Source organism: Hibiscus syriacus, unplaced genomic scaffold (assembly GCF_006381635.1).
Source record: "Hibiscus syriacus cultivar Baekdansim isolate YM2019G1 unplaced genomic scaffold, ASM638163v2 tig00111640_pilon, whole genome shotgun sequence".
NCBI lineage: Eukaryota > Viridiplantae > Streptophyta > Magnoliopsida > Malvales > Malvaceae > Hibiscus > Hibiscus syriacus.
The window spans coordinates 548,004-615,213 of NW_024063142.1; the positions used below are offsets into that span (position 1 = coordinate 548,004).

General features: G+C 32.9%; 6 protein-coding genes and 4 pseudogenes across 7 annotated transcripts in view; 5 read left to right on the forward strand and 5 right to left on the reverse strand.

Moving 5' to 3' along the window:
• Positions 1-3,162: 3,162 nt before the first annotated feature.
• On the forward strand, positions 3,163-4,034 carry LOC120166453 (annotated as a pseudogene).
• Positions 4,035-5,903: 1,869 nt separating this feature from the next.
• On the forward strand, positions 5,904-8,177 carry LOC120166534 (deSI-like protein At4g17486). The gene is made up of 4 exons (XM_039175786.1): positions 5,904-6,239; positions 7,009-7,296; positions 7,840-7,917; positions 8,023-8,177. Exons 1-4 carry the CDS (start codon positions 6,050-6,052, stop codon positions 8,175-8,177), a joined length of 711 nt encoding a protein of 236 aa, XP_039031717.1. The 5' UTR covers positions 5,904-6,049.
• Positions 8,178-9,729: 1,552 nt separating this feature from the next.
• LOC120166403 lies at positions 9,730-11,262 on the forward strand (annotated as a pseudogene).
• A 5,112-nt stretch (positions 11,263-16,374) lies between these two features.
• On the reverse strand, positions 16,375-19,428 carry LOC120166402 (cytochrome P450 734A1-like). Its single transcript, XM_039175654.1, has 5 exons — positions 19,024-19,428; positions 17,996-18,219; positions 17,669-17,913; positions 17,148-17,517; positions 16,375-16,986 (listed from the first exon to the last, which is right to left on the reverse strand). The coding sequence occupies exons 1-5, from the start codon at positions 19,298-19,300 to the stop codon at positions 16,537-16,539; spliced, it is 1,566 nt and encodes a 521-aa protein (XP_039031585.1). The 5' UTR covers positions 19,301-19,428; the 3' UTR covers positions 16,375-16,536.
• An 11,938-nt stretch (positions 19,429-31,366) lies between these two features.
• LOC120166455 (EG45-like domain containing protein) lies at positions 31,367-32,818 on the reverse strand. 2 transcript variants are annotated; one of them, XM_039175710.1, is made up of 3 exons: positions 32,550-32,818; positions 32,182-32,482; positions 31,367-32,086 (listed from the first exon to the last, which is right to left on the reverse strand). In XM_039175710.1, the coding sequence occupies exons 1-3, from the start codon at positions 32,650-32,652 to the stop codon at positions 32,080-32,082; spliced, it is 411 nt and encodes a 136-aa protein (XP_039031641.1). In that variant the 5' UTR covers positions 32,653-32,818; the 3' UTR covers positions 31,367-32,079. The 2 variants fall into 2 exon arrangements, with proteins under 2 accessions (XP_039031641.1, XP_039031642.1); XM_039175711.1 differs by lacking the exon at positions 31,367-32,086 and having other exon boundaries at positions 32,151-32,482.
• Positions 32,819-33,244: 426 nt separating this feature from the next.
• On the reverse strand, positions 33,245-37,778 carry LOC120166624 (26S proteasome regulatory subunit 8 homolog A-like). The gene is made up of 9 exons (XM_039175858.1): positions 37,498-37,778; positions 36,106-36,203; positions 35,700-35,924; positions 35,496-35,558; positions 35,233-35,396; positions 34,667-34,823; positions 34,457-34,555; positions 33,998-34,108; positions 33,245-33,528 (listed from the first exon to the last, which is right to left on the reverse strand). Exons 1-9 carry the CDS (start codon positions 37,691-37,693, stop codon positions 33,388-33,390), a joined length of 1,254 nt encoding a protein of 417 aa, XP_039031789.1. The 5' UTR covers positions 37,694-37,778; the 3' UTR covers positions 33,245-33,387.
• A 3,068-nt stretch (positions 37,779-40,846) lies between these two features.
• Positions 40,847-44,697, forward strand: LOC120166419 (annotated as a pseudogene).
• Positions 44,698-45,986: 1,289 nt separating this feature from the next.
• LOC120166535 lies at positions 45,987-48,213 on the reverse strand (annotated as a pseudogene).
• A 31-nt stretch (positions 48,214-48,244) lies between these two features.
• LOC120166497 lies at positions 48,245-50,872 on the reverse strand. Its single transcript, XM_039175758.1, has 8 exons — positions 50,428-50,872; positions 50,201-50,338; positions 50,045-50,113; positions 49,876-49,947; positions 49,515-49,597; positions 49,278-49,409; positions 48,924-49,137; positions 48,245-48,530 (listed from the first exon to the last, which is right to left on the reverse strand). Exons 1-8 carry the CDS (start codon positions 50,830-50,832, stop codon positions 48,486-48,488), a joined length of 1,158 nt encoding a protein of 385 aa, XP_039031689.1. The 5' UTR covers positions 50,833-50,872; the 3' UTR covers positions 48,245-48,485.
• Positions 50,873-66,503: 15,631 nt separating this feature from the next.
• LOC120166498 (GDP-fucose transporter 1-like) overlaps positions 66,504-67,210 on the forward strand; it is a 1,632-nt gene continuing 925 nt past the window's right edge. The window contains exon 1 of the mRNA XM_039175759.1: positions 66,504-67,210. This exon is cut by the window's right edge and continues 925 nt beyond it. Coding sequence (XP_039031690.1) covers positions 66,901-67,210 — 310 coding nt within the window. The 5' untranslated portion in view covers positions 66,504-66,900.

Consider the following 67,210-nt stretch of genomic DNA (forward strand, 5'->3'; position numbering starts at 1 on the left):
AAAATATGGTTATTTATTAAAATAATTTTAAATAATTTAATAAGGTTATTTATTTTAAAATAATTTATTATAAAATAATTTATTATAAAATATGGATTGATTTATTTTAAAATAATTTATTAGTATGGATTGATTTATTTTAAAATATGGATTGATTTATTATTGTAGTTGTATGAATTGATTTATTTTAAATAATTTATTAGTATGGATTGATTTATTTTAAAATATGGATTGATTTATTTTAAATAATTTATCAGTATGTATTGATTTATTTTAAAATATGGATTGATTTATTTTAAATAATTTATTAGTATGAATTGATTTATTTTAAAATATGGATTGATTTATTTCAAATAATTTATTAGTATGAATTGATTTATTTTAAAATATGGATTGATTTATTATTGTAGTTGTATGAATTGATTTATTTTAAAATATGGATTGATTTATTTTAAAATATGGATTGATTTATTTTAAATAATTTATTAGTATGGATTGATTTATTTTAAATAATTTATTAGTATTAATTGATTTATTTTAAATAATTTATTAGTATGAATTGATTTATTTTAAAAATTTTATTAGTATGAATTGATTTATTTTAAAATATGGATTGATTTATTATTGTAGTTGTATCGATTGATTTATTTTAAATAATTTATTAGTATGGATTGATTTATTTTAAAATATGGATTGATTTATTTTAAATAATTTATTAGTATGGATTGATTTATTTTAAATAATTTATTAGTATGAATTGATTTATTTTAAAATATGGATTGATTTATTTTAAATAATTTATTAGTATGGATTGATTTATTTTAAAATATGGATTGATTTATTTTAAATAATTTATTAGTATGTATTGATTTATTTTAAAATATGGATTGATTTATTTTAAATAATTTATTAGTATAGATTGATTTATTTTAAATAATTTATCAGTATGGATTGATTTATTTTAAATAATTTATTAGTATAGATTGATTTATTTTAAATAATTTATTAGTATGGATTGATTTATTTTAAAATATGGATTGATTTATTTTAAATAATTTATTAGTATGGATTGATTTATTTTAAAATATGGATTGATTTATTTTAAATAATTTATTAGTATAGATTGATTTATTTTAAATAATTTATTAGTATGGATTGATTTATTTTAAAATATAGATTGATTTATTTTAAATAATTTATTAGTATGAATTGATTTATTTTAAAATATGGATTGATTTATTTTAAATAATTTATTAGTATAGATTGATTTATTTTAAATAATTTATCAGTATGAATTGATTTATTTTAAAATATGGATTTATTTATTATTGTAGTTGTATAAATTGATTTATTTTAAATAATTTATTAGTATGGATTGATTTATTTTAAAATATGGATTGATTTATTTTAAATAATTTATTATTGTAGTTGTATGTATTATTTAAATTTTAATATTGTAAAACTAAAATTATTTAAATCTCAATATTTCAAAACTCTTTTAAGTTTAAAAAATCAATTTATTTATATTTTATTTCATTTTGGCAGTCTGCAGACGTTAAAAAACAAACAATCTTCTTATTACAGACTATAGACTTTTGGATCACCTCTTTTACTGATCTGCAGTTTACATAACTTTTATCTCTGTAAAAACAAACACCACCTTAACCTCCAAATCGAATATGAAGTCATTTCTGTTGACGCATCGAAGTTGAAGTTGTTGGTAATTACCTAATTCAAAATATAGAACTCTTGATCTTTCGTTTGTATTCACGATTCGAAGGGTTCAGTTTTGCCCTAATCTTATCGATTCCTAAAAATTTCTCTGACTTCTTAAAAGTCCCCGATTAAATTTCTTCTTGTTTTCACATATTTCATTTTGGAAGACTTTTGTTTGTTTGTGGGGATTTTGAACTTAATATTCTTGTTTTATTCGAAGTCATTTAAAGAAAACGGAGCTCAGAGAAACTTTATTCCTTAATATAGCCTCTCATATTGTTGTGTCCTTGTTTTTGTATTTCGATGTCACTCCGCACTTGAATTTAACTTGTGTGTGTTTGCGCATGTAATTAATCTGGTGCCGGAAAGTGATTTTAATTGAAAAGCTTATGCTGTAAATTGTGAAATTAAGCGATTCAATGTTCAGTGCTATTTTTCTTTTGGATACTTGACATTTTGTTATAATTGAGTTTTATTCTTGATAATTGATAACGCTACATGTCAGGTTAATCACTTTTGACGGAAAAATAGATATGCAGGTGGATAGTTTCACCGTTTTGGGTTTATCTTGGAGTAGCTTTTGTATGGACTTTTATCTTGTTCTAGTTGGTTGTAAGACGAAAACTTTTGTGCAAAGTGGAGAAAACGATTATGATAGTAGCATGGGATAGTTTTAGAACCCTAAATGAAGCAAACTGATGTAAAACAGAATCTAAAAGGAGTTGCAATTGCATAAGAGAAAAAATTACCGGTAGGGAATAATACTTACATTCAGCTTAATTCTGCAGTTTGAAAATGTCATTGATGAGATATATTGCTGTAGCTTGGCCTTTTAGCAATGCCACTGCCTTGAACATTGGTAGATTCATTCTGTTGTTTGTGCCACCTGTTGTTGATTATGATTCTCATCTTTGTTATAGATTCCAGTTCTTGAAGTGTCAGCTTTGTAAGGATGATGAAATTGGAGTGATTAATGTTAGAAAAAGCTGACTGTGAACTAACTGCCTGGAATTATAATGCAGTCCTAGAATCATCTATGCTACAACCATAACTAACTGCAATATTTCTCATTATTTGGCTGTTGAATGCTAGCTAGCTACTTGATCAACAAAATCTTATTTTTAGTGATGTCTGTCTGCTATATCTAAAGTTTATCTAATGTTGTGAAAGATTCATTTTTTCTTAGGATTCTGTTTTTTCCTTTTATTTTACTTGTTAACCCAAATTTCATTTTCTGCTGAATTGTATCCTCTGTGTTTTAATCAGTGATGATGTTATGTTTTGTACTTTTAATCACTCAATTTCTGCCTTCTCAAAGGTCAAGTGACTTGGCATTAGTTTTGGACATTAGAGATTTAAATATGCCGAAGGAGAGAAGAAGCCATTCCCTTTCTTCCGATAGGTGTAGGAGATCCCCCTTCTGTAATCAATCATCACCCAAATTCCCTTCAGAAACTGAGGAAAATCTAAACGAATGAGAAGATGCCAAGTGCCCTGTCTGCATGGAGCATCCTCACAATGCAATTCTCCTCGTATGTTCTTCACATGAAAAGGGTTGTCGTCCATACATTTGTGATACAAGTTATCGCCATTCAACTGTTTTGATCAGTTTCACAAGTAATTTTCAGATGCTGCTGCTACAGCACCACAAGATCCTCAACAAGAAGGAGCTCAGCTTGTAATCACAGATGCAGCTGCAACTTCAGAATCAACTGTCTCTGAGTTGCAGGAAGAGAGTACTGAGGAAGGCCCCTCCGCCCCATCTACTGTCTCATGTGAGAAGCAAGTGCTCTCCAGACTAGTGTGCTTTCTATGTCCTGGTGAGATAAAAGATTGGGTTGTTGTAGAGCCTGCTCGGCATTTCATGAATGCCAAATTTAGAAGTTGTTCCTCCGAAACATCCGTCAGAGGCTGATCCTGAGCGACAGCGGAATTGGAGGAGGTTGGAGCGTCAAAGAGACCTTGGAAACTTGCTCAGCACACTGCAATCTTCATTTGGGGAGGAGAGGGCTGATGACAGCATATTACCGGTTGATGATGGAAGTTGGCTCACTGTGTTTTTCCTTATTCGAGTGTTCCAGCCAGGGTCTAGTCCTAGGAGCAGCAGTTGGTCTGGCACCTCAGGGGCAAGAGCTCAACTGAGAATTAGGGGGAGATTAACCAGATATTGGGGAGAAATCTATGATGGGAAAACTGGACCTACCAGAGACGAGGACAACGAGTCTTCAGATGGCGGATCATTTCCTTGGAGGAGCCGTGTAAGGTGACGGACTTCTCCTGATAATCATTCATGACTGTGATTTTAACTTTATTGTGCTCGGTTTCTTCTTTGCATGTGGGAGTTTTAATCGTAAGTGCCATGCCATACTAATCTATGCCATTTACTTTTTAGTTTGTTACTTGGTATAGCTAATAGATATCTGGTCTGACTCCGTTTTGTTTTAGGTTGGACAAGGAGAGGAATACATAAAGTCCACTGCTTGAGTGCCACTGTATCTGTTGCACACAGGGTGCAACACAGATGGTCCCGAGTTGTTTGTTGTTTTATCAAATGAGTGAACAAAAAAGGTTCCTGGGAACTTAAAATCATGCAGTATACCCTTTTTGATTCGCAGCAATTTAATATTCTGTGTTTTGGCCGCAATAATTTGAAAGGTTTACTTTTCTCAACTGTTGAGGGATATTTGTTTCTGGTTTCTTCTTTGGAGAATTGTGATGATGTTCAGAGCTATTTGTTCCCCTATTCTTGCCAAGTTGTCATCTGATTAAAAATACTATTTCCTAATACAAGTCAAACGAGACCCAATTTCAACGTTGCAGGAGTTTCTAAATTATTTTTAAAGTAATGAGATTATTATCTGGTTTACGTATAAGATATATATATATACATTGGCTATTGGCGATTAGATGTTGATTAAATAAAGACGTTATTAGAAATATATATTTTTTTAATATTAAAGTAAAATATTATCTTAAACATTATTATTTTTTATTTAAAACATTAAAAAAAATTTAACATTTTAGGTAAAATGCTCAATAACATTTTCGGTAGAAAAAATAATGTTTTAGATAGCGTTTTACCGGATATGTTAATAAATCTGGTAAAGCGCCAATAATAACATTTTCGATAGAAATAATAATATTTTCGATAATTCTTTACCAAAAAGTTAAAAAATATTTTTGATAACGTTTTTCTTTAACTGTATATTAGACTGTGACATGTGAGATTTTCCCTTAGATGTTATTTTATTTGTTTTCAACCTTTTTATTTAACTGTATAACATAAAGTCCGTCTGAATAAACTTTTGTAAATATAAAACATCGTTGATTGTGTATGTAGCTAACTTTTGTAAATATAAAACATCGTTGATTGTGTATGTAGCTATTTTTATTTTTGAAGTAGAAATGTTAGAAATTTAAATCATTTTTAAATCCAAACAAATTAAAAATAGCAAACGACAGCTAAAATGTACATTAACTCAAAGACATATTAATCGTTGTATGAGAAACAAACTTATTTAATTATTGGGTAAATAACACAAATGTTCTCTGATTATAGGATATTGTTTTATTAAGTCATTTGACTATTAAAAGTTTTAAAATGGCTCTTCGATTATGGAGTGTCGTTTTATTGAGCCATTCAACTATTAAAAATTACAAAATATCACCCGATTTTTTATTATGTTTCAAACTCATCATTTTTTGTTAAATTGGAAGATATCTGAGTTTAATGTTAACTTGTTGACTGTGATATGATCAAATTTGATCACAAAATCTGAAATGACTATTATATTCTAGTCATTATGTTAACGTTCAGTTTAAACATTCACTAATTTTTTAACAGAAAATGATGAGTCTGAAACATAATTAAGAGTTATATAATTATTTTATAACCTTTAATAGTCGATGTATTCAACAAAATAACACCTCATAATAAAAAAATATTTTATAACTTTTAACAGTCAAATAATTTAATTAAATAATATTTTATAATCGAGTGATCATTTGTATTATTTACCCTTGATTAATTTTGTTGGCGTACAAATGAATCGGTTAGTAATAGTTTGGGAACATATTATTTAACAAACATCTGAATCAACTGTAAAGCTATAGCCTATAGACAATCATAACTTGTTTTGCCGTATTTGCCCCATTTATTATCCTTCTTCCCTTTCTTTCCTTTCAATCTCCTGCAGGAAAAAAATAGAAAGGGAAATCAGATCCTTTTAGCCTCAATACATAGTTTGATCTCAGCGAGTCCTAACATACTGAAACAAAAGAAAACACAATACTGGGATTTTTGTAAATCTTATACGGCAAACTCTTTTTTTTTATGTGTGCGTTTGTGTCAACGAGAAGAAAAAAGATGGGGGCGGGGGGAGAATCTTCAAGTTCTAGCTCTGGGAATCAAAATGGGTGCTCTAACGACGTAACCAATGTGATTTTGAATGTATATGATCTAACTCCTATCAATAATTACTCTTATTGTCTTGGTTTCGGGATTTTCCACTCCGGTATTGAAGGTTTCCTCTCTTTTCTGCCTTCTCTTTGTTTTTTTTATATTGGCCGTCTGTTTCTTTTTTATGTTTCGGGATGTGGGTTATAGATTATTTTAGTTTCGTATTGCTCCAAAATGATGAAATTGGTTTCTCTCGATAGAAAATGGATATGGGATTCCCGATTTGTTTTAAATAATATTTTGCTTGCTTTTCTCCAATATGTAGCTGAAGCTTTACATTCATTTAGGTTTTTATTAGGTATGAATTATGGAGAAAATGAGATCTTTTGATGTTTGCTTAGATCTTTTTGTTAACTAGTGAATTTGTCATCTAATTTTACCGTGGTTTGAAAAGTTGTGTATGCATGAGGCAATGCATTTCTATTTTAGCAAGATTTTGTTTTGAAAATGTTTGAACAAAGGTTTCATATGTTAAATGAAGTTACTACATTTTGCTTTTGGTCATAAAATTCTCTCTATTTCTACTTCTAGTATATGTTATTCAGATTAGTTGAACATAGTTGTGGTGCTAAAGGACTCAAAGTTCCATTTGGTTAGATTAAGATTAGCTATTTGTTGGTAGTTAGTACTTGGTAGGATTGAAATGCATCGAACATCGAGGAACTTGTAACATGCTTGAAATAAAACAGCTTATTGCTACATACTTGGTTGCTGTTTAGTGGCTTCAATCTGAAACCATGCTGTTGAGGGCATTAGGCTAAATACTTCCTGTGTTGATAATCCTTTTTTCTAATTTAGGAAACTGAACTATCTATCTCAATATTTATGAACAGTTCATGGTAAAGAGTATGGATTTGGGGCACATGATTTTCCAATTAGTGGAGTTTTTGAAGTAGAGCCAAAGAGCTGCCATGGTTTTATCTACAGATGTTCTATCGCATTGGGATGCATACACATGCCTTTCTCTGAATTCAGAACATTGATCGAGAGTGTAGCTTCTGAGTACCATGGAGATACCTACCACCTCATCTCCAAGAACTGTAACCACTTTACAGATGACATAGTGCATAGATTGACTGGCAAACATATCCCCGGATGGGTAAACCGGCTGGCTCGGATAGGTTTGTTGATCCTTCCAATTGTTTATCAAATTCTGTATATGCATATATATATACGTGTCTCTTATCTTTCTTCTTCAAACTGTCCATGACATTTGATGATATCGATGATTTGCTCTTCCTTACATTATGTCAACTGTTAGATTTTGTATGGGGGTATCCCTCAAGGAATTGGCATATGTGTAGCTACTTTGTTTGATACGTTTGAAGTTTGAACAAAGCTGGTCCTTGGGCCCATTGGGAGGGGCAAACAACCCCTAAGCCAAGTCTATATTGTTATATAGTATGCTTTTCGTCATCCGTATTTGGCATTTTCCGCTAAAATGATAAAAAAGAAGGAAAATCATTTTGTGATTTTCCAAAAAAAATTAAATTAGTTGATCCTTTATTTCCATATGTAATGGGGTAAGAGGATGTATGATAGCAGCTTCCGTGGGAGAACTCCGAATTATGAAATGTCCTCTGTGAGACTCGATCCCACGACCTCAAAGTTAAGATCCTTGTGTTCTACCAACTGAGCTGGACGATTATTTTCCAAAAATGTAGGTTATTTATGCAGCTGTCTGCTTCCTGAAAGCCTTCAAGTAACCACAGTGAAACGCTTACCTGAATACCACGAAATAGGTATGCTTCCTGTCTTTTCTGCTGTATATGAAAGGTTGAATCTTCCATTTACAAATTCTGATAGCTGAGACTTTCTTCTGCTTCTTTTGGCTGGGTTGGTTCCAGAAGAAGGAATTGAAACTGTCTCAATAGCCAGGGCCCGCGACTCGACAGAAATCGACGATACAGATACGGAGAAGCAGTTGCTCTCACCAAAAGAGGGACCTTCGGATATATCTTTTATTAAAGAAGCTCGAACCTGCGACCGCAAAGAAGCTTAAAAAAGGAGAGAGTGCATTGCATGACTTTGATTTTAATTGTTGTCATTAGATTTCCAATTCCAATTTTTTTGATTTATTAATTAATTATTTTCTCTTGTTCTTTATGAAGTTAACCAAGCACAGGCATCTTCCATCTCCTCAAGGACCAATTCTATATAGTTGAAAAAAGCATCCAATTTAAGTCAAATATATGTACATAATAGATTATATAAAGAAAATAATTAAGTAATAATTTTAAATAATCTATAGTGATTATAAAGTAGGTGTTTATTTATAAATTTTTCATTTATTAACAATGCACACGTACATTATAAACATAATTGGTCACATTCGAGTCACCTAAAAAAGAATAATACTCTATTTTACAATTAAGATGATTCAATGAATTCAATAATTAAGTAATATTTTTTGTGAAGAAAACATCGATTTGATATAATATAAACTTCAATCAACTTTAAAATTAATTTTCTTAAGGGGTGGACTTCTGGTCTATTGAGAGCAAGCCTTCTTTCAGCTGGAGTATGCGGAAGATCATGAAAATCATAGGTGACTTGCAACCTTTGTTCTCAGGTACTATGAATTGGGGCAAGGTAAATGCTCGTTGGATATGGTAGGAGATTAGGGGGAGAAGTGCGAAGGTTGATTGGCATAAGGTTATTTGGTTTCCAATGCACATACCAAAACACTCGCTAATTGCTTGGATGGCTATTTTAAATAGGCTGTCAACTGCTGATAAACTTGCTCGTTTGAGAATTGAGGTGAATGAAAAGTGCAGATTGTGTGAAGATGTGCCCGAGACTCGTAGTCATATTTTCTTTGAATGCTCGTTCTCGAAGGCTATTTGGGAGGAAATTACACGACTGTGCAACGTTAACAGAGTTGTGGGGACTTGGGAGGAGGAGTTGAGTTGGGCAATTTCTCGATTTAAAGGAAAATATTTCCCTATGTTTATCCTTAGAGTTGCTTGGTGTGCTTACATTTACTGTGTTTGGGAGGAGAGGAATCATAGACAGTTTAGGGGAATTAGTAGAGATATTGAAAATGTGATAAATTGTATTAAAGAGATAATTAGAGTAAGAGCTGCTAGAATAGTGATTAAGAGCAGTGTGATTAATTGTAATCTTTGCCTTGTTTAGGGGATTGCTACCTCCTAGAGGGCTTCGTTTTGGTCTGTTTTGTGGGATATGTATTTTTTGTAGTAGTGTGTTTTTGTCTACTACTTCTTGGATAATAATATGAGCAATTTATCAAAAAAAAAAATTAATTTTCATACTAATCATCTAAATATAATTTAAATTTAATTAATAGAATAAATTTGTTTTTAACCTTTTCTTGATAAGTCAAGTATATATAGTAAATTAAATTTTGAATTATTAACGATAATAATTTATAAAGTAATTTTGAAATTTATTTCAAGCTCATTCTCCCGCATAAATTATCATGAGACGCAATAAGGTATTAAACCTCACCGCCTATGACGACGTTGCCCTAAAAACTACTTTCACTATTTCCCGCCGTGTAAAAAGCTTTGAGTTTATTTAAAAAAAAAAAACTTTGAGCTTAGAGCGTTTAGTGACAAAGAGGGAGAATGGGGAGCCGTACAAATGGCGTCGCAGGCGGTAGCAGCAATCGACCGGTGGATAAAGGAGCTGATTTTGCCAATTACTTCTGCAGTTATGCTTGTCTTTACCACCAGAAAGAGATGCTCAGTGATCGAGTCCGCATGGACGCTTACTACAATGCCGTTTTTAAGAACAAACATCACTTCCAAGGAAAGGTAACGCCTTTTCCTTTTATTTTCTGCCTTAAAGTTTAGAACTTGAATCCAAATATGTAAAAAGAGAGACGTTTTATGTTTGGGTATTAACTTAGTAAGTTGGTAAAACTTATATATCAGCGAGAGACAGTTGGGTGTTATTGTTTTGTTGTTTGAAATGCCTCAAAGTTACTCTTTTGTTTTCCTTTGTGCTTTGTTATTCCTTAGTGGAAATAAACTTGAGAAAGCTATGAAAGTTTAAAAAATTAAAGCAGAACATTTTTAGATAACATGCAACTATTATAAACTAGGAAAGCAAAGAAAATGAATAAATTTTGAAAGGGGTGTTCAGTTTTCTTATTGATTACATTGCTATTGTATATATCGTTTTGGGGTGGATTGTTTTTGTCACTATGTTTAGTTTTGACAGCCCCTCCCAATTTTTTTTGGGTGTAATAGCGTTTTAGGTCCTTTTTAGTTTAAATATTAGTTAAATAAGACTTTTTTCCTCGCAATTTTTATATTTAAATACTTCATTGAACCTTGTTCTTTCATTGTAAATAAAATTAGCCCCTTCCAATGTTTGATCATAGCTCGGTCCCTTGTTAGATGTAGGAACTGGAAGTGGCATTCTAGCCATCTGGTCTGCCCAGGCTGGTGCAAGGAAGGTCTATGCTGTTGAAGCAACCAAGTTGTCAGAGCATGGTGCTCAATCTGTTCTGTGGATTTGCTGGATGGTTTGATGTGCATTTCCGAGTAAGTTGAGCCTCAGCATTCCTTATTAGTCTGGCGGGACCAACCGAATGAAATGGCTTCATGTGTGCGAGATAACTCCTGTTCTTATCTTTTGTGCAACAGGGAAGAAGGGAGGATCATGCTCAGCAAGAGATTGAGTTAACAACTGCTCCTAGTCCAAATAATGGCACTTATTGGGTCAACAGGTCTGAATTGCTCAAATCAACCCACATACTTCAACTACAAGTATGCGATTGCTAAAACATTTGGGAACAATTTAAAATCATGCATTTGAATCCCAGTTCTAGAAAGCCTGATCAAGCAATTTGTTACTTGCCCTTCTGCCCTAATTTATGCATGCATTTAAAGTTAGTGCTTGTTTATATGCAAGGCTTTGGTTTGGCAGTGTTGCATAATATTTTGGAGCCTAGTTTATTTCATAAAGTATGATCATGAGTATTTGCTTCTTCATTTTCCTGATGATTTTTTATTGCTTTTTATTTTTGTACAGTTTTTTTTTTCTTTCATCCTCTTCATGTTGATGAAGAGACCAACCTCAATGCTTCTTTCTCAATGAACCGTTCTATCGATTAATGGAGGTTGAATTTGATGTTAAGATCAGCAAACCTTCTTGCGATGTACTCCCTCCAGTTAATAAGTTCTACATAGAGTGAGGACAGCAATGAATGGCTGATTCTATTTTTCGCAATTTCAACATTATGTAATGTATATATCGCCACTGGCTGGTTATTACCCGAATCATCCTTTTGCTTTTCAGTTGATAAAACATGAGTTGGTGTAGTTTTGCTAGAGATACACGTGATGTTAGTAACTAGAAAGCTACTATATGTACCGGAACTTGTTAAGTTATTGAGGCATCTAAATTTATTGCTTTAGTAGAAACTGCTATTTCTGTTTCTTTCCCCAAACCAGGGCTGTCATTATGTATGGAATTTGAATTCAACGCCTTACAACAATGGCTATATTGTCGTCCTCGTTCTGATCAAGCAATGCCGACTCGCTAACGAATATTGAGTTCTTCCTGAACTTGTCACTAGCCGCAATGGCAGTATCCCTGCTTTCTAGAGCAGCAACAACAGTTGGATTACCATCATCGCAACTCATTGAAATAGAAATCCATTTACCTTGGATTCTGGTTTTAATATGTTATGGCTTCTTAAACACATTATCCCCTTTAATTGTGTGTTAAAACTTGTTCTTAGGACACGAGAATGTTGGAGCCATTGTTATAATTAAATAAAACAATAGGTTGCTGATTAGGAGATATTAAGTTGTCAATATGTCATACATATCCCTATTTGTACTTCTGGTGTGTGTATGTGTGTTTTAATGGCATTCTGATGTTTTTGGCAGTAAACATACTGCACGGGGCAGTGCAGATGATGCTGAAATCCACAACAAAAACTGTATAAATTTGTCACCAACCAGTTCATTTTGTCAGAACCCTTTAACTATTGCGACGGTAACGAACAAGAGAGCCTTGGCGGATCCCCGTCCTACTCGATTTACGTGCTGGATCCTGTTCTTGTAACAACAAATGTGGGGTCCCGGAACAGGTTTCTTACAATATTTCCAAAACATCATACAAGTTAGTTCAGCCGTCAATCATATGTACATAGGAGATTCGATATCCTTGTTTTTATGCATTCCCCTTGTGAATTCGTGTTCTTAAGAGGTACAAGTGAAGTTGCTTTCATTCACCGAGCTTTCATCACTGAATATTACTTGACAATCACGCCCCCACCTGGAAACAGTCCAAACGTCGATGTTAGTGTGTATATATGAGGAGCTTAGGGACCGAGTGGTTAGCTTCTGGAAAGAGAAATTTGAAGGAGAAAGGCGACAATATCAACAGCCTACTCACAAACAATCTACCCGACATACAAAAACCACTGTAGCATTGACTCCACTCCCACAAGACCAACTCTGCCAGCTCTAGCTACGTACGTTTTATCTTTACTCTCTCTAGGTCCGATTTTGATTGAGACCGAAACAAAAAATTTAAGTATATACTTTTTTCTGGAGTGATTTTAAGATAATATATGTTCAAAATCTTTCATAGTCATTGAAAACATACACGTGTCCTACAAAAGTATCTATTCGAACATAATTTTTTAAAAAATAACAACACTTTAGATTCAATTATAAATATACATGTAATATATATAGTATTTTGGTTTTATATAACCGAAGAGAGTATTAATGGGGTTCCACCAAATCCTCTGCCACTGGATCATTTGCAACTCTTAACAATTGTGCTCCCATGTGGTAATGTCCCCCCCACCCCCTTCCCTATGGGGAGACACCGATTTCTCTATCATTTTCGTTGCCCCCACCCATTGCCTTTCTCTTTTTGTTCTTATTCTTCAAATTTCCATGCTATGGAGGGTTCATTTTCTTCCATGTTTTCGGCCAAATTACTACATTTAGGTGACATTAATTCATTTTTTAGTGTGTCTTTGATCTCTTCATTTTTTTTTTATCGAGATGAGTTAAATATCTTTTTGTGTAATGGTATTAATGTATGTTAAGACGTTGTAAATTAAATAAATTGGGTTTCAAAGATCTTTCCATAATGGATCGAGTGTTTTAATCGATTAGTTAATCGAATACATATAATTGTATAAATAACAATAACATATACCTTCCATCATTTCGTAATAGTGTCACTACTATGAATGACCTATCAATATACTAAAGAATAAAAGAAAATTAACTAGTATGGTGTGTAAGAGTAGAATATACAATATTTTAAGATGAAGTATACAAATGGCCACTGGCTATAGAGTATTACTTTATTAAGTCTCTCAACTTTTAGAAGTTATAAAATAGTCCTCCGACTATAGAATGTTGCTTTGTAAGTCCCTCGACATTATAAGTTACAAAATAGTCACCCAACTACTCATTATGTTCCAAAATCGTCATTTTTTCTATTAAAAAAGTGATGGTTGTTTAAGTTGGACGTTAATATGATGATTAAATTTTATTATATCATAGTCTACTTGTTAACATTCAGCTCAAAATACCGTCCATTATTTAACAGAAAATAATGAGTTTAGACCATAATGAATATTCGGGTGATCATTTTGTAAATTTTAATAGTCGAGGGACTCAACAAAGTAATATTATATGATCGAAGGACCATTTTGTAACATTTAATAGTCGAGGGACTTAATAAAGTAATATCCTATAATCGGGGGACCATTTGTGTACTTTATCCTATATTTTATATTATGTTTTTAAAGGGAAAAAAAGTTAAATTTAGGTGGCATGAGGTTCTTTTTTAGTTTGTGTTTGATCTCTTCAAATTTTCATCAAAAGAAGTTAGTATTTATTGTGTAATGGTATAAGTGTGTGTTACGAGGGTTTTAAGGGTTTTTTTATGTTTTGAGCGAAGTCAAGAATTTAAATAAAAAATATAACTAAAGTAAATTGGACGTAGGAGTTGGTTCTATAATAGATTAAATATTTTAATTGAATAATTAAAATTATATATATAAAAAAATAATGACATATCTTTCATCACTTCATAATAATCACTTTTATAATCAACCTATCAATATATTTAAAAGAATAAAAGAAAATCAACAAATATTGTGCGTAGAAGCAGAGTATATTATATTTTTTTAAAATGTTAAATTTGAATTTTTGGAAACAATGCTATTAGAAAAATAATAACAAATCCCGGACTGTAACATACAACGACTATGAAATATATATATTAAAAAATTTAAAATTATAAAAGATTCAACGTATTATTATAAATTATTTATAAATTTAAATATAAATTATTTAAAATAAAATATTAATTATATTATTTTATAATTATTTTTATAATTTTTATATGATTTTTAAAGGTACATTATATTTTTTTATTACTAAAAATATTATAGAAAATAATGTAATTATATTTTATTTTAAATAATTTACCTTTAAATTCTTAACTAATTTATAATTATACGTTGAATCTTTTAAAATTTTAAATTTTTATAAATTCAATTAGTAGTATTCAGTAGTGCTCGTCGAACGTGACATACTCATACTATATATATAATAATAATAATAATAATAAATATATATATATATACTAATATATGTAGAAGATAAGGTGTCACGGTGATTGGAGAAAGGTGATTATATAATTTGGGCAATCATTTCAAGGAGAAGGATGGAAAATCATGGCATTGCTCATTTGGTGTTATGCATGGAGGCCTAGACAAAGTTTGCATCGATCAATGGCAGACAAAAGCGAGCCCAAGAAAATAGCATGGGTTTAACAGTACCAAATTAATATTAGCTCGGTACCTAGGTAACTATATTTAATTAAACCTAATGAATTTAATATTAGCTCGGTACCTAGGTATCTATATATACAATTATATCTCATGAAATTATTAACTAGCTAGTAAGATTGTTGCTAATCCAGCTTATAATTAAATTAATTAAGAGTATTATAATTTTTAAACATGCATACAAAATTTGTGTTATGGAGACAAATGACGATATAATATATAAAGACGACGTAAATTTTGGGTCCACTAGAATGCTGATTTCGTGGTATGGTAGTAAGGTAGGGGGAGAAATTTGCCTAGATGTCAATGTTGAGAGGCATGCTTAAGACAAAGCACAAAAGAACAAAAGAAGCCTTCCATTAATTTGTTAAATATATATGTCATTGACCATAGGATAACTGTTGATCAATGTAAATATATATGAGTTGTTGCACGAATCAACTTACCTAAATTGTTAAAAGAATCGTTGTTCTTTCAAGAGGTCAAGAGTTCGAAATTCTACTTTATAATCACTTTAGTTTAATAAAATAATATATACGAAGACATAAAGAGAAGGATAATTGATTAAAGAAATGAAAATTAGGGATAGCATGTAATCATAGATGGGATCACATGCTCGGTAGCATGCTCTGATTCCTTTAACAAACATCTTTTTTTCTCTCTCTCTTTCTCTCTCAAATATTAGAACGAAATGTACCTCAAACCACATGCCTCTTGGGAACCAGCAAATCCTTTTTCATTTTACTTTTGTCTGTGTGTAAATGACAAGAATTCTTAATTAATTGCAGAAAGTAGAGCATGAAGAAATCCAAAAAAAAATATTGTAAATTTAAATAATATCTTACTTCTCGTTATGATACAACTCAAAGCCCCATAAAGTAGTGTAGGTGAAATTAGTGAATGTATTATCGTGTTTCTTATATAGAATAAAAAGTACACTTGCATGCTGGATTAAAGCATTTTTGGCTTAAAGGAACATTTGATGTCTTTGGGTACTGCAACAGTCTTTTTCATTTTTTTTAATATTCATAGTAACGTAAAGATCGCCGATTTGGGTGGCCGTGCCCTCTTTCTCCCTCTATTTTTTTGTCTAGCAAACCTCGAAAAATGACAAAGAAACTTCGGTGTTGGTATCTGCACCGTACTTTACCTGGGGAAACTCAGAATTTACCATTTCCCACGAATTATGCCTCTTAAGAAGAATGTTTGGGGTCGCAACATATTAATTGTCAGTGTTCAAATTCAATGATATATTTAAAAAAACTGAAATCCGTTCCAAGTAAATGTTTTATTTTCAGTAGGAGGAAGGAATTAGGGATTGTCATGCTGCAGTGCAACAGGGCAGAGCAGTTAATTTCATGTAGACCCATAGATTTTCTTTTTTTTAATCATAGAAAACAATTTCATGAATTTCATAATATTACAAAACTGTGTTGCATAATTTACATACATATTGGGATGACGAACACTTATCTACTTTGTTAGCCATTTCCCCAAAATCCTAAAGGAACTGATAAGAAGAGCTTCCAAAGCCATGGGATCAAATCAGGACCCTTCAGTCTTGAGGTATAGTAGAGTCCGGCAGAGGTTGAAAGATGACCGGTGCTCCATATTGTGGGTAAAGTAGCATCAGAACCGTTGGTGCGTGTTGATAAGTCGGGGCCAATCTAAAAGAGAAACGTTGGAGTATGATCAAGAGAGCCAACTTGGCTTGTAGAATGGCCAGGTTTTGGCCGATGCACGTGCGAACCCCTAGCCCAAACGGGATGAACCCGACCGGATGTTTCGCAGCACGTGCCACGCCCTCGGAGAATCGAGCCGGGTTGAATTCATTAGCATCGTTCCCCCATATGGCTTGATCGTGATGGACGGCCAAGATTGGTATCAGAAGCTCGGTCCCACGAGGGATCATGTAGCCCCCTAGCTCTGCATCAGCTTTGGCCCGTCTGATCGTGGCTATCGTTGGTGGGTACAACCGCAGGGATTCATTTAAGATCATGGTCAGCTGCACACCAAAATATGTGAACCCAAAATCAGAATGTTTTACTGATTTATACTCCTTTTCTTGAGTTAAAACCATGGCTTAAACAAGAGCAAAGAGACAAATCATATGACACTTGTCTTTAATGCAAAAGGAAGGGGGGGCCTTAGGCTTTTTTTTTATACCGTCTTAAGCTTTACAACATCTTCTTTGGAAGGTATGTCACGTGATCCACACACCCTTAGCACCTCCTCACGTGCTTGCACCTGCCAATGGGGATGCATTGCTAGTAGAATAGTGGTCCACGTCAACAAATTGGATGTGGTCTGTTTGCCGGCGAAGAAAAAGCTCTTGCACTCTTCGATTATGTCATGGACTGTGATACTTGGACACGAATTTGAGGCCTGCAACATTAATCCCAGCAAATCCTTTGGTCCTTTCTCTTGCACTATGCTCCCCAAGTTCTCTTTCCGTCGTTCGATTAGCTTTATCAGTGATTTTTTAATCTCCCTGTCCAATTTCCAAAAGTTTATGTTCCTCTTGGTCGGCAAAAATCTGAAATTTCAAGACCCCAAATTTAGGCATTTCGTATAGTACTGAGCCAGATGACTACACGACAAGGAATATAAACCTTTTGGTACGTGAAAAACTAGGACAAGGGATAATGGATGCAATGATTGATGATATAGAATTTCGAAACATTTACCTATAACCAGGGATGAAAACTTTTTGAAACGCCTCGGCTGCTAACACCATTTGTTGAGCTTGTAGACGAAAAATGGCCTTTCCATCTTCATAACTGGTCCCAAACGCGGTACGGCCGATAACATCTTCGGTGAGTGTTTGAAACCATTCGCAAACTTCGATTTCGATCTCGCCGGAGCCGGTTGGCATTGCCGACCATTTCTCGAGCATATCTGTTACTCTTTCTGCCACCAATGGCACCAGTAGCTACAATTAAAGAAAATGAAAAAGGATTATGTTTTAATGAAAAAGTTGATATGAGAAATGAATGACGTGATTAGTTAATTACTTTGAGATTCTCCATATGGAAAGTGGGGGTGATGATTTTCCTATGATGAGCCCATTTTTCGCCTTTGAGACTAAGGAGGCCTTCGCCTTCGAGCTGTTTCATGAGAGGGTGGGCTTCATTCTTCTCATAGGAATCAGACTTGGAAGTGAAGATTTCCCTTATGAGATCCGGGTCAGCCACAGTGAGGCGAACCGTTGGACCAAACCAGACCAGAAACGTTGCACCTGAGAATCAGGAATTAACAGTGAAAAAACATTAAACACATTTACACCGTCATATTAAACAAACAACACATGTTCTGCTGTAGACGAAGAAACAAAAATAAAAAAAGGGAAGATTTTACACCGAGGAGGGAGTGGCAGGGAACCTCATGTAGTAAGTATCAAGTTTGCGAAAGAGGAAAAATGAGCAGCAAAGAAATGACAACCCATTAATTAATTCAGAAGGAAATGATGGATACATGTATAGTACTGTATATAATAATAGAAAATGAGGGAGGGCAGAGAGAAGAAGACAACTCAGAAACAGTGGTTACTAGCAAACATAATACAACTTCATTATCAGAAACAAAAGCCAAAAGGAAGATGACATACAAAAAGCAGAGAAAGATGGCAAAGACAGTAAAAGTGCTTTGAAAAGGATAGAAATATATAGAGAGAGAGAGATGGGATTATATGAAAATCAAGGGGTTAAGGAGAGAGGGTGCAAGAAAATAAGGGAAAAAGGGAAGAAAAATAGAAGTGGAACCGTCCAAAAATTCCTCAACTTCAACATCAAGCATCAAAGGCTCTGAAAAAGGCTGTAAAGTTTAAAAGGGCAAGTACCCGAACTCAAAAAAAAAAAACCTTTGAGAAGTCACAAAATTTTCAAGGATCGATCATAGACGTAAACCATGATGATCGAAACCCTCTCGTTTTGCTTTAACAATGGACTGAAAAAGAAGCCACATTAACACATTTAAAAGGAGAAATCTAAAATCAAAAGGGATGGTGTTGAAGGTCTAGAAGGAGAAAGAATAATGACAATACCATAGATTTTCCTCCAATGATGATAGAAAGAGAGAACTCTGGGGAGAATATTGTGGGAGAAAGGCATGGGTTGAGATGAAGCCTTTAACATCATGCCCACAACCTCCTTAACATTTCCAATGAAGAAATGGTAAGGGGGTCCTCGTATCCCTTGCCTTGAGAAATGATCTTCGATCCTCTTTGGTCTCCACCAAAGCAACACTGTCACTTTTAAAACCAAAACTAACACCATGAACGATATGGCTACCAGCTTCACCCACTGCAGAACACCCTCCATTTTTCTTCAGCAAAGAACTAAACAAAGAAGAAGAAAGAAAGAAAGACAAATGACTTTGGCTTCTCTCTTTTCGCACAGTTTTACTCCTTAGTGTGGAGCAGCCTTTTTTCCCCTTCTTATCTGCTTTAGCTTATGTTGGTTTACTTGCCTCCCTTTGTTGGCCTTTTATTAGTACAACGAAAGGGGGGGAGAGGGTGGAAAATAAAGGTTCTATTTTAAAAATAAAAAAATAAAAATAAAGGGCGAGATTTAACAAACCCAGATCAACGGCGTACGGGCTGCAACGGGAATAAGGGTCAACGTGAAGAGTGTTTTTCTTTTTCCCTATGACTGAGTGTTGGGAGTTACATGAGTTCTTACTATTACGTTTAGTTAGCAGAAAAACTCAATTGTTAAATTATTTTTTTATTGATATGAGACAAGTATAAAATAATGTATATTTAAAGATAAATTTTAATTATATGACATTGTACGTTCATACTATTAACATTTTTTGTGTTCTTACTCAGGTGAACAACAATAATTCTTTTATCACTGTTATAGCTCAATTCATGTAAATTTTTAATTAATAATTTTGTTAAATTATTTAGTTAATATTTTGTGATTTTTTTCAAAGTAATAATAACGGCATTTTTACTATTTTTTAAGTAGTTGCCAATTTTTACTAATTTAGGGAAAAATAGCCTAAATTTTTTTTTTCATTTGGATTATTTGTTACGTATTTTTCAATTAGATAATTGATCATCTGATGTGTAAATTTATTAAATATTTTTATTTTATATTAATTTATTTTTTAAATAATGTTTAATATATTTAAATAATATTTTATATATTTATATTAATATTATGTTTTTTATATCCCTATTATTATTTTTTAAAATATATTATTAAATATTTAAATTGATTAAGATTATTTAATCAACATAATGTAAATTTATTCAATTTTTTATTGTAAAATTTTATTCAATTTTAAACTTTATTTTTTTAAAATTTTAGTTTGGGTTGCAAGCTTATAATAAAAAAAAAGATGCCATAAGTTACTTAAATTTACTCGAATTTAGTGTGCTAATCGACGTGTTAAACCTAAAAAAATTGATATTATCTTATTTTTGGATTCTCCAAATTTTAGGAAAATTACATTGTTATTATGGATGACCATTTCACTTAGACTTGACAGATCAATTTTTTATTTTTAAATTTAGGTCAATATTTTTGAATTATTAGTTTTTCTATTTTTGGTGATTTTATATCTAAGTCATTTTTTATTGTCCTCCCGGTTCTAAAGTTTCGTCCTAATTAATCCGGGACTGACCCTTGTCTCACACCTGATTTTAGTGGGTAAGTCTCTCAAAGGAAATTTCCTGCATACACAAATACCCGAATTCAAAACCTTGCTTAAATGATATCAAATTACTTATCACTTAAATCAACCCAGTTTATATACCTAAATCATTTTTGATTCAATGAATCCAATAAATACATGGGAATTTGAAATTCGACATGTTATACATGAACCTAATAAAGACATTGTCAAAAAACCATGTTCCATCATAGCTCATTTTACACATTATCATCAAAAGTCTAATGTAATTATTACCCCACCGTGACCTTCATATGTGTATTCGGGATTAAACAACGTTTTTCCTTTTCTTTTTTCCGAATTTGGAATATGTTTTCTTTTTTCAACATAGTATATTTTTATTATTTAAATACTAATTAAACTCCTAACTATTTACCACTTAACATCATATCTTAGTATTATGTTTACAGATCACGTGTCATAATTAAACAATAACAAATAATTTGTATTTTTATATAAATATGATTACATGAACGATTTAAATAAAATAATATATATTGATGTGGCGTACCCAATTTATATAAAAAAAAAGAAGAAGGAAAAAGAGCTGTACTAAACAACATACAAGAGTAATTGGATAACGTACAAGCAAATCCAAAGTATTAAATCGATCACATGCCGTTGAAGTCAAAAACTTCAACTTGGTATGTTGGATTTTCCTGATAGTTATAAGAAGCATTGTCATGATGATGGGATTCGAAAGATATATTGTAATGTCCTATAAAACGATAATACAAAGGGATTTTGGAAAGTTGAAGATTGAATTTTGAGGAAACAAGGAACAATTTCAACAACACTACCTTCCTATGTAACACTATAATCAACATATTCAATCAAATTAAAGAGTCTAATTAATCTTACTTTAAAATTCAAAGGATTCACACCAACTTTCTAATACATTAAGTAAAATCATAGTAAAAAAATATGTATCTTTGATTTTTTTATAATAATCGATAAAACTGATAAAAGCAACTAATTTTATTCAAAATAGGAAATTAAGCACGCAATTAGGAAAAGTTTCTATAATAATTGAAACAAAACTAGCAACTTAAGATCACACACGGACCGTATAAAGAAAGATTAAAAATCTAATCAAGAAACTCAAACAAAGATAAATACAAACAGACCTGATTGCATCGACAAATGAACCACAAAAGAAAATAGAGATACTATATAAGAAAAGAAAAGGACAATAAAGAATATTGACGGTTGACACCTAACATTAAAGTTGATGTTGTCGCCGATCAACAAAGACGAAAAAAAAAGAGATGTACCGCACACTAATAGGAGAAAACTAAATTCTTTCGATAAGAGAAAACAAAATTACATAATTTTATTAATCAATACATAACATAAACGTGAAAGTTAACATGTTAAAACATAAATAAACCAGTAAAGTCACTCTAAAATGACATATTACATAGTTTATCAACATTCATGTGAACCACGTGTCCATGAAATACTTTAGGTCGAAAATCTTAATTGACATTAGAATACTTTAAATTCTTTCTTTCACGGTAAATTTTTTATATTAGAACTCAGGGTTTTTATTAATATGGGATGATTAAGTGGTAATATTTATTTTAAAGATTATTTAATCATTAGAAAATGAACTATCGAACGCTCAAATACCTTGTGATCGCTCGTATTCGAACTCAAGAGTTTTAAAGATAAAAACCATCCCTTTAATCACTGATGTCGTTTTATAACTTTGATTCTTCTTTAAATCTAAGTCAATGATTTTATTATCATTATGAATCCTCAGTAGTCATTCTATACCCTGATTATGTGTAGCTTGTGATAGATTTTACAGCCATATTCCTTAATTTGATGTTTCATAGCATACAATAAATTATGCATTTATAGTAGATAAAAATAACTATATGCTTTGATTGAAAAAAAGCTATATAAGTGTTTGATATATATATTTTTAAAATAAATAACTCTTTCACACATTAATTACTATGATAGTAAATAATGTGATAACATTCTTAATAGTTTGAAGTGATTATAAAGTAGTATATTTTCATAGATTTTTTAATTTATTGACAACGTACATACATCTTGCAAACGCAACTGCTTGAATCCAAGATCTCTATGAATAACAACATTCTTTTTTATCACTGAGATCATTTGATAATTATATAGATAACAACATTCCTAAGTTCACAAAAAGATAGAATTTGAGGGACGAAGGGGCACAAAGGGGTTGTTATTTTGGAATGTTACTCTTAAATTGGTTCACATGGAAAAACAAAGGGTTGTATACTTTTAGGGTTTCCCCAACTTCGATTAAGGGTCAGATCAGGTGGGGATGTCTATGCTTTTCCATCACTCAACATTGGGGTACCCACTCAAACCCTCTTCCCCTAATCCATTCCTAATAAACCCACGACATGTTGGGTCCATATGCCCCTTCCCATAAATTATAAGCATATATAATTCAACCCTTACCCTGTTTATTTATAAGTGTGGACAAAGGGTGTCGTGTCTTACAAACACAAAGAAACAAGAATGTTTATGGTGGTTTAATTTCATGTTTATTATGAGATTATACACAGACTAACCATTCAAACAAAATTTTAAGACAGCTTGATCCAATGAGTTTGCATAGATTTTGACTGGTCCATCTTGTAGAGATGTTATTTTGTTGTATATTTATATCAAATCCTTTCTTATCGTTGGAACTTGGAAACAGTTGGTAAAGACACCCTTTTGTCTAAAAGTACACGGATGAGACTGTAATGAAACTGAAATCTCAGAATCAACGAATATTCATCGCACTTAAAACATAAACATTGTAAAATTTCACGTCTTTGAATTTGCATAATCGTATCTTTGATTTAAATTTACTTCTATTAATCATTTTATTAGAATTCAAACCCTTTTTTTAGAAGTGGTACGTCCAAATAAATACATTTATATTTATATAAAAAATAAATAAGTACCCTTAAAATCAATTACTACAATATATGGTAATAAAATTTAGATTAAATTATAAATATAGCCCCTGGAGTTTTCGAAAATGCCCAATATTCTACTTCAGAAAAACACTGTAGATGATTTATAGTAAAGTTGCTTTTTATTTCGTTAAAGCTGCAAACTTGTAGCATCTAACAACTAATGCATATATATAATTATATTAGTTACTAATAAAAAAAACTTTTTTTTGTGTGTGTGTGGAAGACATAATAGTACATGAAATTACTTTGAAATCGGTATTAAAAAAAGTCAGAATAAATCAAAGCCTGGAGCAGATGTAGTTATGAAAATCATGCCCTGACATGAAGTGAGGAATATGATTATACAAAGTTTATGGACGAAAATAATTGGACCCCAATCATAATTTTGGACTCATATGCCAAGAACAATAATTGGAATAGATTGATCATTGCTTTTTTATAAAGGAAAAATAAAATTAAGAATTCATCTATTCAAATGACCAGAGTTAAACTTGAATTATCTAAGTTTATAATTCATATTTAAAAACATTTTAATTTAAATCAACAAAGTTAATATAAAAATAATTTAATGAGTCAAAACTAGTAGGGCGTTCATTTTTTCGGTTTTAACCGAATTAGTTCAGTCGGAGAACAATTAATTTTTTTAATATTTTGGTTAATAGTTAATTCGGTTTGAAATCAGTTAATCATATGAAATTATTAAATATTAAATATATTAAATACATATTTTAAGCTCAAACTCATTAAGAATTAAGACCCAATTATTTTTTAACTACACTAGACTAATTAAATTATTAATATCTAATTAAATTTTAACCCAAGTTAAAAAAATACTTCTATTATATTCAAATTAATTTAATTAAAAAAATTATAAACAAAATCCGGTTAACCGACCGAAATAACCAAACTTTATTCGGTTCGGTTAATGTTTAAAAAAAGTTTAATTCGATTAACGGTTAAAGAAAATAAGTTCGATTAGTTCGGTTAATTATAATTCGGTTCAGTCATGTTTTAATAGTTTGTACACCCTTAAAAATTAGACTGTGAAAAATTAAATAGATAAAAATCAGGCTGGGATTTGGCCGCGTGAAAAAGTTGATCTGAAAACAATAAAAAATAAAGAATGATCGGTGAAGTAAAGAGGGAAAGAAGGGATTTGCACATATGATTTGGTAGCAAATCCCTTTCCAACTACCATATCAAATCTTCCCATATCATTAACCCTAATCTAAATTTACCCCCCCATTTTACAAAAATGGTGTTTCTTTTAGCTGCCTTTGGAGGATGGCCACGTGTAATTCCATTTGATGGCAAAAAAAACAACAAATAAACCTTTGACTTATATCGTATTGAAAGCTTTGGAGAATCCATGGCTACTCAATGTCAAATCCAATTTGAAAGGGAAATTGGGTCTAACCTTTCGTTAATATTTCTGATTATAATATTAATAAGGTCTGAAAATGGGCACTAATTAGATGGTCAAGCAATCATCTCAAGAAATCATCCACTGACTATGGCAAAGATTGCATACTTATGCGCATGCTACCCCATATATCCAAAAATACAAGTTTCAACTTTGCGAAAAAGGACCATAGCCTTTTTTTTTTGCCCTTCTTATTGACCTATAAGTGACCATTTACTCATTATCTACTGTCCTTCATCTGTAATCAAGGGGGGGGGGGGAATTAAAAGATGAAAACTTAGCAGCTTTATTTTTATCAATGTATTTGGTAAAAATATGGATTTTTTTTTAAAAAAGTAATTTTCATTTTATTAATTGAATGATAAAAAATAAAAAATAAGAAAAAATAATTTTTTTAGAAAATTATATTACTTTGAAAATTTAAACTAAAATAACTTCCATTTTCATTTTCACTCCTACTATTATGCCATTTACAATGAAATACAAATATATTTTGCCATCAACAGTAATTTTTTTTTAATAAAGTTTATATGATAGCAGAAGATCAATCATACACGGGGAGAGATGCGAGTGATTCGTTGAACATTTCTCTAAGCCTAGTTAGAGGAAAAAAGTACAACTGATAACTCGAAGAAAAACAAGCAAATCAAAACAAAACAGCTAAACAACATGAGGGAACAAAAGGAGCACCAAACTAGCACCGAACCGTCATGTCGTCCTGAAGAAGGGACTGAACTTCAAAGGGAGGATGACTCCAGCACTGGACGGTAAAGTCAGCAGCAGGCGCCAACTTGGTAAGCATATCGATCACGCGATTCCTCGTTCGAGCGACATACTGGAAATGGAGATTTCAATTACGGTCAGGCAAGTCCAACATGTGTGGAGCGAGATTGATACCAACACTATCAGAACAACCACCATTGATGATATGTAAAGCTTCCAAGCTATCAGTCTCCACCAACAGTAAATTCATTGTTCCAGAGTAAATGGTACCCATTTATTATTAATGGCAAAAGAAACTAACATCAATGCTCAAATTGAATAGCTTGTTTTACATGAGATTGTAAAAAGAAGTTTCCAAACTCCATCAAATCTTTAGTTCCATGTAAAGTTAGAAATTTGACAAATCATGTGTCAAATCCTGTCCAAATTGGGGGGAAATTATACAGCATGCCGTTTTTTTTTTCTCTCGGTAAAATTTTGGCCTTTCACTTTACTTTTAAAGAAGAGGCGACAAAAGAAACCACATTATAACAAATAATAACATTACATAAATTAGTCAAATTAAAAAAAAACTAATTAGCTTCCTCAAAAAATAATAATTAACTAAATATATTTATTAATCATGAATTCATGACAGTTTTCTGAAATTTATTAATTGCATGAATTAAATCTTATTTTTTAACACTTAAATTCATATATTATTTTTTTTAAATTTAGAATAATATTTTTAAAATTTAAAATAATATTTTCATCAACCCACAATAAATTTCACTTATACAAACAATCAATTTTCAAAATAAAAGATAAGAAAATAACATAAATGTAAGTATAAATAAACGTAAGCGGCAATTTTTGTTCATGGAATGTAGCATTACCTCTAGGAATATGATTACCAGAATGTAACATTATTTAACACATTACTAGAAATGTTACATTATTGTGTTTGGTTGGTTTGGCAGGAATGTAATATTACAATGTTTGGTCGAAGGAATAAAATATTACTGGAATATATATTTTATCAAATTGTCCTGGTGATATATTTCTTTTTAAACAAGTTGAATTTTGAATATTCAAATGAAAATATTTATATAATAATTCATATAAAATATATTATTTTTACATTTTTACATTTTTTAATAAAATTTATAATTTTTTTATAAAATTTAAAAGATAAATGGATTTAATAAATGGGTTTAATTTTATTTTAACCCCTGAATTTCATATAAAATTTTAGGTATGGTCTTTTTTGCAAATCTAAAACAGTTTAATGATAAATTTGTAATTTACCCTTCATAGAATTTTTTTATTTGAACAATCAGAAGGATGTTTTTGAAATAATAAATACCTAAGAAATTAGGGGAATGACATTCCCGATAAAACACCCACAAAATGACACTGTTAGGAATGACATATTACTCCTTATTGAGAATCTTTACAATCGAAACATAAGTATTACATTCTAGAAAAAACTCCTACCCCGATAATCATTTTTCCCCCATCCAAACAGCCCTAAGAGTTTATAAAAAATAGTTTTTTATACAATAAATTAAATATCTTTAAAGAAAGGAAAAGAGTGAGTTATGTTTTATTTGAGAGTACAAAGATAACAACCTCTGCAGCGATACAAGAAAGAATCCACAGACCAAAGCCGTACTTTTGGTTTGGTTTTAGCCCTCGTGAATCGAGGGTCAGTGTTTTCTCAGCTTTTCAGTTAAATAATCAAATAAAAATATCCTCTTTTTATAAATATATTTTTAAAATATTACTACATTAAATGCAATAGTTGATAGTTTTCAATGGATAAAATACCAGGTTGGCCCTCTGAAGGTAATTCAATTATCAAACAATTCATTTCTTGAAAAAAAAAATCAAACCAGAAAATTTGTGATTATTAAGCTCTCAATATTACAAAAATGCTGATCCCGTTAGTGGTCATTAATTAAACAGACGTTGAAGCCAATGATTGGCTGGAATTTATTTTTCTTTAATTCCAAAATTATTTTCCAAAATCCTTTAAAAAATAAATTTTATTCTTTTAATTTTAATGTTTTTTTTTAAAGAAAACAAGTTTCAAAATAATTAGATGCTGTCATATTAGATCAATTAACACCTTTGAGTTGAATCGATGTTTTTGTAATTTAAAGACTTATTTTATCATAAATTTTTAAATAAAAATTTATTTAATCCAATTTTTTAAACATAAACCTACGTTATGATTGAATTGTTTTGACGTAACTAATTTGGTATATATATATAATCTCAAGGAGTTTTTTTTAAAAATAATTTTTTAAAGAAAAACACAAAGTTGCACATTTCAAGCCATATGTTTTGTCCCTTTAAAACTATCTTTGTCTATTTATGTCCCTCTCTCCAACGGCATTGTCTTCGTCTGCTTGTATTTTGTCCATAAAGGAGTCTTTTCCTTCATTTCTCCTTCAAACAAACCACCCCTCGTAACTATCTTTTCATTACAAGATAAACAACACATTTACCAACTTACAAAAAAAAATCATATAATCCTTCTTTGTGATTTGTATGATACATGTAATCTATTAATGATTCGTTTTCAATTTTTTTAAAATGGTTTGATTTTGAAAAAAAAATTATGAGTCATTTCGGTGGTCTGAACGTAAAACTCTTAAATCTGTTGAATAGTTTATATATGGTTTAGGATGTTACAAAATCGAAATTTAACAATTTTATGGGTCGTTTCAATAGGTCGGAAAAATCATTAATTATATGATTTAAGTTGATTACATTAATTATGGATAAAACATTTTAAAAGTTTTGAATAAAAATATTATTCTCAAAAATTAAATCCATTGAGTAATTAAGTATTAATTACAAGAATCAAGGGTTTACAAGGAAAATATTTGTTTGGATTTTTTTAAAACTTTGCCATCATTGTGCTGTCACGAGCTATCATGGAAATGGTACGTCATCCTTGGAATGACACTGCAATCTTCTGGTTAGCAACACTTTAGGAAACGAGCATTTATATGATGTTAAATTAATAAATTATATGATTTGTCTAATTTTTATATATTTTTTCGCAAAATTCAAAAATATAATATTCGATCATTATCATTTTTATTTAATTAAGATATAATCATTGAGTTAATTTCTGTTATATTTCTAACAGTATCATTGAGTATATAAAATTAAAAAAGGTGAACTACATAAACGATGATTAATATTTTAGTAAATTTTTGTTTTTTCCATTGAAGTTTCAAAAGTAACAAATTGATCGAGATCATTTTATAATATATGTCTGAGAATGATCCGAACCAATACAGAACTCCACCGGCACAATAAGAAGCAGTCGAAACATTTTTATTTATATAATTCGGTATGTGAAAACTAATTCAAAGCCATACTTGCAGCTCTTCTTCCCTGCAGAGAATTGCTAGCAGCTTTTGTTTCCATGAGTCCATTCATTCAGTTTGCATCACAGGTCTTGGAATTTTGCTCAAAAATGAGATGAAGGGTCGTAATCTGTAATAATTGCTTCCCCTCAAAGAGAATTCAAAATTTTATTTTTGAGACCAATTAGGAAACGATGAAATGTAGATGCGTATAGGTATTCTTTATGATTATAAATTAGCAATACCAAATTTAAAAACATGTCTGCAGCAAAAAAAAAAGATAAAGGCAGCAGTGTGTGTGTTATCAGAGACAACCCATTTCCCCCCAGAATAATAGCAATGGAAGCACGGATTTATGAAAAGAGCAGGGCCTAGCATTCACTGTGGCCCAACCTTCAAGAATCCGATAATCCAATTAATTTGCACAGCTCCTGCTGCCGAATCTAACCCAATTTGGTAATGAGCCACTGAAAATTAGGACAAGTGTCGTTTTGGCCCATCCCCACCATGCTGGCAATGGCCAAGACCAGCCTTCATTTGCCCCACTCTGGGTTGGTGTGATGTGGATTGATTGGCGGGCATAAGTAGAACTTTGTTACATTATGCTGCGACGACAGTTGAACCGACACCGAATGTGTTGCCAAGAGCACTTGTCTTTGTCTATTACATATGCAGAGCTTGACACTGCGACAATTACCTGAAGAATGGATCAATTCCTTATAACCAGAAAGGTTCGAGTTTTCAATTTTCTTGTTTTTCAACAAATGAACAAACTTTTTAATATAATGCCGAGTTGCTGACATGGATTTAATTCTAAATTAATAATAATTATAATTCCTTGTTATCATATTTAGCTAAGTAGAAAGAAACTCAGTGGCAGCCAACAAGTAGAGTGGTTCTATACTTCTATTCGTGTTCTGTTTCGTATTGACTGTGAGCTGATGTTATATTCACATTCGTATAGTCGTCGGGCGAGTCTTCGCAGGGCCCATGTTATCGAATTAAGTGGTCCTATTAAGGTAATTTTCTCGAGTAGAGTGGTTTTATACCATTTTTTAGTGCTTAAATTACGCCTCAAAATTTAGTATCTAAAGATTTTTTTTTTAACAATAGGTGTCTAAGATTTTTTCGTTACACTTTTATGTAACTACAGTTTTTTCCGTTACATTTCTAAGTGTATATCATTATATTTTTTTATTTTTTTATTTTTTAATAATAAAAATATTTTTTTAAAAGATAAAAATTTAAAAAATAACCCTCCTCGCGTTATCCCTTTCCCTAATCGCTGACGTCGAAGGGTCACTACCGGTCAGGTTTTGTTTGGAATAGGACGACAAACTCAAAGGTGACGACTGTGTAATGTACAGACGACTGTAGCAGTCGAAATCACTGAGAAACAACAACAAAAACTTAGAAATTTGGTAACCCTTCGCAATATTTTTCATGACGATCAAGCCAGATTCATGGTGGTTGGGAAACTAGGTTTTGGTTGCGGTGGCAAGATGGTTCTAATGGTGTCAACTGTGACGGTCATGAGCCGACGGTGACCGATCGACGATGGACGATGGAAAATTTGAGGATTTTTTTATTTTTTAATTATAATATTATTATTTTTTGAATAAAATAAATTTTAAAATTTTATATGCATGACACGTGTCAGATAACAAACAAATTTAACAATCTTTATGGTCCAAACACCTAAAAGTGTGATGTTGGGAATGTTAAGCACCTATAGTTAGCACACACAAAAATTAAACAACAAATCGTATTTTAAGATATAATTCAAATACTAAAAAATTATAATAAGCCTTAAAATATTGATCAACTAATAATAAGTTGCTAATGGATCTTTTATAATCTATAAAATATTCAAGCATACATTTTGAATAAATGAATTAAAAAATATCATCCCTTATTATATTACTAAACTTAACTATTAATTATTTCTAGAGGTCACATGTTTGAGCACTAACATCTGTAACAGGGTGATTGAGCGTTCATTGTTAAATAGTTGAGAGTATTTAGAATAGATACCTAACTTTGTACTTACTTTAACTTAATGAAAAAAAGTTATTAATTATTTTTTTAAGAAAAAATGGATTCAGTTATTATTTCATTCGAATTTTAATTACGATTAAAAGTTTATATTGCTGTACATTTTTACTATCAAAATAGTTAGACATTTTAATTATACTTAACAATATAAATATGTTATGACTTATGAGTGTGATATTAAGAATTAATTTAATGGAATATCATTAAACCATAGTTTCTCAACTTGTCATATTACTCTAATGAATAAAAAAAATCTCGAGATTAATGGTGCACAAGCTGCATTTCTGCAGTTGGATGCTCGGTTTTTTGAAGCATCTTGGCCGCTGCTCCATCTTGGACTCGGAGTTATGGGGCGTTTATGAAGGCCTTCGCATAGCATGGGAGGAAGGCATCCGAAAGCTTTGGATTGAAGTTGATAGTAAAGAAACTCTTGCAGTAATTACTAAAGACCTAGCTTATCATGGAACCTCTTCACTTGAACCGCACATTCACAATTTGCTGCAACGTGATTGGGAGCTCAAGTTTTATGTTGTACCGCGAGAGGCTAATACAGCAGCCGACTGCCTGGCAAAAATTGCATGGAATCACCTGGGTGAAACGCTTGTTTTCCAGACCCCCCCGACTGCAGTGACAGCCATTCTTCATGTCGAAGCAGGCATGGATTCTAGTTGAATTGTTTTTCTAGGCTTTATAGGTCCTCTCTCTTTACATTCAAAAAAAAAAATGGTGCACAGACAGACAACAGAAAATACAGTACAGAACGTATTAGGAGTCGACGCCCCACAACAAAAGTAAATATCAAGTACATTCCATATCCTACACAAAAATATAGGTTTATTTTCTTCTTGAACGCAGGAAGCCATGTAAGAGACTTAGACCCTTCCATATCCTCAAATTCTGCAAATGGAGAAGCAAAGAACTCAGACCTTCTAACTTGGAATAACGGGCAAAACGGGAGAAATCAATTAATGAGTAAAGTGAAGAGAGATTACTGTTGGAATTCTATGTTGATGGAGTCAATAGCCATGTTGGTAATCCCACTAAAAGCTGTCTCGGACAGGACGATGGTGGTGGATGGAGTCGAAGGCTGAGACTGTGCAGTAGGAGCGTAATCGACAATCTTGACCTGGATCGTCTGGTCGGGAGCACAAGTCCCTGGTCGCGACGCACTGATGCATCGTACCAGGTATTGTCTCCCGCACGATGCTCCATTGTCCCATATCCCATCGCCAGCTGCTGCGAACAAATTGCTTGATGGAAACTGAGTTTGATCATCACCGTAGCACGCTGTCGCTGCACATATATGACATGATATGAGCTTAAAGATGCTGCTGTGGGTGTAAAAATAATCGATACTCACGTAGATATGGTGGGGTGTACTGGGCAGCAGTGCCAACATCGGCATGGCAGAAACGGAAGAGCTGGGAAATAATAAGCAGGCATGATACTAGTTGGGTCTGCATCCTTGCAAACAGATGATGGATGTGGAAAACAAAAAGAAGATTGTATTTTGTATATTATATTACTTTTCCGCCTTATGACCAAAACAAAAGAAGAATCCTCTTTTTAAGTCAACTTGATAAACTACGAATTTTCAATGGAGAAATCGAATCCAAGTTACTCGGAGCTTACTCCTCACGCGGAATGACATGATAAAGGCTGGCTATTTTACTTTGAGATAATGCCCTTGTATGAAAGTTGATTTATACCTGAAAACTACTCGATTAATCATCGAAAGGACATTAAAAAGCTTTTGGATAACCAAGCATGTGAACGATGACGTGGTGACTGGCATGCCAGAGACAGAGACAGATAACCGGCAACCACTGGTTTAAATATTACTCCATTTATTATACATCCATCTAATCTAATAACTAAAAGTTCTGATTTTTGACTTTCATATATTTAGTCTTGCGGTTAATCATCAACTATTCTCATGAATGCAATAATATCAAGAAGCGATATTAGTTAAGAGTTAAAACCACCACTGATCACCGGATCCTGCAGTTTAATATCAAGATTGCTAATTTAAACCTGCTACTTCAACCTGGAAATATTATTCATAAATTTTAAGTTAAGTCCTCTACTTGAAGCAAATTTGATAGACGGCCATGTCTAGAAAAGCAGATGTGTGTAGCCCGCTAAATGCCTGTTGTGCTAATATCCTATATGGTGAAAGCACGATAAATATAACAAAATCACTTCCACAGCTTCCGTAAGGACATGTTTTTCTCACTCTCCTTCTTCATCACCTTTGCCACTGCCATCTCGAAATCTTCTTGTGTCACATGGACTCTCCTTTCCCTCAAAGCAAACATCCCTGATTCTGTACATACCGCCTGCAAGATACAAAGAGAGTTTTGTCAAACTAGCACAAACAGAGACAGACAGTTCTTGCTAAGTTGTGTTCTATAATCAGAAGCCTATGGTCTTGCTAAAGTAGCAATTTTGATTATCCAACTTACGTACTAATGCACTGAAAACATTTAAAAAAAAACTTAAGTTACAACAGTCGGAATAAACCTCAGAGCATACATAACAAGATATCAAAGACTGGGATGAATTCTTGCATCTATCATAAATTACTAACGGGGAAGGACTATATTTCCTAGAATGCAGAAAGCAGGAAACATTTCAAATGAATCGTCTCTACCTCTGCTGCTTATGAGGTCGGGGGAAGGGAGTTAGGGATCTAGAAGAAAAGGATGTTATTTACAGCTTGCCAACCATATTCCAATCGGAAGGATGATATTTTCTTACCCAAAGACCACACATTCAACTTAATTGACTGGGCATCTGCAAACATACCTTAAGCTCTGCACCGGAAGCACCGTTCATCTTCTCTGCAATCTTCTTTAGATCAATCCCTCTCATCAAATTCATTCTTCTAGAATGTATTTTTAAGATGTCAAAGCGAGACTGCATATAATTGAACAGACAATATAAGTACCTAAAGGGGCATTGCAGGCTCCTCCAGAGCATTTTGGTACAAATTACCAGGTTCTCCATAGTACCAAAAAGGGTTGATGAAAAAGTAAGAACCTCAAAAGCTTTTGGGTTTTGAATGTAGTCCAAAATGACAGAGGAAGTTTCTATCGTATATTGGCAGCGCATTTAAAACAACACTTAGCATGATGAAATGAAACATTATATAAAATCAAGTGGCAATGGCGGAGTGGCATTGTATAGCCCTAAAATGAAAATTATAGACAACAGTACTAAAATGCTTGCAGGAACATAACAATGATGACATTAAATCGCATGCACCTCCTCATTAGGATTTGGAAATTCAATCTTCCTGTCAATTCGTCCAGGCCTAAGAAGAGCTTGATCCAAGATATCAATCCGATTTGTGGCCATAAGAACCTATTATTCAGTATATCAAAGCAGGTAAGGAAATAAAATAATAAATGTAAGCAAACTACAAGCTGGTCTTTCTAATTCAAACATTCTTTATTTCTGTCAAGTAATTAATACCTTGATCTTGTTAGATGCTTCAAATCCATCAAGCTGGTTGAGAAGCTCCAACATCGTCCTCTGCACCTCACTGTCACCATTGCCACTTCCAGATTCCATTCGAGCAGACCCAATACTGTCTATCTCATCCATAAATATGATCGATGGAGCATGCTCTCTAGAGAAGGGATACGAAGAACGGCAAGAAGGAACTACTTTAAATACAAAAACAAAAGCAGAACAGTGTGGTAGATAATTAGATAGAGGCAGTTCTACTTTGTTTTCCAGACTACATGAGAACTGGCCATTGGCTAATAGGTAATTCCAGATGCAAGAAACCAACCACATTCACAAAAGTTCCCTATCTTCCTCGAACTCTAATTAAACGGGATTAGAAACCACAATTCATATATAAGTGATACTTAAAAAAGAGATTAGAAACTAACCACATTCACAAAAGTTCCCTGTCTTCTTCAAACTCGAATTAAAAGGGATTAGAAACCAAAATTTCTATATCGGTGACATTTAAAAAGGGTTTAATTTGTTCAAGGACAACAAGCAAGGAAGAACCAAGAAGAAGAGCAAACCTGGCCATAACAAAAAGTTCTCTAACCATTCGAGAGCCCTCTCCAATGTATTTCTGAACTAATTCAGAACCAGAAACCCTGATAAAAGTACATTCAGTATGATGGGCCACAGCTCTAGCCAGTAGAGTTTTTCCTGTACCAGGCGGTCCATACAGCAGGACACCCTAGAAATTATGAAAGAGCAAATTTTAATCTCTCAATGAAACCACATGGGAAACAAATTGACAAAATTCTATAATTTGGAAGTATGATATTCATAATACCTTTGGCTGAGCAATTCCCAGACTTTCAAACAGTTCAGGATGTTTGATTGGAAGTTCTATAACCTGCAAATTTTACCAATTAGCAGGTGAAAAGTATTGGATCATTTAAGAACCAAACGTGGGGTTAATAATGGAGCCATAGGAGATAATGGGAAAACAAAAATGATGGTAAGCCATAAATGAACAAATAAAGGAAGTGCAAACCTCTTTTATCTCTTTAATCTGTTGGTCAAGACCACCAATCATGTCATATGTAGAATCTGGTACTTTTTCAACTTTCATAAGATTAACCAAGGGATCTACTTTGCTTGGTAAGACCAGATGAAGAACATAGCTGTCATTACGAAGAGCAACTCTAGTGGATGGTGTGATTTTTGTGATATCAATATTCTTATCAATATCGACAACGTATTTTCCTTCTGGATGAACCTAGACAAGAAATAATAAAAGAGTTAACAGAGTAAGATCGAAACACAAATCTAGAAATGACATGACATTACAGAAAGAGAACATTTACAGTTTTAAATTATGTTGATACCATGTAGTTAGTCAGCAACAAGATGTTATTCCCATTTTAATGGCAGAGAGAGAATCATGAAGAATCACATACCTTGACTAAGACCTTGTTTTTACCCATAACTTTCACAACCTCACCAACATAGGATCCAGGCTCCTGAAGCAGCTGCAGTTCCTCTCTTAGCATTCTCACTGACCACTATGAAAATATAGTAAGTAACTATGCAAGAAAAATGCACCAGAATGAATAAAACTTTCTGTTAAAAAGCATTCTCTTTCCCTGGTGGTAAAAAACAAAAAACTTGTTCCCTAATCATTGGCATGGTATTGTCAGATGCAGCAAATGCACTATCAAACTAAAAATGCAATTATGTTTGAACAAACCCATCCTCTTCCAATCAAAACGATTCTAAACGGGTAAATAAGAAGATAAGTTTATTATGCAGCATCAGCAATTATCGATATGAGCATCCCATTCCCAACCATGTGAAGTTTCCAATCGTACAGAAAAAGGAACATGGATCTATAAGTGTAGATTTTTTTTATAGGAATTGAAGGCCTCGTTAAAAACCTCCTTCTTGATTAAAGGAGGTCGTAGGGAAGCTCCTTAATCAGCAGAAGGAGGAAAAGAGTGCCTTAAGATTTCATTAAACATAAGAAAATACAAGAAACATCCAGAGAGCCACCCCCAACATAAACAGAACACCAAAAACAACCGAAAACAACCCTATACAACAACACTAACTCAGCCTAATCCACCTTAACTACAACAACAGCCTCAAATAAGACTGACCAGACTAAAAGCCTAAACTTGGCCTGAAAAACACCACAAAGCAAAAACAACTATTAGAAGCCAAAAATATCAGCTGACTCAATCCATAGAAGCCAAATTCTAACACAAAAGCCAAGAGCTTCCACATGATAAGAGTACAGAATAGCAAGCTTCGAAAACACTCTATAAGTGTAGATTATTGACCATTAAATGACGAGTTCCAGCTACGTTTTTATCCTACAAAATTGTGGCCATTGAAACTCAACCAATAATTTGCATAATCTTCTATTCAATCCAGTTGAGACTTTTCTAGATGATGTTTAATTAGAAAATATAAAAAGTCAACAATTTATCTCCATTGCAGCAACTAAAAAATTGTCAGATCTAGAACAAAGTAAAACAGACCTGCGAGATCAATATAATCCTTTGTTTCACATTTTATTTTTTCTATCAACTAACAGAAACCAAATCTCTAAGTAACTAGCGGTTGCATGCAGCACCTTAAACTCTGCGGATTATTACACAAAAATCTTCCTCTTGCCTTACTAACCTTTATTCAAACGTCACTATTTTCTCACGGATCAAAATAAAATGGAAACAATTTATCCTAAATGTGAAAAAAAAACAATTACAAATCGACAATCGCAATTCACCCATAATTAAAAAAAAAGACAATAAACGAAGATGAACAAAATTAAATTAGGGTTAGAGGACCTCGAGAATTGAGCTCGTTGCGTTGGGCTTCAAGTCGGTTGAGATTGTGTGTTTTTTGACGGAGATTGAGCTGGAGTTCGTGGATGTGTTGAATATAGTATTGCCGGAGGCCTTCCCCTTGCTTGGCGCCGCTCTTGGCGGTGCACATCTCTTCCGCCGACGCCGTTTGCTTCCTCTCGAAATCCACCGTCGCCATTGAGTATTCTTAATTCTAGCTTTTGTACTCTACTACAATCCCGCGGATTCTTAAGAAAGAAAGGGGTTGTCTTCGACAAAATGTTTGATTCTCACTTACCAACAAAAATGGATCTTTTGGTTTATATATATACAAGGTCTCTCAAGGGGCGTTTGGATACCACATTCCCCTTTTGGTTAGACTTAAAATCTTATTTTCGGTAACCTAAGATTATTAATAGTAAATTTTTTGATATATTATTGAAAATGCCATTATATTTTTTTATTTTTTTCTTTAGATATTGTTGGGTTACCGATATTTTAGACTAAAATACCCTTAAATTTTTATTTATTTTTAAAAATATCATTCTTCTATCATTGAATAATAAAAATTCTACGAAGATTAAATTAAAAATTTATCCTTAAATTATTTTAAATTTACAAAAAAAATTATAATTAAAATTTTATATGAAATTCAATAGTTAAAATAAAATTTTATCATTTCATTAAACTTTTTTATATTTTTAATTTTGTAAAAATATATATATAAATATTATGATGTGATTTTTTTAAAGAAAATATATAAATATTTTTCAACTTGTAATATTATACAAATATATAATAAGGACAATTTGGTTAAAAATATATTTAAATAATATTTTATTTATTTAACCAAACATGGTACATTCTTGCTAAGCCAACCAAACACAAAATACAACATTCCCAGTAATCTTATTCACTAATAATCTTACATTCTATGAATCAAACGCACTTTCAGTGTTTATTGAAAGTCACGGGCTTTTGGGGCCTTTTTACTATTATAGATAATATACCCAAAACGCGAAAAGCATTTTTTTATTGGATTGGGAAGTGTAACGAATTCTACTAGGCTAGCTCAATTTTCATCTTATATGACTTTAGCTTATTATACAAATTGGCATTAATTTATGTTTTTAAAAAAAATAAATATTTATATATTTAAATCAAAAATATATATTTATCTTTATTAACTTATTACTTTAACCACCAATCAAATTATTAATATTACTTTGATGATCATTATAATGATATTATTAAATTTTATGTATCACAATCTAGTTAATATTTAATATAGGATTGATACAAAAATACGTGGTTAAATTTTATCTCAAAAAACGATTTGTTGCTTAAAGAAATTTTCACTAAAAATTGGTGCATAAAGTTTTCTCAGTTATAATTTTAAGTGTCCATCGTTATATTTTTAAAATTTTTAATAATAAAATCATTATTTTTTAATGAAAAAAAAATAAAAAAACTCAATTATAAAAAAACCCCAAACTTTTAATGAAATTATAAAAAACTTTAAAAAACTAAAATCTCTCATTTCAACCTCATTACCAACCGTCGTCGGTCATCTCCAGCCACCATCGTTATTGTCGAATGGTCACCCACCTGTCGTCGCCCACCCATTGATTAGTTGTCGCCCTAAACTTCACCCAAATCTCTAAAATCTCCAATATCCAGATCCTTAAACCTTTAAAATCTTAATCTCCACGATGAACGGCAGAGTAGCAACGATAGAGCGAGGACGATAATGAGTTTTGAGCGGAATTGCACGGTGTTTCAAATGGTGGTGACGATGTGACTTATGGACATCGAGATCGGTCGAAATTGACGAAAAACAACCACGATGGCTTAAAATCCGATGAACATTCGAATTATTCTCCACGACAAATGGTGGCAGCTTACAACGAAAGTTCAACGAGAGTTTGATTGGGGGTCGACGCCGATGCTAATGAAGGTGACAGTAACGATCATGACTGGACAGCTGACGACATAGAAGGGGGAAAGAAGAAGGGGGAAGAAATGGGGGTGAGCACGCGGGGGATTTGGGTTTTTTTAATAAAAATATGTTTTATTTTTTTTAATTTTTAAAATTATCAAAGCTCGACACATGTCACTTAATGATTAAATTTAACGGTTGTTATGGTTCAGGCAAGTGCTCCGATAAAAAACTTTAGACACCTAATTTAGTGAAAAATTCTTTAGGTACTAAAACGTTTTTCGAGATAAATTTCACATTTCTTTTTGTATTAAGCCTTTAAGATATAATAATAACATCGGATACCAATTTAATATTTTTTTAATTTAGATATTAATTGAATAATTATTTTTAAGTTTAAATATTAAATTGAGATAAAAATTTTGAGGACTAAAATGAGAGAAGTTGCCTAGTGAAGGCCTCAATTTGTAGCATAAGCCACAATTACTGTTGTGAAGAGAAAAAAAGAAGGGTAAGGAGCCTTTCCCTATAAATGGAGATCAATGGCAAGAGTTTCTTTGCACCTAGCCCTAGTTTGGCTTTCATTGCTCTGTGTCCCATTTTTTTTTTTTTTGCATCATCAATCATCATCTTGCCCAGGGCTTAGGGTTAGGAGGTGTGGACTAAGATCGTTTACTAAATCTCACTAATCATTAGGGATTCAAATAGTGGAACGCAACTACAATATCGATCGGTCATTATTTTACGGTAGAGTTGTCATTCAAAATCGATATTCGGAAAAATGAATAACGGCAAAAACGGCCAGTTGCACCTGAAATTTAATGAGTAACAGTATATAGCGCTGATAATGAGACACTATTACAGTTATCTACCGTTACTGTGAAAAAAAACTGAAATCTTACGTGTGTCGTTGAGCTTCTTCTCCGCCAGTGATAGAAGATGAAACTTGCAACTTTTTTTTTTGTTTAAAAAAATCAAGGGGAGGGCAGGAACGGGGTGGGAGAGTTGAGAGTGATAACAATTTTTTTTTCAAACAATGAAAGGTCGGGAAGGGGAAGGGGAGTTGCACTTGGCACATTTGTTTTATTTTTTATGTTTTAAATATAATTTTAAAGTATATATTAATTTGACATTCTTACACCTTTTAAAAATTATAATTTAATTTATAGTTTAAAATGTAAATTTTTATTTTTATTTAATTTAATCCTAATTTCAGTAATCTAAATTTATGTAATTTAAATTTTATATTTTTATTTTAATTATATTTAATTTAGTCGTTTAAAGGTAAATTGTACGATATTTAAAAAACTTATCCTACAATAATTATAATAATATTTGTTATATACATAAATGTGATAAATGTGTCGCGATAAAAAACGTGACCGCGAAATTTATTTAAATCTATGCTATCATAGCGTCTTTCCCACCTGTATCAAACTACCGCCATTCCCTTTTTTCTTCATTACAGATATCTTTCCCTCTGTATATTCTGATTCAGAAAAGCGCTGGAAAAAGGATAAGTTAATTTTTTTTATTCTTTGGGTTTGTGTAGATTCGTTAGAGATTCAGCAAGATTCTTTCTTTCATATTTGGGTTTTATTTTTGAGTAACGAGGAGAAAATGGATAAGAAAAAGGTTGCTGTCCCACTTGCATGCCATGGCCATTCACGTCCCGTCGTGGATCTCTTTTACAGCCCTGTCACCCCAGATGGTTTTTTTCTCATCAGTGCCAGCAAGGGTAATTACTATTTATTTGGCCAAAGTTGTGATTTTTATATTATAATCGGCTATCTAAAAATTGATTGTTCTCATCTATTTTTAGGCTTACTTATGATTGTGTTTCATTGATAAGATTTCATTTCATAAGTCTTTATATACGTATGTAAATGGTGAGTGTATATTATCAATGCTGAGACCGTATTTTCCCCACAGAACTATGAATGATATGCACTTCTTTGGAGGGATAATTTGGTATTGATCTTATGTTCATACAAATGGGGTTTTGATTGTCTGGTTTAGATTCCAGTCCCATGCTGAGGAATGGACAAACTGGAGATTGGATAGGAATCTTGGAAGGACACAAGGGTGCAGTGTGGAGTGTTTGCTTGGATACAAACGCTTTGCGTGCTGCTTCTGCTGACTTTTCTGCGTATGCTATTTCAGATATTGATTGTCTTCTGTCACAATATTGTTGTTATTATAATCTGAAAGTTGTTTAATTGTTTTTAGTCAGTTTCTTATATTTGCAGATTTTGTGTTTAATCCCAAATATCTTCAAACACCTAAAGAGGCTTGTGTAAAATTCTTCATATGTTTGCACTTTTGGTTCTTTATTGATAAAAGGTTGTCGTATCCTGTGAAATTGTCTTTACATGCAGGAAAGTGTGGGATTCACTAACCGGTGATGTTTTGCACTCATTTGAGCACAGGCATATTGTTGGAGCCTGTGCTTTTTCAGAGGTAAAGTTTGGTCCCTACTCCGTTTAAGCTTTAACTTGGTGGAATTATGGAAGCATAGGTATGGGGGGGGGGGTTTGCTGGGGAAAATAAAAGTAAGATATGGTGTTTGAGATGTCTAACAGCTTGGTTTAGGAATCATCAAGTTCTGATAAAAGGGTGCCTGTATGACAAAATAGCTAGGTTGTTGAACAGCTTTCGATGTTACTTTGGCTCTCATTATTAGCGTGTGAAAAGTAGTTTCCATTTCTTCTAGCAAGCCCTTCTTAATTTTTGGGAATAGGAAATCCTATTTCTGAATCAAAGCCAGCATTGCAACATTTTTGTTCTTAGTGCTACTCTTGATCTCTATTTTCATTGGTTGTCTCGAGGAAGAAATCTTTACCATGCTTGACTTTTGATTGCCTGGTCAACTTGTAACAGATGGCTTCACAACTATCATATAAATGGGGAATTTATTACAAGATGTTGGCTGCCACAACAGGTTTTTGAATTATTTCTTTAACCTTCTACCCATCACCGAGGAAGCAATCCCTACCTTCTCTGCTATTAAAGACAGAGATGAAACTTTTTTCCACCGATAAAGCCATAAAGGTTGATGCCATTCTCTTAGTATGAAAACCATGAGAACTTATGAATCAACATGTGCATTTCTGCTGCAATTTGAAGTCATAGGAGTCATGCTGAAACTTGGGATTATTGCAAAGCTAGTTAGTGCATTTGCATGTTATCTCCAAGTAGCAATAGTTGTAGTTTGTTTCGAAGGTATTTTCCTCGTCCCCAGTAAAATTGTGTAAGGAAGCGTTTGGTATCATTTTCAAGTCACCGTGTTATTCTAATCACCATTAAGATCTTTATCGCTCATGATTTGGATTTATTTTTTTACCTTTAATTATTAGGAACTGGAAACAAAAGCTATTCCAAATAATTTCAATGCTGTTTAAACATATCAATTTGTAAAATATTAATATAGTTGTTTTTCTTAATAATGAGGCGTAACTATATTGCTAAAGTAAGAAATGTTTTTATTGATAGATAATCTAACTTTAATAATGTAAATATGTAAAAGAATTGGAGAATTAAACTGAATCTACTATAATTATAATAAAAAGAAATAAGTACATATACACATTAAAAGGTTAGTGTTTAGTTAACACATCACTTTGTTTCGGAGATAAAAGTTTCCTTCCCTTTTTGGTGGGAATTAGATAGTCTTTAAGGTAATGATCTAATCGCTCTCATTGATCTAAAGATCACTGACATGTAGGATGGTTGAGGTAGTACCAAACATCGTGGCCTAACCACCATGGATTTTGAAGTGACCTCTGCTTACCATAAACCGCCATATGGAATTGTTGGTATTTTTGTACCCTATGTTCAATTTTGGTGATCTGTTTATTTTACATTTTGTTTATTGCTTTTAAATCTCATTCAAGGTTTCCTTATCTGATTGCAGGATACACACCTTCTATTGACCGGGGGAGTAGAGAAAATAATCCGTATTTATGATTTGAATCGTCCGGATGCGCCTCCAACAGAAGTGGACAAATCTCCCGGTTCAGTCTGAACCGTTACTTGGATGCATAGCGATCAGACAATATTAAGTTCTTGTACTGATATGGGGGTGTCAGGTATCCATTCCTTCCATGTTTGGAGGTTTTGAGATCAAAATCCAGGATGCATTAATGTCAGCGGGGAAGGGGTTTAAGTTTTGTAATGCTTGCTTTGTTGTTGATCTGATAACTTTATATTTAATTTAAAAGATTTTTGTTAAATTGTTTATAATATCCATTCAAAGTTCCTAAAATGCTTTTTATTAACCCAATCTAATACCTGGCTTGGTTTTCTATAGCATTTCTCTCTTTGTTTCCTATTACTGATTTTCTTAGCGATTGCACAGATTATGGAATGTAAGGAGTGGTAAAATAGTTCAAATCCTAGAGACCAAGTCATCTGTGACCAGTGCGGAAGTGAGTTAAGATGGTCGATATATCACAACTGCTGATGGATCTACTGTTAAGTTCTTGGATGCAAACCAATAAGTTCTTATTTTTGAGCCAGATTGAACATTTGTGCTGGAATTTCTTGTTTTATTTCTTAGTGCTGTTGTGTTTACTCTGCTCAGCTAGGGGTTGGTAAAGAGCTATGATATGCCATGCACGGTTGAATCAGCTTCATTGGAACCAAAATATGGAAATAAGTTTGTTGCCGGAGGAGAAGCTATGTGGGTTCGTGTTTTTTGATTTCCACACTGGAGATGAACTAGGTATTGTTCCCAAAAGCATAACTTGGACCATAATTTATGATTTTTAGTAGATTTGGCGCTTGAATTCAAATTTCACATGTGATCTAGTGTTCTGGTTTCTGTCATTTTTCCATAACATTTAATACATCTGATGTGCAGCATGCAACAAGGGTCACCATGGTCCTGTACATTGTGTACGATTCTCACCTGGAGGGGAATCATATGCCTCAGGATCTGAGGATGGAACGATTAGAATATGGATGACAGGCCCTTTGACTCAAGATGACACTGAACCATTTGCAGCAAATGGGTCGGTTGGGAAGGGGAAGGTAACTGCAAAAGACTTTTCGCACAAGATTTGAGGGCTTCCATATTGCAGAAGAGGGCAAGACCAAAGGGAAAGAAAAAGGGAAGGAATAAGAAGGGTGATGATTTCCTGCTTAGTTTTTGCAGTCAATGCATAACCGCATTTGTCCAAGATCTTGAAGATAGTTTTGCTTATTAAGAGATAGAGACTAGAGCAAACTGTAGTTTGTATTATTTATAGTCTTCTTGCATTTAATATATGCAGGACTAAGACCAGTGGCTCTGTAAAAGATATAATAATGGCATCTATTGTATCATGGTGCTTTAATGAATCAGGTTAATGTTATTCATGTTCTGCTTGGGCATTCTTTTCTGGATTCAATCTTGTATATGGATTTGGGATGATCTTCTTATGAAGTAGATTAAATCATATAGGATGCATCAAAGAAATTCTCTTATTGGCCTCCAGGGTGGAGCTTCTCTTTCGTTTTGGCCTTTGAGTAGCTCTTGTTACTTATCTTTTTCTATTTTGGGGCTGTAAATGCAAGCAGGATCCTATGGTAAAACGTGTTGGCCCAAGACAAAGGTGTTGGAGTTGGCTGGAAATGCAAGCAAGGATGGATCTTATAGTGTGAATGACGACGAACTTGATACCCTCAGTAAGGTAACAATTGCCTCCTATCCACAAATCAGTCATGGACACATCATCCAAGGACTAGACTGCATGTTTTTTTGTGTGCTTTTAACTCGAGGCTTCAAACCATAAGATTATTTAACCTAAAGCAGTGGTTGAATTACCACAAGTTTAGCCAACAAAACAAGAGAATAGTGAATAAGTTCTTTGTTGACATCCTAAATGATCAACGTCCAAATCCTCCCCTACTTGTAATGGTACCAAAAAAACACCATGACCATGGGTTATGTGAAAGCTTGGTCATTGATCCATGTGTTCAATCAGGATTCAAGTATTTTCAGCATTAAATCAACTATGCAACGTTCACCACCCCACTAAATCATTCGACAGTTTCTAGTGAGTAGATTGTAGCCCTTGCAAGTGGACTAGATTGATCTATAAGCCGCCTCTAAGCTATCTTTGGTTCATTTCAACTGATTAAAACGAATAGCTGCAATCATAACCCTTAGCATACGTATGAAGGAGCTTCAGTCAACAATGCCATCCATAAATTAAATGAAGCAACAAGGTGCAAATCCCAGTACACATCTCTGGTCAAATGATGAGATCTTGGAAGATAGCCAAGCCTCTCATGAAATAATCTTAGCAACAAAAGAATGCTCTAATGTTCCCATAACACCCTCGAATCAATGCTTTGTTACAACAATAATAATAACCCCACTCGGGCTACTCCCATTAAATAACTCGGAAACTAGATAACTAAATGCAAACATGTCCTGCACCCAACGCTGAAACTATCACTTATCCATAAATTAAATGAAGCAACAAGGTGCAAATCCCAGTACACATCTCTGGTCAAATGATGAGATCTTGGAAGATAGCCAAGCCTCTCATGAAATTATCTTGGCAACAAAAGAATGCTCTAATGTTCCCATAACACCCTCGAATCAATGCCTTGTTACAACAATAATAATAACCCCACTCGGGCTACTCCCATTAAATAACTCGGAAACTAGATAACTAAATGCAAACATGTCCTGCACCCAACGCTGAAACTATCACTTATCCTGTGTTATGCAAAAGCAAAACTTGGGATGAATTAAAAGTGAGATAACATGAAAATAACACCGCAATTGCAGCAAGTCCTGGAATTTAGATGGTCGAGACCCTTGAAACATCAACTGGGAAATTATGTATCTCATCCATCCATGGGTTTTTCTTCTTTGCTGGATTTATCGTCCTCAAAGCTTTCCACACCGCACTGTTACCCTTGAACCAAATGCTATCTGCCATGTCCTGTCACCCCTCCTAATCCTACCCTTAGCTTCAGAATAAGCCAATTCGTACCAAAGAGAACTACTTGACCTGTTCCCAAATCGGTAAAGAGTCATCCTTGATGGTTCCATGTGCCATTCAGACAGCTGCAAATTCTTCTCCAGCTCATCCAAAACAGCTCCTCCTCCAGCATGAATGCAGAAATGCTCAAAAGCTAGCTTGAAATCTGGGATGTATGGTTTGATCTTCATCTTCAAAAGCTTCTTGCCAACCAATGTAGCAAAGAAAAGCAGCTGCTCAGACATTGGAAGAACCAAAGGCCCCAATGTGGTAAAGTTGGTCTTTAAAGCATCACCGGCAACTGCCATGAGATCCTTTGACAATGAAACACCGATCTTGCCTACAGAATCTTCTTGTGTCTGACCATTTGTTTGAGAGAAGTATCGCAGCCCCTACTATCCTGAATAAGCAGTTTGATACAAGTTTCGAGTAGTCGTTTCCAAAGTACCAGTTCAAGGTGATGTTCTCCATGCTGATAACCAGTGCATAGGAGTTGGGGTGGACTTGAAGAAGATGTTTTGCAAGATCTATTGAGATCAAACCTGCACTACAGCCCATTCCTCCCAAATTATATCTTTGAATATTCCCTCGAAGCTTGTAATGGTTGATAACCATGGCAGACAACGATGGTGTTGGATTAAACAAGCTACAGTTAACAATCAAAATTCCAATGTCTTTGGGTTTTACGGAGGTCTTGGCCAAAAACTCGTCAATAGCACCAAACATAACAGCCTCCGCTTCTTTTCTTGCTTCATGCATTGATGGGTTAGGGGGAACATTGAGGACAGCCTCCGGAAGATATGTTGAACCCCCAAGCCCCGACCTTTCAAGGATCCTACGCTGAAACTGAAGATTATCATCTGTGAATGTACCAGTCATTTGTGAATGATCAACGAATTGTGCATTTCCGAGATTCCTTCGGTTTGTAGCAAGCAAAGTTGACAAGATAAACAGGGCGAGGGAGGGTCAGAAAGTAAAGGGTCGACAAGAAAACAAGAAGTGTCGTGCAGATGACGACAGAAATGAGGTTGAACTGAAGATGCTCCCAGAGATCATAAAGATCCTGGACAGAAAATGTTGAGAGCTGAGCAGCGATTATAACTACAAGATGGGGCTCAATCCATGGGTGATTAGGCAATGTGCTCCGGGCAAAATTCGCCCAACAGGTCACACGGGTAAAAAAATTTGACTCTTAGGTCATTTTCAGAATTATTTTGGGATTTATGATAAACGGATAAAATCGTCACGCACACAAGTTTGTCTAAATAATATTTTATTATTCAAATTCATCACATCAAAGTAACAAGTTTTAAAAAAAATTAATCGAATGTCACGTCGTAATGACAAGTTCTAATTAAAAAATATATTTTATTAGAACTTATAATGTCTACTTAATGAGTTCCAAGTCACTGTAACAAAAATCATAGTTCCCAAAATAAAATATTTGAAGCAATATTGGACTAAATAATTAGTCCGATACTGGGCCAATTTTGCCTAATATCCAAGCTTCGCATACCTCAGCTAGCTTAATTGATTTCTTAAAAATCAGGTAGACTCCTTAATGATGGTGGGATCAAAGACTCGAGATTTATTGGGAAAGTTAGTGGTAATAAGTAATAACATCTTTGAATTGTAATTTTTTTATTTTATTGGAAAAAAGTTGGAGAGACTCAAAAAAATTAAAATTCAACTTAGATGGGGGCTATCTTCTCTAATTTACTTACTCCTTTAAGACGGTTTTTAATTCATGCAACCATGGCTGAATGACAGTATATAGATAGCTTCAGCAGTACAATATCTCATGTTTGACAATAAAACAAAGGCTTTGCTGCCGGAGAACGTATACAGATCAGTTCAGTCTCTAAACAGGCGCTGGTATTAATCAGCCTCTACAAGTTTCATTCCTAGATAGTTTAATTTGATGCATATCTATGACCATTGGCAAGAATAAAATGTTTTACACTGCAAGTTGCTTAGGTACCAGAGACGGCTTATTATGTTTCTTTAATGACCACTTCAAGCTGTAACAGACGATTTGAGATCGGGAAAATAACGATCCGTGAAGAGTATTCTTGTTAATCCAAAGAGAAATCTTCAAGCCAAATTAGAACTTCGTTTCTCTTCAATGCAATCCCCCATAGAACAACGTAGAGATGGAATCAGTAACTAAGGTGAGTATATATAGTAATAAAAACAATATGGTAAAGGACATCTTATATTGTTTCTTAGGTAACATGTAAGATGAAGTCCCTACAAGCCAGCAAGCGAAGAAAAGTAGCAATTATCTAAGGGCCACCACCAAGCTAGTATGCATCAAAGAAGCAAATTACAGAGTATGCATACCATAGTACTCGTTCAAGAACAGAAGATTCATGGCTAAATTCAGAAGTTATATGGGAACTTGATTAATAAACTTTTGTCATGATCAAAGTTAGGGAGCACACGTTCAAGAGAAATGACATTTTCTTAGATTACTTATGAAGCATAATTTTTAAGGAAAGTCAGAATCATACCATCATAAAGCTCCATGTTCGTCCAGGATCATTGTAGCGTGCAAGCAAACAACCCATCTTTGATTTAAGACCATCTTTAACAAGGCTAGAGCGCAGTGCTCTCTCTTTCTCACGAACAACATCCTCTGTTGGTTTTCCGCTGAACTTCAATGCCGCGGCAATCCCCCCTTCCACCTTTCTTAAGTTAACTGTTTCTTGATTAGGATCTGGCAGACTGTTGAAGTACAATTACACAGCTTAGTTGCTTAAACAAAGTATCAAAGTAGAAAACAAAGGTTATTATTGTCATTTTCCAAGTCGGAAATACAAGTATCTACCAATGTTTCGGACCCCTGTAAAACCGAGAAGCCTCACCTGCTTAAATCTTTCTCCGATGGAAGAACAATTTGGATGGATACATCAGACAAGTCAGGATCAAGTGCCTGGGTGAACACAGGAGTAGTCATTGGTATCTTCTCAGTTGTAGAATTCTTACCAAAGATATACCTATGCCAATGGAATTGATCAATCATATCAGGCATAAAGGAATAAGTAAACCTTATCGAAAAAAGCATAATGAATTGGATTTCCAGAAAAATGGAAGACACTTACCCAGCAACAGCATTAAAGCCAGTTGACCCTGACAGCTTGTCTCCATTTGTTTCTACCACTATGAACGGTGCATATTTCCTTACCTGCATAACATCCAACAGTTATACACTGTGAATACTACATCGTGGATGCAAAATTTCTCCAAAGATCCTACTCGTTACTGAATCAGTTTACCAAACAATTACCCCCCCCTTTTTCATTCATATTTTCCGAATTACAAGCTTACTTATGCCTGTGTGGTTATAAAACCGAAATGGAATGAGTTTATTTACCTAGCAGACTATATAGTTAATAGAAACTATAGATGTAGAACTGATTTGTTCCAAATTTTCTTTTAAGAAAGGGGAGGACATAACACGACCTCATAATTTGCAGTCCTCTTCAGTATCTGATATCTTGGTGTCTCCAAGTCAGGAGTCTTATAAATCCGCAACTGAGAAATAAGATAACATTCTAGAACATATAAGACGCGGCAAAACCATATATTTATGGCTTTAAAAATGCCATTTTGCAGAATCAAATAGACATACCTGCCTTAATACATCCCATAAACCTTCTGGTGAAAAATACTCATTGCTCTGTATAGAATCCCAAAAGTCCTACAGTACATTATATATAGCGAATTTCACAAAGACATCAAAATTACCTAATGAAAAATTGTTTTTTGAAGAAAGTAAAAACCTAACCACATGGCTACAGAACTTTCCATTGTTTGGGTTAATGCCCATAACAGAGGTTCCAGTAAAGACTAGTTCAGGCTTCCAAGACAAAAGCATGAACTTCATCACCATAGTCCACCTTGTTGTTATCTCATAAGGTCCTGTCTATACCAACTCAACCCGTCAAATAAGCAAAGACCCAAGCTGAAAAGAGTTCTGAAGCTATTAAAAAAGAACGCAATAATAAACCGAACCTGCTTGACCCAATGCAATTGAAACAGAGGCCTAAAGAGAATCTTCAACAAAGAAATGTTAAACAAATAACCACTAATGGTATCGTGCTTGGTTATGGGGTCCCTGAACTTGACTCGTTCATCATATGCCGTTCGATCAATCCCTTGATCATCAAACAAATGGGGAAGATCGTCATACAAGAAACTAACTAACCCTTCGACATCAAAAGTTGGTTTCGGCGGGCTGCTTTGCTCCACCAGGCTTAATTTACGTGCCCACTTTAACTTTTGGTTTCTTGTCTTGAAGGTTGTTGTAAGAGGCGAAGGAGAAGTAGATGGGATTCCGGTGGCGTTAACGCGTCGGAAACTGCCGCAGCAAGGAAGGACTGGCTGTAGAATTTGAGCTGAAAGGTGAGCGGCAGCCATTGGTTCAATAAACGAGAGCTTCTGCTTTAGTTTACATGGAGCAACCTTGAGGCTTCGGTTTGAAGCCGAGGCAAACGGCTAATGTCAGCCAGGGAAACGATTGGCTGCCATTGGTTCAGGCCACAGGGTCATTTCATGGTTGGGCTAATTTGGGCCTATAATGGGTTTAAAATGCAAACCTTTTCTTTTTTATACATATAAATCTTTAAGATCCATTCGTCTTTATAAACTAAGCTGAAATTAAGAAATGTTACATTTATTATTAATAAATTATAAAAATCAAGTAAAATAAATTTGGGGGTTAAATATTGTTCATTTAAGAATGCTTACTGAGATGAGCAGCTCGACCTAATTCGGTCAAAAGTTGGTTAATGCTCGAGTCAATAAGTTTATAAGCAACTCATTAATAATTGCTTATACACTCTCTTAATAATTTTTTAGTTAAATTTGTTAATTTACGTTTATCTTAAACTCTATATAGTATTAGTAGATTTTATTTATAATTAAAAGATAAGGTAAGAATTTCGGTGAACTTAACGAGCAACAAGTTTTTTTAACGAATATAATTTAAGTAAAATTTTAATGAGTTTATCGAACAACGAGTCGAGTCTAACAATAAAATATTTTAACGAGCATGAATCGCATACTGCCTAACCCGCGATCAACCCGTTCGGTAATCCCCTCTAATTCCACCACGATCACTACGACTAGAGACCCCACGAGAACCTTTCACAAAAAAACTGACAATGGATGGCAACAACAGAAGGAGAAAAAGATCAGACGGAATCAACCATCTTGTTGCATTTATTCTTTACATGTTATTCGTATCAATGCAAAAACATGATTCTTTTTCGCTTTTCGATGGATGCCAGTGGCGTATCGATATTAGAGTGGTCACGTGTTCATCTTAAAATTTTTTAGAATTCTATTTTTTAGAAAAAAATCGAATTTTTTTTTATTAATGTATGTGTGTCCACCCTGAAATTCTATGATGCACACTCTAAAATTTTACCGTATCAAAAAATTTATATTATTAATATATGTGTCTACCCTAAAAAAAAATTATAGATTCATCAGTGATGGAGGCAACGTGGCATTTATGTCACAGCTTCACACGCTCCTAATTTCTTATGCCACAAACCCTCCACGGAATCGCCTCGTGCTTCTCCCTATATAATCTTCCGCCCCTCTCCCATCAGTTTCAACCCTAAGTCTTCAAATTCCTTTGTTTTTCCTAAGTCTGCCCTTTTAGAGTCAAAGTCAACGTCAAAAAAACTAAAACTTCTTTCTCACTTACATTTCGGTATCATCATGAGTAGCTCAAAGTCATGTGTCATCATGCATGATATTGCTGATGATGGTATTATTAAAAGGTTTGGAAGCTGCTCAAACGTGAGCATGATAATGTATGTCGATGGTGGGCATGATATTTTAAGCCCGAACTTATCGGCTAAATATGATGGCGACAATTACAATGCTCCGTCAGCACACGAAGATGGTGACGGAGACGACGACGGATACGATTATGCTCCGGCAGCTTAATTTTAAGGGATTATAGTAGCATCTTTTCAAAACCCTGCCTATGATATTATAATGCTCTAAAGCCCTATTTAGGTTGTAGTTTATGTTTTTAACCTTTCATTTTAGGGGTTAAATGTGTGCTTAAGTTTGCTTTAACTTGGTTGCGTCATACCTAATGTAATTGACTAGATTGCTTATATACGTAGTTTAAAGAATAAATTATAATGTCTAAATTGCTTAGAATCTCTAAATCTCTAAGCGCGAGATTATTGCACCTAAATTAAGTGCACTCAAATTTATAATCTGTTAGATGTGGCAAAACAATAATACCAATCTAATTAAATCTCATTCAACATATTTTCATATGATATTTATCTTACCATAATAAAAATGAGATATTATTATTAAAATAACCAATTTTTTTTCTCACGCTGATATGAAGAAAATTGGTGTACAGCTGTGTGAAATTTTCAATAAATAAATTATCATATGAATTGATTTAATCTTATAAATTAATTAACTGCAAAAAAATTAATTATTTGATTCGCTATTAATAAATAATAATGGATAGAAATCGTGATAATTATATATATGCACCAACCAAATTATTTAAGTAATTAAAAGAATCGTTGTTGTCCCTAGAGATTATGGGTTCGAGCATCAACGACTACAATAGGGTAATTAAGCGTTCATTATCAAAAAGTTAAGAGTAATTAGAACAGATAGTTAGATACTATTCTATAATCACCTTAATTTAATAAATATATATATATATATATAGATTTTTTATTTTCTTTTTCTTTTCTATGTTGTATCTTTATTTTTTTTTTCAATAAATTTGTATGTGTTGCACGTTTTCATATGTCTTTATTACACTTTTTTTAATGCTTTTTGGCATGTTTTTCCATTCTTTGGTCGTTTTTTATTTATCTTTTTTAAGGGTTGATTTGACATCGTCACGACTGATCAAGATGACGCTTATCTGATATCTTGTGATCTTCCCTGTTTTGGACCATCGGATTGGATTTGGATACCCGATTTGTGTTCGTGGATAACTTTTCACGTCGATCGAGTCTGATTTGCGATTTGTCGGTGGTATTTCAATAACTTATCTATTTTTGAGGTTCGTTTATCGATGCTATCAGATCTGTTTGTATATATATTTTTTCGAGTTTCTTGGTTAGATTTAATATTTCATTGTATGATCCTTATGTGATCTTAAGTTACTAATTTTGTTTCAATGATTATAGAATTTCTTTTTAATTATGTGCTTAATTTACTATTGTGATTGTAAATATTTATTGTAATTTGGGATATTTCTTATATGAATAAAATTAGTTGCTTCTATAAAAAAATATATTAATATTACATTTTCTTAAATTTTAAAGTCTTAATGATATGTAATTGCAGTAATTTTTAACACTTTCTAATAAGATTTTTTCTGAAAATTTAGATTTAAGATAAAATATTATTTAATTGTAATATTTAAATATTAATATTTATTATTTTATATGTTTATTCAATATAAAGCCTATTTAAGATCAATAAAACAGGTAATAAAACTTAATATTTATATAATTATAAGTTTAAGGTAAAATCAATTCATATATGAATAAATTAATTTAAATTTAAATTGATAATTATAAAGTACAATCGAATTAATGTCTAAAATATAGTATGAGAGAAGAGTGATTTAATAATTTCTTAAAGAAAAAAAATAGTTATAACGAAAAATTATTAAATGGATAATGCTCACCACGTTATCTATGATCCCGACCAATAATATTTGTCAATCTCATTTTTTTAAGGTGAATATTCACTTTTTTCCTACAGATAAATAAGAAGTGAATAGTTATTTTAAATTTTCTAGATCTCATTCCCTGTGATCATAGATGAAGCGATAAATCGTATCCATCAAATAATTTCTCAATTACAACATACAACCAGCTGAGGCAAGGTATGTTGCTAATATTAAAACCGATTAATAAGACAAGATGAATATGGTTTATCTTTATGAGATTTATTCCACCAAGTTGAAGTGTGTTTATCTCCATCAATATTCCCCTAATTAATAGCAAAAGCATCAAGCAGCATTACTGTCATCTTGTTTTAAAAGCTTTGTTTTTATTAACCCCAATCTTAACCCCATTCTCATAAATATTGTTACACGTAAGATGTATATAATATGTATCCAACAACCAATTTCCCATGTCTGAAAATAGTGCGCATGCATATAATGATAGATGCCACCACTATTTGGCTTTAGCTAGTCCTAAGAAGATCTGAGCCTCTCGTTTTCGTATCCAGCGAAATCAGCCGTAGATTTTTTCAGTCTACCCCAGCATCCTGCATTAAAAATTAGGGATGGATGTAGAAATTTATATTAGACAATTTGAACTTAAGAAGTTATATTAAAGATTTTAGAGAGTATGGAGTTATAAAATTTTAGATGTGCGACATTAGATAATTAATAAAAAATATAAAGAAAAATATAAGAAAATTTAAAAATTTTAAGGATGTGACCGCATCCCATACTCCCTCGGTTCATCATGCTCAAGATGACTTTACTAAACACCCAAAGGGCAATGATAAGATACAGAGGAGAATCTGGTGACTTGTCAGCTTAGGCAATTGGTCTTGCACAAGCCAACACAACCTTCAGTCTTTAGACCACACTCTTCGTGTGCTTGGCTTGTGTCGGAAAGACTTTGTCCACCGCCTCTGCCAAGACCACCGTCTATAAAAGCACTTATATATCCCATCCTTTGGAACCCAACACAAGTCACGGACTGATCACTAGACCAGCTGACCTTATTGCAGCATCAAGAAAAATGTCGCCTTTATCCAAGGTTGTTGCTCCATGGTGCAAGAAGCATGTTGAGGGAGATAATGATGACAGCGATGGGTTCGACTACGCGCCGGCAGCATGCATTGAAGGAAATGGCGACGATGACGACGGAGACTATGACTACGCCCCTGCTGCTTCTCTTGAAGGCGATGATGATGATGATGGCAGCTATGATTATGCTCCTGCTGCATGAGTAGATAAATATTAGTCATATTTACTCTTTAACAGCATCAAACCCTAATTTCACCCAAATATTTTGCACTTCTGTTATGGAGTAACGTCTATCAGAATGTGCTTGAGTGGTCCCCCGGCCCACATGCATATTTACAACACCTTGTGATGGTGGATTTATAAGTATTATTTTAAATGTAATTTAAGTAAAACATGGGATGTATACTATGTCATCTATTGTTATTATGTGTTCAATGACAATGATTGATGGTTATCATCGCTCTATCATTAACTACGTAGAGTTATGTTAAGATTATAATCAATACGGATTTAAAAATTTAAAATTAAAATTTAAGATTTTAAACTTCTTTCTTTTAATAAAATGAACTTTTTTTCTCTTGCTACATAATATTAAATTTAATAATTTATCTAAAATAATAAGAATATATTTAATCTCTAATAGGCTTATTGCATTCTCCGGTCGGTGTAATGATTTAAGCGTCAACCAAGTCAAGCAATTTGAAAATTCTTTTTAAATAATAACTTAAAGAAAGCGTATATCAGTTTCAAAATTACTAAATTCAAATATTTTAATTAATATATATATTTAAAATACAGTCAATTTGACCCTATCTAGGATTTAATACTCAAAAGCGTGGAAAATAAATATAAACTTTTTTACAAAGAAAACATTGGTAAATTCTTCGATAATGACGAGTTATGGCGTTGTTTGATAATATGTTTGAAATAAAAATTAATATTTTTAACGATTAAATATTTTTATTAAATTTAATGAACTTTTTATACAAATTTTCAATAAAAATATGTGTAGAAAAGGACATTATATATCATTTAAGGAATGATATGTTCAACACATTTTGTTTTGTTTTATTCCTTTCAGGCATGATAACCTTTAAAATACATGTATATTAAATAATCTAGTTATATCAAGTACTTAATTTCAAACAAAATACTAAACATACTCTATAATTTAAAGAGTTAATTGTATCGTATGTCCTCAAACTATGACCATTTTAAATTGGTCCTTAAACTTTTGAATATTTTAATATCATCTCTAAACTATGACTCTCATTACAAAATAGTCCTTAAACTTTTGGACATTCCAATTTTATCCCTAACTTATGGCCCTCATTTTAAATTGATCCCCAAACTTCTAAAATTTCCGATTTCATCATCAAATTCATCCAATTATGTAATTAGTTTCAACCATAATTTAACATTTGATATTTTTATAGAAGCAACTAATTTTATTCAAAATAGGAAAAATCTCAAATTACAATAAATATTTACAATCACAATCGTAAATTACAATAAAGATTTACAATCACAATCGTAAATTAAGCACATAATTAGAAAAAAATCCTATAATCATTGAAACAAAACTAGTAACTTAAGATCACATAAGGACCATACAAGGAAAGATTAAATCTAACCAAGAAACTTGAGCAAAGATAGATACAAACAAATTTGATCGCATCAGCAAATGAACCACAAAAGGGGATCAAGTTATTGAAAGATCATCGACAAACCATAAATTAGACTCAAGCGATGTGAAAAGCTATCCACGAATGCAAATCAGGTATCCAAATGCAATCCCAAGGTCCAAAGCAGGAAATATCAACAAAATACTAGATAAGCGCCATCTTAATCAGTCATGACGATGTCAATTCAACCCTTAGAGAGAAAAAAAGATAAATAAAAAGGTTAAAGAAATGGAAAACATGAAAAAAAATATAAGAAAACGTGTCATAAAGGCAGATGAAAACATGTAACACATGTATACTTATTGAAAATCAAAAATCAAAAGAAAATAAAGATGCGATATAAAGAAGAAAAATACAATAAAAATAAAGTTGGTACCGCAGTCGATTAAGAAAGACAAAAAAAAAGAGATGAGTAACACATCAATTCAGAGAAAACTTATTTGATATTTTTTTTAAATAATAAACCTTTATATGAACAAATTTTAAGTTAAAACATTATTCTAACATCTAGTCGTAATAATAATCCCCGGAATATCTGGTCAAAATAGTAAAAGTTGTTGAGTGGGAAATTGTAGCCAATTTATTTGGTAAAAATTTTATGGATAATTATAAGTTAATGTGGTTCATCAAGGGGTGAAGCTCTATTGGGCCCAAAGGGCCATGATCCCTATAATATTTTTTTATGTTCGATAGATTAGTATTTTAGTTCATTTTAAAAAAAAAGTATTTGAATTAAAAAATATAAGAATTTACTAAATATTTAATCAAGTAGGGGTTGTACTAAATAAAGATAGTTTTATGTTTTTAAATTTTTTGGTCTAATAACAATTTAGGTTATTGTAAGTTTAAATGTTAGACATTATATATTCTCTTCTGAATTTTAAGTATAAATATTTAATAAATCATTGTATTTTTCTTAAAAAGTTCAATATTTCGACTCATGCCAATATCTAATCTTTGGTTTGTCCCTTAATTCATGTATGATAAGAGGACCGACAATCAGTAGGTATGACGTGGCACTTTATCTCACAGCTTCACAAGCTCTAAATTCCTTGTGCCACAAACCCTCAACGGAATCGCCACGTGTTTAGTCCACCTCTTCCACCAATTTCAACCTCTGCTCTATCATTAAGGACCTTGAAGAAGAGACAATCACTGACCAATCTGTTGAAAAGCTTCTCCAAGAATGATATAAAAGTCATTATTGATAAAGATGAAAAATATTGGTTACAAAGATCGAAAGTCGTGTGGCTCAAGCATGGAGATAGGAATACTTCTTACTTTTATGCTCGGGCAAATTGTAGAAAGAAAAAGAATAGAATTTAAGGGCTAGAGGATGTTAATAGGTGTTGGGTGGATCAGCAGGAGTATGTTTTCGATGTGGCCATTGAGTACTTCTCTTCGCTCTTCACCTCTTCAAGGGTGGAACCACTGAGCTTAATCTTCAATACCGTGAAAAGATGTGTCTCAATGGAGAACAAATCTTTTCTTTTGCGAGAGTTCACTGTTGAGGAGGTTCTTCTTACTTTTTCTCAGATGAACCCTTCCAAAGCCCCAAGTATTGATGGCCTCTCTGTCTCATTTTATCGTACTTTTTGGGATACGGTTGGTCCTGATCTTATTTATGTGTCTTGACTTGTTTAAGGGTAATAATGATTTTGACTTGGTTAACAAAATAATTATTGTGCTTATCCCTAAAACCTCTAACCCTAAATCTATGAAAACTTTAGGCTAATAAGTCTGGGTACGGTTATCTATAAGATTGTGGCTAAAGTGTTAATTAATCGGCTTAAACCTTTCATGTCATAATGTATAGCGATTAACCAAAGCATTTTTGTTCCCGGTCGGGGAATTTCTGATAATTTCCTTGTTGCTCATGAACTTTTCAACTATCTTAAAGGCTCCAAGAATGGCCCTAATAAGGGAGCAACATTAAAGTTTGACATGAAAATAGTCTATGATAGGGTTGAGTGGAATTTCCTATTTGCTATAATGAATCAGATGGATTTTAATGAGCATATTATTTTGATCTTAAGGAATTGTATTTGCACGATTTCTTTTCAAGTCAGAATTAATGTGCAACTTTTGATCTCCTTTACCCCAGAGAGAGGCCTCAGACAGGGGGCCATCTCTCCCCATATTTGTTTTTTTTTCGCAAGGGCTTTCAGCGCTGTTAATTGATGCCCAACGTCCAGGAATGCTCAAAGGTGTTAGGGCAAGTCTAAGAGGTCCTCGGATAACACATCTTTTTTATGTTGATGATAATCTTATTTTCTTTAAGAATTTGTTGGATGAAGCCCAAAAGATTAAAAGCCTTCTCAGCATCTATGAAGAAGCTTCTGGATAGAAAATTAATTACGACAAGCCAAGCATTTACTTTAGCGGTAATACGTGACAGGAGCATAGAGACAACATTCTTAGGATTTTTAATGTTACTGAGAAAGATGATCCTAGTGATTATTTGGGGCTTCTACTTGCGGTAGAGAAAGGGAAGATTAGTACGTTTAGTTTCTTAAGGAACAAAACTGCTAAATGTATCCAGGGATAGACTAAGAACTTATTATCCTTCGGAGGCAGGGAGGTCTTTCTTAAGTTAATTGCTCAATCCCTTCCCACTTATGTCATGTCCTGCTACCTTCTCCCGGAAGATATCATTGAGGATATTACTTCTCAAATATGTTCTTTCTAGTGATCAGACAAACAACATAAAAGATGTGGGCGATGGTATTCTGGGAAAAATTTTGTAGATCTAAGAGGGAGGGGTTTAAGATTTAAATATCTTAAGTTGTTCAATTTTGTGCTTTTCGGTAACCAAGTTTGGAGGATCATTCATAATTCGGATTCCCTTGTTGGACAGATGCTAAAAGCTACTTACCAAATCAAAGCCTTCTTGAGGCAAACTTGGGGGATCGACCATCCCATGCTTGGATAAGCATTTTAAGGCTAAGAAAATTCTTAAGGATGACTTTTTCTAGAGAATTGGCTTTGATAGTTAACAAAAGTTTTTTGGGATACTTGGGGTGACTCATCCTCTATTCAGTGGATAAATAATTATACTGATAATAGCCCTAATACCTTTTTTTTTACTTCATGCTTCATGGAGTTCCCAGGTGGGATGAAAACTTGCTTTGCATAACCCTTCCCGCGGAAGATGCTAACAAGGTTCTTGATATTTTGATTGCTCTGATACCTGGGAATAAACTCATCTGGAGCCACCACTCCACTTGGTGTTATTCAGCAAAATCTTGTTATAATTGGCTTTTACTCAAATTGGGAATCCCGAGGGACAATGAAAAAATATGAAAAAAGCTTAACAAGCTCTATGTTCTTCCAAAAATAAAGATTATTGGTTGGAGAATATGTTATAAAGCGATCTCAACTGGGAAAAAGCTAACTAAAGTTCGTTTGTTTGAAGGGAAGTGTCATTTTTGTATTGACACTTTAGAAAAAATGATTCATGATCTCAATGAGTGTCCTCAAGCGAAAGGTATCCCGCAATTCTCCGGTATCAACAATGATATCATTAGGTGGCAATAAAGCATTTACAAGGAATTGATAGACTGGACGACATTACATCTTGACCTTTTTGGACTAGCGCTATTAATTGTGAGGCTTTGGAACATCTGAAATAAGCGTAACAAGTATATTCTTGAAGAGGTCGTTCAGTTGTCGCGACGGCTTGGAATATCTGCTAGAACTTCTTTGTGGTTTCTAGAAATTAGACACATTCGAAGAAAACACCTATCAAAACTATGAGATGGACTAAACCACTAAATGAGGTTATTAAGAGCAATGTGGATGGTGCCTATAGCTCTACATGTAAGGTTGCAACCATAGGAGTGGTTGCGTGTGGCGTTCATGACATGGTGCTCGGAGGAATGTGTAGGCGGATCCAATATTCTAATTCCACGGAGGGTACTGAAGTGGAAGCTTTCACTCAAGGGATTAAATTTTCTATTGACAATGGTTGGGACAGAGTTATTGTCGAAGGCGACGCAATTGCAATTGTAAATAGGCTCGTTAACTGCAATTAAGATGTTTCTACTTTTGGATTGTTACTCAACGAGGCTCGAGGGCTTATCTCCTCCAACTTAGGGATAAAAGTTTTCTATGTTAATAGGGAGGCTAATATAGTAGCGCATGGTCTAGCACAATAGGCTTTGTCGAATCTCAATCCGTTATGATTTTTTTTAATGAGCCGGATTGTATAAGACAGATTGTAATTTATGATTCCATTGGCCTTTAATGAAATCTCATATTTTTCAACAACAAAAAAGTCTCCTAATTCCTTTGTTTTCCCCAACTGCTCTTTTAGAGTCAAAGTCAAAAAACCAAAACTTCTTTCTCACATATCTTTCGGTATTATAATGAGTAGCTCAAAGTCATGTGTCATCATAATGCATGATGCTGATGATAATATTATTAAAAGGTTCTGAAGCAGCTCAAACACGAGCATGATCATATATGTTGATGGTGGACATGTTCCTTTAAACCCAAACTTATCGGCTAAACACGATGGCGACTGTTAACGTGCTCCTCGACACTCAAAGATGGTGACGGGGATGACGACGACGACTATGATTATGCTCCTGCAGCTTAAACAGCCCCTGTCAGTATGGTGTAGCGTCTGTTTCTCTTTGGGGAGAGGTTAACATATAATAAGGTTACTTAGCATAATTAACAACAATACTGCTTATAAATGTATTCTTGCATGATGTAATCTTATTATAATAGAGATGAGACATTATTACTATATATAGCAATAGCATGATGTATTCAATGATCTATAATTGATTTTCTTTTCTCATATCACATGAAGAAATTTAATGCAGTCGTGTGGAATTTTGAATAAGTAAATTATTATTAATTGATCAAAAGACCCATCTTATTCTTTTATGTAATGGAGTCAATGAATTAAGAGATGTCACAAGAATTAATTAACTAGATTTTTTAATTAAGAAAATTATGAGTGACTCCACCAACACAGCTTACGCAATGCTAAGTATTTAATTAATTATTAATCATTAATAATTAATAGATATCATGATGTTATTTTTAGTTGGATGTGATGACTCAAACTCCATGCATTTCTACGTTCATGCATGTGAAGTGTTGCATGATACGTACTTTGTACGTACGATACGTGAACTGTGATGATGGAACTCACCGAATGACATCGAAGTAGAACCAATATCCAAAACTGTACCTTTCTTCCATTATGTGAATTTCTATTAACCTTATACAATTAGAGGCAAATACTAAAAAAATATTTAATCAAATTATATTTTTTTATTTAGTTTTATTTTTATATATTACTATAAAATAGCTTATATTTTTATGTGACATTTAACTCGTACATGGGTTAAGTCTCACGTGTAGACCGTATGCTAATATTTTTCGATTATAAATTTTATCGTATTTTATAATAATTAATTCTTATAAAAATTATTCGAATATGTATTATATGTATTTATAATTTTGATTACAATCACTTGTGTACTTATTAAGTATCAAATAATAACACAATTTAATAAGATGGTGAGGATTTAATAATACCAACCACGTGTGTTTGTCCATCTAAGATTCCCTAATTAATCAGAAAGGCATCAGGCATGGTTATTGTTATATTGTTTGAAAAGCAATTCAATAGGTTGAGAAAAATGTAATCGATCGTACATGCCAAAATGTTGCATGATGATGCCACCACTGTTTGGCTTTAACTAGTTCCAAACCACGTGTTGGAAGATAACAATCCTTACTTTTTCATATCCTGCAAAACAGCGGCCAATTTGTAAGTGTAATAACTTTGTATTGCCACATCACGAACCAAACCAACTCAACGATAAATGGTTTTGGATTCTAGCCCTGGAAATGTAATGGATATAATCGTTTATTATTAAATAATTAAAAATTATTTTTGAATAAATATTATCTTCTAATTATCTCATATTAATAAAAAGGAAAAAATTGTATTACCAGTCTTGCCCACCATCCTGCCATAAAGGGGATCCTATATTTGACCCTTTACAAAAACCCAAAGATGACCTTACCAAACATCAAAGGTCAGTGGTGAGATGCTGAGGAGAATTTTGCTGAATCGTCAGCTTAGGTGGATGGACCGTATACCGCCACATATGCTAGGCATTTAGTCTTGCACAAGGCAGCACAGCCTTTGGTCTTTAGTCCACGCTCTTCGCGTGCTTGCCTTGTTGCAGAAAGACTCCGTCCGCCCCCTCTGCCAAGGCCACCATCTATATAAGCACTCATGGCAATTCCAACACCAAACACAACCCACCATTAGAGCAGCTGTTCTTCGATACAAATCAAAGCTCCACTCACATTTTCAAACACCCCCTTATTCAAAATGTCACCTTTATCCAAGGTTGTTGCTTCATGGTGCAAGAAGCATGTCGATGGAGATGACGATGACAACGATGGATTTGACTATGCGCCAGCAGCATGCATCGAAGGAGATGGCGATGATGATGATGATGATGGAGACTACGACTGCGCCCCTGCTGCTTCTCTTGAGGGTGATGATGATGATGATAATGGCGGCTATGATTTCGCTCCTGCCGTGTGACTCGTAGATAAATAGTCAGTCTTTACTGCAATTTACTCTTAACAGCATTAAAACCCTAACCATGGGCTTTTAAACCAACATTTTTGCACTTCTATTATGGAGTGTTGTCTTTCAGTATATGCATGAGTGGATTTACAATTATCATTCTAAATATAATTTAAGGAAAGCATGGGATGTATTCAATGTCATTAGCAATCAGTATGCTAATTCTAAATGGAGAAATTACTTCATGAACCATGTTCACAACCTTGTCCATGATCTCTATCCAATTAAATGTGTATACATCACATTTATTTTCCATATCATATTTCATTATGAATTAAAATTTTAAAATCATCATCTTCTTCTTTATCTCATCCTCTTCTTCCCTAATCTTCAAGCATCAAATCTTCATATTTTGTTTTGTTTTTATTTGGTTCATCATTATAATCTAGATTTAAAATCAATATAAAATTTTAAATTCCTTTTGAATTTTCTGTTTTTTTATCAAATCCTTTTATATTTTTTTTATTTTTTATCTTAACAAACAAAAAGATACATTAAAAAATTTAAAAGAAAAGTATACCACTTCAATAGAAAACAAGGAAAAAAAAGATCTACTATACTTCTCCCTGCACAAATCTGTAAAAACTTATAAACTCCTAACCTTAACACTGCTGACACTTGATATGAACCCTAAATAGTTGTGAAAAATTAATAATTTTTGTTGATTAAGAAAAATTTTAAAAATACAAAAAGACGCAATAAAAAAACAAAAACTTTGAAATAAATAAAAGAAAAATAAAATATGAAATTTGATGCTTCAAGATTAGAGAAGAAAGCGATGGAATAAAGAAAGAGATAATTATTTGAAAATTTTAATTCATAAGAAAATATGATGTAGAAAAATAAATATGATGTGTATTCATTTAATTGGATAGGGACCATGAATGAGATAATGAATAAGATTTATGAAATAATTTCTCTCTTAAATGTATATGTTTAATGATAATTATAACCACTCATTATCAATATATTACTCTTTCCTTGACCCATTAAATTTGTTTTTTTTAAATTTAAATTTTTTTATGACTATCAAAATAAATTTATCATATCTCTTAATATTTTAAGGATAATTTTTCAAGCTCATACAGGGTTCCTATAGTCTCAGGAATCGAACCATTTAACATATTGGTAGCTAGTTGAAGATGAACAAGTTTTGAAAGCTTAGAAATATTGAAAGAAAATGGCCCCTCAAAGACGTTACCAGTGAGATTGAGAGACACAAGCAGATTGTTGTTGAAAAAATGATTTTTTCCTCTCTTTCTCTTCCCCCTTTCTTTCCCTCTCTTCCCCTTTCTCATTAACATTAGCTATGGTGAAGAGATTATCGAAGATGACTTCAACACCCATTGTTCCTCAACAAGCCAGACGTAATTTGCTTTTTTTTTCGGGGGGGGGGGGGGGGTTGGGGGGTTTCGTTTCCGTTTGGAAATATTTTTATGGGTTTTTCTTGAAAGTTCTTCACTTTGTTGGGTTTTTTTTTGTTTGAAGTTTTTTTTTAAAGTTTTTTTTCTTGAAATGATTAACTGAAATCGCCGCTGTCGATGGCTTTACACAAGGCCCAAAACTCATCGAAATCGATCAACCCATCACCATTTGAATCGAGGTTCATCACTATTTCTTCCGACTCTTTTTTCGCCACAAAAAATTGATGACCTTCAATGATTCCCTTAGCTTTTGCTTCGATATGAATCCATCGCCGTTTTTGTCGAAGGTGACGAATACTCTTTTCTGCTCTAGTTTCTTGAATTTACTGAAGATGATGAAGAACATGTGTTGGATGGAAGCCAAGCATAAAATCTTTTGGGAGAAAAAGCAAAGTAAATGTTAAGGAAACGGACGATGAAAAGAAGAGCAAGTAAAAGTAAGGTTGTCATCATAGCTAATGTTGATGAATCAAACAGAACAAAAACAAGAGGGAGGGCAGGAAGAAGATGAAAACGAGAGGGAGGGGGGAAGAAGATGAACATGTGCTTAATTTTTTCAATTAATCTAATTTAATTAATTTCTTATTTTTCAAAAATTATTTTTTAATATTAAAAATGTGTTAAGTGAAATTTAACGGTCAAAATTAATGGTCCGTCATAACTCATCTCAAATTGAGTTACGAAATAAAACGTTAAGTATCATACTGAAACAAAATAAATGTTAAACACTAAATTTAAACAAAAGGCATATATTGGACACCTTTTTATATTTAAGCATATTTAATTCAAGTACTCAACCTATCCTTTGTCAATGTTTTTGTTAGTTTTTAAAAAAAAAATTAACAATAAATTATTTTAGTTTAATTTTTTAAAAGATAAAAAAATGATTAAAATTTTACATATTTCACATACAGTCGATATAAATTTATTTATTTTTAATTAAAAAAATGTTATAACTTAAATTAATATATTTTATATATTATATTATTAAAGAATTTAAATATATACTTTAAATTTGTAATATCATATTCAGTATAATAATTTTTTAAAATAATTTTGGATAATAATATCAGACATTTAAATTTTAAATTAAATTTAAATTTGAAAAACATTTTTTAGATAGAGCTAGATAATCTTAAATTTAATTGTCTGTCATAGACGGTGTCGTGTTTTAAATTTTAGGGTGAATTACATCTTTAATTTCTAAACTATCAGTTTTGATCTAATTTAATACCTAAATTTTTAATTTTTTTAAATCATATATAAAGTTTAGTTTTTATTTTATTTTAGTACTCATGTTCAAAATGTAATGTTAAATTTTTATTTTTTTAAAATTTTAGGTACTAAAACAGACCAAAATTGATATTTTAGGTACTAAACGAGTTATAATTTAACTATACTGTACTAAAATGAAATAGAAATTAAACTTTAGGGATAGTTTAAAAAAATAAAAGTTTAGATACTGAAACGAACTAAAACTATTAGTTTAGGTACTAAATGAGTACTTTATCCTAAATAATTAAAGGGACTCTGAAATCGTCCTGTCCCTTGGATTTTAATAGAACCGTGGGAAAAGAAGTGGCTACCTCCCTCAGCCTCGCTGACTGGTGTTTCTGTGACGATATTAGCCTATCAAACAAGCGGATTCTGCTTTCTAGTACAGCGGTACGCCTCTGCCCACCACTCACCTCCTCATCAACCACTCATTTTCGATCTCAAAGCTTTGTAGGTTAATTTCCTTATTCTCCTTTTAAATCTATTTTTCCTTTTTGATTTAGATTTTGCAGATCAGTATCTTAAATACCCAAATCCTTATTTCTCTCGCCCACGAAGTCCTCTTCTTGTTCACACCCTACTATAATCTCCGCTAGTTCATCCATCATTATCAAGTTTCTTTGAGATATATTGATTTTGTCTTCTCCGTATTTGTTTTTTTTTTCAACATAAAATCAGATCCTTTCTGAGAGAAAAATGTCGGCTATTCGTTTTGATTCAACTAAGCAATACTATGCTACAAGCAGTTTGGTAGTTGGTTATGCACTTTGTTCAAGCTTACTTGCTGTTATTAATAAATTTGCAATCACCAAATTCAATTACCCAGGTTTGTTAACTGCGTTACAGTACCTAACTTCTGTTTTAGGAGTCTGGGTTTTAGGGAAGTTTGGGTTTTTACATCATGATACTTTCACATGGGATACTGCCAAGAAGTTTTTGCCTGCTGCCATTGTCTTCTACCTTGCGATCTTCACAAACACCAATCTTTTGCGTCATGCCAATGTTG

Excerpts from the sequence above, each read along its gene's own strand:
- LOC120166455 (XM_039175710.1), bottom strand. The coding sequence starts at position 32,652 with ATGCAGACCCAACTAGTATCATGCCTGCTTATTATTTCCCAGCTCTTC. Across the intron at positions 32,483-32,549 it reads GTACACCCCACCATATCTAC|CGACAGCGTGCTACGGTGAT; the intron begins GTGAGTATCGAT and ends ATATATGTGCAG.
- LOC120166402 (XM_039175654.1), bottom strand. The coding sequence starts at position 19,300 with ATGGAGGGTGTTCTGCAGTGGGTGAAGCTGGTAGCCATATCGTTCATG. Across the intron at positions 17,914-17,995 it reads TCCATATGGAGAATCTCAAA|CTACTGGTGCCATTGGTGGC; the intron begins GTAATTAACTAA and ends CTTTAATTGTAG. Across the intron at positions 17,518-17,668 it reads GTTTTCATCCCTGGTTATAG|ATTTTTGCCGACCAAGAGGA; the intron begins GTAAATGTTTCG and ends TTGAAATTTCAG.
- LOC120166497 (XM_039175758.1), bottom strand. The coding sequence starts at position 50,832 with ATGGCTGCCGCTCACCTTTCAGCTCAAATTCTACAGCCAGTCCTTCCT. Across the intron at positions 49,138-49,277 it reads TCGGAGAAAGATTTAAGCAG|TCTGCCAGATCCTAATCAAG; the intron begins GTGAGGCTTCTC and ends GTACTTCAACAG. Across the intron at positions 48,531-48,923 it reads GAACATGGAGCTTTATGATG|AGAAACGAAGTTCTAATTTG; the intron begins GTATGATTCTGA and ends ATTGCATTGAAG.
- LOC120166624 (XM_039175858.1), bottom strand. The coding sequence starts at position 37,693 with ATGGCGACGGTGGATTTCGAGAGGAAGCAAACGGCGTCGGCGGAAGAG. Across the intron at positions 34,109-34,456 it reads TTCCAAATCCTAATGAGGAG|TCTCGCTTTGACATCTTAAA; the intron begins GTGCATGCGATT and ends AATTATATGCAG. Across the intron at positions 33,529-33,997 it reads CTTCCGGTGCAGAGCTTAAG|GCGGTATGTACAGAATCAGG; the intron begins GTATGTTTGCAG and ends TGTATCTTGCAG.
- LOC120166534 (XM_039175786.1), top strand. The coding sequence starts at position 6,050 with ATGTGTGCGTTTGTGTCAACGAGAAGAAAAAAGATGGGGGCGGGGGGA. Across the intron at positions 6,240-7,008 it reads TTTCCACTCCGGTATTGAAG|TTCATGGTAAAGAGTATGGA; the intron begins GTTTCCTCTCTT and ends ATTTATGAACAG. Across the intron at positions 7,297-7,839 it reads AAACCGGCTGGCTCGGATAG|GTTATTTATGCAGCTGTCTG; the intron begins GTTTGTTGATCC and ends CCAAAAATGTAG.